The sequence below is a fragment of the Molossus molossus genome, unplaced genomic scaffold, assembly GCF_014108415.1.
Source record: "Molossus molossus isolate mMolMol1 unplaced genomic scaffold, mMolMol1.p scaffold_m16_p_5, whole genome shotgun sequence".
In the NCBI taxonomy this organism is placed as follows: Eukaryota; Metazoa; Chordata; class Mammalia; order Chiroptera; family Molossidae; genus Molossus; species Molossus molossus.
The window spans coordinates 112,640,502-112,711,503 of record NW_023425388.1 but is presented as its reverse complement, the minus strand read 5'-3'; the positions used below and the strand labels follow the sequence as shown (position 1 = coordinate 112,711,503).

The 71,002-nt window shown below is 46.7% G+C and overlaps 2 protein-coding genes across 2 annotated transcripts; one reads left to right on the top strand and one right to left on the bottom strand.

Moving 5' to 3' along the window:
- Positions 1-30,907: 30,907 nt before the first annotated feature.
- On the bottom strand, positions 30,908-34,591 carry ZIC1 (Zic family member 1). The gene is made up of 3 exons (XM_036243220.1): positions 33,543-34,591; positions 31,975-32,138; positions 30,908-31,293 (listed from the first exon to the last, which is right to left on the bottom strand). Exons 1-3 carry the CDS (start codon positions 34,522-34,524, stop codon positions 31,096-31,098), a joined length of 1,344 nt encoding a protein of 447 aa, XP_036099113.1. The 5' UTR covers positions 34,525-34,591; the 3' UTR covers positions 30,908-31,095.
- Positions 34,592-38,098: 3,507 nt separating this feature from the next.
- On the top strand, positions 38,099-56,901 carry ZIC4 (Zic family member 4). The gene is made up of 5 exons (XM_036243138.1): positions 38,099-38,356; positions 42,004-42,088; positions 47,961-48,578; positions 53,070-53,388; positions 55,576-56,901. Coding segments are annotated over exons 2-5 (1,008 nt in total). The 5' UTR covers positions 38,099-38,356; positions 42,004-42,018; the 3' UTR covers positions 55,577-56,901.
- Positions 56,902-71,002: the final 14,101 nt, after the last annotated feature.

Below are 71,002 nucleotides of genomic sequence, written 5' to 3'. Positions count from 1 at the left end.
TTCATAAACTATTTTTAGGCACAAGTATTTGTTACACCCTCAAGCAAAAACAAATATTTGATGACGCGACTTGTGCAGAGTTCTTGAGAAACGCTCGTGAGTGTCTCAGTACTAGTCCTCAGGCACAAAAGGAATGGCTCATGGTGGACGGTGGGGGAAGAAAGAGAAGTCAAGGTACTGAAAAAAAGTCAAGCCAATTTGAAACAAAATGGGTTAAAATGAAATGTTTAGTGACAGACTGGTATTTGGATAATATTGATTTGAAGGTCATTACAAATTATGAATGAGCCCGGCCAGTGTGGCTCAGTGGGTTTAGCATCATTCCATGGACTGAGCGGTCCCAGTTGGACTCCCAGTCAGGGCACATGCCCGGGTTGCAGGGTCCATCCCCAGTAGGGAGAGTGCAGGAGACGGCTGATCACTGTTTCTCTCTCACATCGATGTTTCTCTCTTTCTCTCCCTCTCTAAAAATCTATGAAAACATATATATTTTTTAAATTATGGATGAAATGATTTGGAATGAGATTTTCTTCAAAATAAGGCAGGAGAGGAGTGTGGGAGAGGGTAAGGGAGAAACAAGTGTGGCCATCAGTGGCTAGCTGCTGAATCTGGATGATGGCTACATGGAGGTTTATGATAATATTTGTTCTATTTTTACGTATATTTAACACTCTCCAAGATAGCTTTTATAAAAAGAAAAAATTAAAAGTAAGTGAACAATAAGTGAAAAATAGGGAGTGGAGATAATAAAGACACATAATTAAGGTGTTCATACAATTTGTCCGAACCGGAACATGTGGGGAATGAAAAGGAGTAGTATTAATAATAATAACTACTACAGCCCTAAGCCAGCGCTGCCCTGGGCAGTCCAGGATATATGGTCACTTTACTTTTAACCAGCAGGTTTCAAATAGCCCTCTAATGTGATTTATGATTTGTTACAAAAACAGGAAATGGAGAGAACACCTTGTATTTGAGAACATTTAGGTCGTTAGCAACCAGTTGTTTTCTAAGTCTCCGTGAAGAACCAGTCCCAAATCATTGCCATCCCACTGATCTTTCTGGACCAGAATCACAAGCTGGTGGCCTGGGGTTGGACCAGTCTGCAGAGGTATTTGCTTTGGCCTCCCGTGTGTTGGGTTACAGAGTACGTTTCTGAAAACTCTCAGTCTGTTGCCAATATTTCCAAGCTGAAAAATGTTCATGTTAAAATTCAGATTTCAAGCTTCTTTTGAAAAACTTGCGGAGTCTTAAGACTGGGCAGCCATTCTCGTGTGGCAATGACGGACTGGAGCATAAAATTCTCTCTTCTGCTCGTCTTAGTCCTTCACATCTCCAGTGATTCGAATGCTGGGCTGCTTTGCACGGTTTCTGCTTTGTCTCCTACAGACGCTGGACTTTCAGCCTTTGCATTAGATTGAGCTCTCTTCATCTGAACAGTGAAAGTAAGCTGCCTGCAGACGCTGTCATTTTGTAAACAACTGAAAATAGAAACCAACAAGCCAGACAATTAATCTGGCAATTCCTGAAGATTTCAAGACCTTTATTTTATTTTTTTCCCCTTTATTAATTTTAAAGAGAGAGGAAGTGAAAGGCAGAGAGAGATAGAAACATCAATGAGAGAGAACATCGACTGGCTGCCTCCTGCATGCCCCCCACTGGGGATTGGGCCCACAACCTGGGCATGTGCCCTGACCGGGAATCAAACCAGTGACCTCTTGGTGCATGGGTCGACGCTCAACCCCTGAGCCCCACTGGCCGGACTGAAGACCTTTAAATAGGTCCGACAGAAGAAGTTAATTCTCTTTAGAAAATTGTTCTTTAATTTTTCTACATTTCAGATCATTTCATATTTTCCCAAAGTAATTTAGCCTGAACTCTATCAGTAAAGCTCCCAGAGATTCTCGTAATGACAAAGACAATAACCAGTCTCCAGCCCACTGGCCAAATGCACATTTCAAGGCCCCCGCCCAATGACTGCTACCCATCCTGTTCCTTTCAACAAGCTGGGAACATCACTGGGCACGTGATTGTGAGCAAAATCTTCATTAATTATCAGCTTCATAAACAGCTGTGCAATGTGGGAGGTTGGGGAGAGAGTGCTCCCATCTTCATAAGAGAGAGCTTGAAACCGAAAGAGGCTTCTAGCCACAACGCATTACAGAATAAGATGAGTTATTTTGAAAGTAGAGAAAATAGCATCAGAAGGCAAGGATGCTTATCCTGGACATTGGTACACCAACAACAACGAAAATAAACTGTCACCCTTCAACCCAAAGGAAAGGGGAAGACATAGCTGACTTCATAACCAACTTACAGGGACTTACATTTTGAAAAAATATTACTGGCAGAAGTATCTGTGATCTGAACTAGTATCTCTACTCCAAGGAAGAAGAGAGTTATCAGAAACCACTTTGGGAGACTTTATTTTGTATTGGTTTCCATTATGAAATCTGAACTGCAGCCTGAATGATGTCCACTCTTGTCCCCACATAGAATATTCAAAATGCTTTGGTCTCTCCCACCATTTCTGGATTTTCACTGAACATTTCATCTACTTTAGTGTTTTAGGGTAGGGATGATTGATAGTCTCTGTACTAAAACAGAAGAGTGAATAACTATTTAGAGAACCTCTTAAACACTTTATGGTCATTTATATAATTTAAAACTAGGCCATGATTAAGAGAAATGAGCCAGAGCTATAAAGAATAGTGTGACTCCCTAGCATAACTGCTCCATGAAAACATTTCAGAATACATAATGTTACTATTGTATTTATTCTATGTCATTAACTCTAATTCCTCTCCCACTATTTTCTGCAAACTCAGTCCAAAGAGATCTTGATCTCCACCATCACAATTCCCTGACTGTTCATATCAAATCACTAATAACCTCTACATTACTGAATTAAATAGTAACTTTTCTGTCCTCATCTGACTTGCCCTGATCACTTCTTCCTTCTTGAAACATTTTCTTCCCTTGGCTTCCTGGATACCACCCTCCCCTGGATTTCCTCCTTTCACACACTCTCAGTCTCCTTTGCAGGTTCTTCCTTGTCTCCAGGACTAAACATAGGCGTGTCCAAGGCTTAGATCTTACACCTCTTCTCTACTATCTTTACATTGATTTTTAGGAGGTCTCATTCAGTCTCAAGGTTTTAAATATTATCACTATGACAATAACTCAACTCCAACAGTCTGCTCAACCACTTCACCCAAATGTCTAAAGCCATTTTTAATTTTACATTCCTAAAACTGATTTTCTGATTCACACACACGCACGCACGCGCACACACACACACACACACACACACACAAACTTTCCCTTCCTCAAACTTCTTTTCCTCAGTTAATGAAATCTCCATTATTCAAGGTAAAAAACGTGTTGTCAATCTTGATTTCTCTCTTTTGCTCATACCGACATTTGCTTCAGAAAAAGTCTCTGTTGGGCCCAGGCAGTGCGGTGTACTGGTTGAGCGTCGACCCTGCACCAAGAGGCTGCAGGTTTGATTCCTGGTCAGGGCACATGCCCAGGTTGTAGGCCCAATCCCCAGTGGAGGGCATGTAGACAGTGGCCAATCGACGTTCTCTCTCTCATCAGTGTTTCAATCCCTCTTTCCCTCTCTCTTTAAAATCAATAAAGAAAAAATATGTATTTTAAAAAAAGAAAAGAAAACAATCTCTGTTGGATCAAATTTTAGAATCAATCAAGAATCGACTACTCACGACTTTTTCTCCTAGTTCTTTGTCCAAGTCACTGTGATCTCTTACATGAATCATAGCAACAGCCTCCTAACATCTGACTGCTACATGCCTCCTTCAGACTTGTCTGAACATAGAAACTATAATGATCCACTTAAAATATATCAGATCAAGTTACTTTGTTCAAAACCTTCTAGTGTCTTCTACCTCACAGAGGATAAAAGCCAGAGGCCTTAAACTTGTTAACAAGAACCTGAACAATTAGTCATCCAGCTCCCAGCATCTCTTAATCTCTGATCTCACCTTCTCTTCTCCCCCTTGTTCATTCTCTTTCAGACTCACAGAGCTCCTTCGTGTTCTTTGTTTGATTGTTTGTCTAAGTTTATGAATTTATTTTTATTACAGATGCTTCTCCTCTTTCCCCCATTGACACCTCCCCCTTGTCTCACACCCCTGCCCCAGCATTGTTGTCTATGTCCATTGGTTATGCATATATGCATGTAAGTTCTTTGGTTTATCTCTTCCCTCCCCTCTACCCCTCTCTTCTGAGGTTTGTCAGTCTGTACCCTAATTCTATGCTTCTGGGTCTATTTTGTTCATTATATTACACAGATAAGTGAGATCATGTGGTATTTATCTTTCACTGATTGGCTTATTTCGCTTAGCATAATACTCTCCAGATCCCTCCATGTCTTCTCAAAGGATAAGAGATTGATCTTTCTTACAGCTGCATAGTGTTCCATTGTGTATATGTACCACAGCTTTTTTTATCCATTCATTTATTGATGGATACTTGGGCTGTTTCCAGCTTTTAGCAATTGCAAATAGTGCTGTTATGAACATAAGGGTACATATATTCATTCTGATTGATGTTTCAAGATTCTTAGGATATATTCCTAAGAGTGGTATCATTGGATCAAATGGCAGTTCAATTTTTAAATTTTTGAGGTAACACCATAGTGTTTTCCATAGCGGCTGCACCAGTCTGCATTCCCACCAACAGCGTACTAGAGTCCCCTTTTCTCCACACCCTCCCCTGCCCAGCACTTGTGTGATGATTTGTTGATGGCAGCCATTCTGATAGGTGGGAGGTGATACCTCATAGTCACTTTAATTTGCCTCTCTCTGATGGTTACTGATGTTGAGCATTTTTCATATATTTCCTGGCCATTTGTATGTCCTGTTTGGAGAGGTGTCTCTTTGGGTCCTCTGCCCATTTTTAAAATTAGATTCTTTGTCTTTCTTTTGTTGAGTTATATGAGTACTCTATGTATTTTGGAGATTAACCCCTTATCTGATGTATCGTTGGCAATTATGCTCTCCCTTATAGTGGGTTCCATTTTCATTTTGATGTTTTTTTCTTTTGATGTGCAGAAGCTTTTTAGTTTGATGTAGTCTCATGTGTTAATTTTTTCTATTGTTCCTCTTGCCTTAAGCATTGTATCAGTAAAAATGCTACTGTATGTGACGTCTGAAATTTTGTGGCCTACATTTTCTTCCAGAATTTGTATAATTCACAAGTCACATTTAAATCTTTTATTCATTTTGAGTTTATTCTTGTGTATAGTGTAAGTTGATGGTCCAGTTTTATTTTTTGCAGGTAGCTGTCCAATTTTCCAACACCATTTACTCCAATGTATGCTCTTGCCACCTTTGCTAAATATTAATTGAGCGTAATGTCTTAGGTCAATTTCTGGGTTCTCTGTTCTGTTCCACTGATCTATATGCCTGTCCTTGTGGCAATACCAGGCTGTTTTGATTACAGTGGCTTTGTAGTATAACCTGATATCTGGTATTGTGATGCCTTCTACTCTGTTTTTCTTTTTCAAGATTGCTGTGGCTATATGGGGTCTTTTTTGCTTCCATATGAACTTTTGGAGTATTTGTTCTAGTTCTGTGAAATATGTCATTGGTATTTTGATGGGGATTGCCTTGAATCTATAGATTGCTTTGGGTAGTGTGAACATTTTAATGATGTTAATTCTTCCAATCTATGAACAAGGCATATTCTTCCACTTTTTAATATTTTCCTCTATTTCTTTTTTTCTGTAGTTTTCTGAGACTGGGTCCTTTACTTCTTTGGTTAAGATTATTCCTAGGTATGTTAGTTCTTTTGCTGCAATGGTAATTGGGATTGTATTTTTAGTTTTTCTTTCTGTGAGTTCATTATTGGTGTATAAGAATACCATCAATTTCTTGCTGTTAATTTTGTATCCTGCTAATTTGCCAAATTTATTTATTAGCTCTAGTAGATTTGTGATGGAGTCATTAGGATTTTTATGTACAATATCATGTCATCTGCAAATAATGACAGTTTCACTTCCTCCTTTCCAATTTGGATCCCTTTTTGTTTTTCTTCATGTATAATTGCTCTGGCGAAGACTTTCAGAACTACATTAAATAATAATGGTAAAATTGGGCATCCCTGTCTTGATCCTGTTCTTAAGAGAAATGCTTTTATTTTTTGCCCATTGAGTATGATGCTGGCTGTACATATTTCATATATAGCCTTTATTATGTTGAGATATAATCCCTCTATTCCCACATTTCTGAGTGTCTTTATCAGAAATAGGTGCTGTATTTTGTCAAATGCATTTTGAGCATCCATCGATAAGATCTTTCATTTCTGATTTTGTTTATTTGGGTCTTGTCTTTTTGTTTCTTGGTGAGCCTGGCTAAGGGTCCATAAATCTTGTTTATCTTTTCAAGAAACCAGTTGTTTGTTTTATTGATATTTGTTATTTTTTTTAGTTTCTATGTCATTTATTTCTGCTCGACCTTTACTATTTATTTCTTTCAACTTTCTCTGTTTTTTTCTTTTTGTTTGCTTTCTAGATTTTTAAGTTGTAGGGTTAGAAAATCAATTAGAAATTATTCTTGTTTCTTGAGGTAGGCCTGTAGAGCTATGAACTTCCCTCTCAGGACTGATTTTGTGTTGTTGTGTGTTCATTTTCACTCATTTTAGAAAGTTTTTAATTTTTTCCTTGATCTCCTTGGTAACCCATGTGTTATTTAATAACATGCTATTTAGCCTTCATGTGTTTGAATATTTTTGCATGTTTTTGTTGTAATTCATTTCTAGTTTCATGCCATTGTGGTCTGAGAAGAAGCTTGATATGATTTCAATCTTCTTGAACTTGTAGAGACTTAATTTGTGTCCTAATGTGGTCTATCTTTGAGAGTGTCCCATGTGCCCTTGAGAAGAATGTGAATTCTGCAGTTTTGGGGTATAATTCTCTGTAGATATCTATTAAACCTATTTAATCCAGTGTATCATTTAGAGGCTCTGTTTCCTTGTTAATATTTCGTGTAGAGGATCTATCCAGTGATGTCAGCAGGGCGTTGAAGTCCCTTGCTATGATTGTGTTGCTGTCAGTTTCTCCTTTAAAGTCCTCCTGAAGTCTTTTAATGTGTTTTGGTGCTCTTATGTTGGGTGCATATAGTTTACCAAGGTTGTAACCTCCAGTTGGATAGGTCCATTCAATATTATGTAGTGGCCTTCTTTGTCTCTAGTTATGGCCTTCATTTTGAAGTTGATTTTATCAAATATGAGTATTACTACCCCAGCTTTTTTTTTGTTCTTTCTGTTTGCTTGGAAAATCTTTTTCCATCCCTTCACTTTCAAACTATGTGAGTCTTGTTGTGAGGTGGGTCTCTTGTAAACAACATATATCTGAGTCCTGCTTTCTTATCTATTCAGCTACTCTGTGTCTTTTGATTGGAGCATTTAATCTATCATATTTAACATTATTACTGATATGTTCTTATTATTCCCATTTTTTTTTATTATAGTTATGTTTATCTTCCTACTTCTTCTGTTCATTGTAGCAGTCCTTTTAACATTTCTTGGAGTGCTAGTTTGGTGCTAATATATTCCCTTAATCTTTTTTTCTGGGAAGCTCTTTATTTCACCTTCTATTTTGTTTTTCATTACCTTGATTACTGTATGCCATTCCCTTCAGGCCTGTAGTGTTTCTGTTGAGAAGTCAGCTGATAGCCTTATGGGGGTTCCTTTTTAGGTATCCTGTTGCTTATCTCTTGCTGTCTTTACGATTCTCTGTTTGTCTTGAATGTTTGACATTTTAATTATAATGTGTCTTGGTGTGGGCCTCTTTGAGTTCCCCTTACTTGGAGCTTTCTGTCCTTCTTGAACTTGTATGCCTTTTTCCTTCACCAAGGTAAGGACGTTTTCTGTCACTATTTCTTCAAATATATTTTCTAACCTTATTCATTTCCTTCTTCTTCTGGCACTCCTATGATGCACATATTATTATGTTTTATATTGTCCCACAGTTCTCTTAGGCTGTCTTCCTGTTTTTTAAATTTTTTGTTCTTGTTGTTCTCTGATGAGATGATTTTTTTTTACCCTGTCTTCTAATTTACTGATTCAATTCTTGGCTTCCTCTACTCTGCTGGTTATTCCTTCCAATGTGTTCTTTATTTCTGCTACATCATTCTTCATTTCCATTTGTTTGCTTTTCAATATTTCTATATCTTTACTCATGCTGTTGAGCTTCCTCATGATTATTACTCTGAATTCTATCTCTGATATCTTGCTTAATTCCATTTAATTTATCTCTTCTCCTGCAGAATTCTCCTGTTCTTTCATTTGGGATTTGTTTCTTTGTTTCACCATTTTGACTGTCACAGTATATTTTGGAGTCTGCCAAATTTTCCCTGTGGTGCTCCACTAGTTGTGGCTCCTTCTACTGGGTTTGGATGAGTGTGGAAGGCTCATGTTTAACACCACTGTCAAGTCTTACTTTCCTGAATAGATTTTCAGGCCAAGGAAAACTTTAGTTATCCTCTAGCTTTTGCCTGGAGGCTATTGGTCTCAGTTACTTGATGAGCTTTGGGTTGTAGCCCTCAACTGAATGAAAAATCCCTCAGATGTAAGAGGATTTCCAATGGTGGGGCACTTGCTCGCTGTCAGACTCTATATGTTAATTAGCCTCAATTTGCATTTCTCTGTCCTGACCTGGTAGAGGCTTTTGCTTCTCCCTAGGGCTCTGGGAAGGGGCTCTTTGAGTAATGGCTACTGTTCTATGAAGGAGTGATTCAGCACAATCTCCTGGTGTCTTCCCCTCCAGCTCTGTCCTAAGCCAGGATCCCCAGACTCTCTGCACACAATTTCAGTCCAGTCTGCCCTCCCTCTGCCTGAGCCCAAGGTGAGTGGTTGTAGTTGATTTCATGCTTTTTATTAATTTATTTTATTTTTTCTTTATGGATTTTAGAGAGAAAGAATGGAAGAGGGAGAGAGAGATAGAAACATCAATGAGAGTGAACATTAACTGGCCCTCTCCTGCATGCCCCCCCACTGAGGATTTGGTCCACAATCTGGACAAATACCTGACTGGAAATCGACCGGGTGACTTCCTGGTGCATGGGTCGATGTTCAACCACTGAGCCACAAGGGATGGGTGATTTGGTGCTTTTTAAAAATCCCATTTTCTCAGTGGGTACTGTTCACAGCTAAAACAACTTTTGGCTGCTAACCATGGGCTGCCAGCTGCCCTCTTATGCCTCTGCAGTACCTACCAGGCTTGATTGGGTGTCTTTCTGTCCCTGGTTATATGAGTTCTCTCCAGCTGCTTTTCAGTTGTTTTTCCTGCTGGTTTGTCTTTATTTTAGTTGAAATTCTAGTTTGGTACTGGGAGACAGTCTATGTAGCTTCCATTCAGTCCACTGCCATTTTTCCTCTACCCCTTCATGTTCTTTGAATGTGCAGCTCACTTGCTGTTCCCTCTGCTTATGATGTCATTTGTCTAAATGACCTCTTATAGGTCTTGGCTCATATGTCATCTTCAAATTAAATTGTGTTCTGACCACTCTATTTATTTCTTATCTACCTTCAGGATTTACTTTTCTGCATAACACTTATGATCTTTCCAAGGGCCTTATAACATTTATTTAGTTTTATGTCTGTCTACCTTCTCTAAGAGTTGAGCTTGAAGGCAAAGATTTTTGTTGATTTTACTCAATGCTAAATCTCTAATGCATTAAACTAATATTTGTTAAATGGAGAAATTAATTTATGTAATATTATACTTTTTCCATGGGAAGTATGCGATGTGCGTATATCACCAAACAAAGTTTAGCACTAAAGAGAGTAGTGAGCATGAAAAGGGTAAATAAGGTAATGATTGATGTGGTTGAAGAGATGATCAAAATGGTACTTTATGCACAGTCAGTGTGGCACAGTGGATTGAGTGTCATCCTATGGACTGTGAGATCCCGTTGGATTCCCGATCAGGGTACATGCCAGGATTTGGGCTTGATCCCCAGTAGGGAGTGTGCAGGAGGCAGCCTATTGATGTTTCTCTCTCACATCAATATTTCTATTTCTCTTTCCTTTCCTTTCTCTCTAAAAAATCAATTTAGCCCTGGCCGGTTTGGCTCAGCGGTTGGAGTTTCGGCCTGCGGTCCCGAGAGACCCGGGTTCGGTTCCCGCTAAGGGCACGTACCTCGGTTGCAGTTTGTCCCTGGCCCTGGTTGGTCGTGCGGGTGGCAGCCACTCGATGTGTCCCTTCACGTCGATGTTTCTCTCTCTCTCTCTCTCTCTTCCTCTCTCTCCCTCCCACTTTATCTGAACAAAAAATGGAAAAATGTCCTCAGGAGAGGATTAAAAAATAAATAAATAAATAAATAAATAAATAAATAAATAAATAAATAAAATAAAAAATCAATTTAAAAAAATTAATTGGTACTTTACCCTTATAAAATTTTTCAAGTTTTTATTTATTTTTAAAATGTTTGTATTTATTTCAGAGAGAGGCAGAGTGGCAGAAAGATAGAAACATTGATAGGCTGCCTATTGCATGCCCCCTACTGGGGATCAAGCTCAATATCCCGGCATGTGCCCCGACCAGTAATCAAACCGAGACCTCCTAGTACATGGGACAACACTCAACCAATTGAGATACACTGGCTGGGCAAAAATTGTTTCAAGTTTTTAAAGGCGATATAGTCATTAATGTTTTTTATATAATGGGGGATCCATTCTTTGTCAATAATAACATAATGTATCACAAGTACATATTCTGTAGCCCCTATCTCCTTCTCCTCTCCTCCAGTTATAGCTGATTGGACTTGAGTATATATACCTAATTCAAGCTGGGAAATCAGATTATCTTTCCCAGGAGTTTGGAATTGGGTCACTGACAGACTAAGCCAGTCAGAGAACTGTGAGGACTAGAACTATAGGCCATGTGAAATTTGAGACCAGTATCAAGCAATACCATATGTAAAGTGAATTTTTTGAGAGACAAAGAAACCATGAGTAAGGAAAGAAAACCTGTATGAGAAGATAAACTGGAGAATAGATGGAGCAGATGTGTAGAGAGAAATACATGTGGCCTCCTACTTTTCAGGGCCATCCACACCCAGAAACTACGCTGTTTCCTGTCCATGCTCTTTCCTATGGGTAAACACCCTTTAACATCAACTGCTTTAGCCCAGCCGGTGTGGCTCAGTGGTTGAGCGTCGACCCTGCACCAAGAGGTTGCCGGTTCGATTCCCAGTCAGGGCACAGGCCCAGGTTGTGGGCCCGATCCCCAGTGGGGGGCATGCAGGAGGCAGCCAGTCAATGTTCTCTCTCATCAATGTTTCTATCTTTCCCTCTCCCTTCCTCTCTATCTAAAATCAATGAAGAAAAAAAAAAAAACATAAACTGCTTTAAATAGATTTATATTCCTTGTAATGTTTACATCTTTTTTTTTTTTAATCCTCGCTTGAGGATATTTTTCCACTGATTTTCAGATAAAGTTGGAGGGAGAGAGACAGAGACAAAGACAGAAACATTGATGTGAGAGAGACACATTGACTGGCCACTTCCCACATGATCCCAACCAGGGCCAGGACTGGGGATCAAGCCACAACAGAGATGCATGCCTGCCCTTGACTGGAATCAAACCCACAAGTCTTTGGTTCACAAGCCAATGATGCTCTAACTGCTGAGCCACACTGGCCAGAGCTAATGTTAGAATCTTGACTTACATACCTAATATCTCTTCTATAGTAGAAACACAATATCCCAACATTTGAAATATATATATAGTCCTTTGAGCCAGAAAACCACAGTTACAATCACCCAAGTCTTTGTTTACTGAACTGGCTCGCAGCAGGCAAACTGTAAATATGGAGACATTCACAGCTGAGACAAGTCTGTCTTGTGGTCCCGCAGTGTCCGCCCCCCCTGCACAGCCATCCCCAGTCAATCTATGGATACCTGAGAGCTCATCACCTCTGGAAATCTTTTCTTGGCAACTTCATTCAGCCAACCATTATCCATTGAACATCTGTTATGTAGCTGTCACAGTAAGCTAAACAGATACAATTTCTCACCCTCGTGGAGCTTGCATTCTAAGTGAATCACATTTACTTTAAAGACAGGTTGATATAGAGATGATGAATAGTGGATGTTTGATAGAGATTAAATACATAGAGTTGTGGATGACAATGGTGTCATGGTTGGTATAAACACAGTTATCTTGTATCTCCAGGACACTCAGAATTACATCACTACGAAGCATTGCTGGGATATGAATCAGGTATGTTGCTTTCCAACTGTTTTCCTGTAACATTTTGTGCATGTCATACTCATTATGGGCTTCACCTGAGCACATTTCAGAACATCTGAAGATGTTCTTCATTTTCTTTCTGGTATGTTCAGGGGGCAAGCTGTATAATGCCCCCAAATATACTAAGAGTTTGATAACTGAGTGTCGGTTAAACAATACATTGTATTTATAAGGTTCTTTTAAGCATTTTAAAAGACACTTTCATGCAGCTTAATATGATTAATATCATGGACATATTCTTACTCTAATGCTAGATCAAGGAGGAGACAGCGTACTGCAGTAAGGAAAATGGTAGTAACACAAGTATGTTTGAGACAACCAGTCTTGCTTGTTAAGAACCTATCCAGTGTTGTTGTTTGTTGTTTTTTTTTCTGAATCTCTATAAAAGTCTAGACTCTAGCAAATGTAGACATAATGCAGTTTAAAATCACAGTAATAGCCTGACCGATGTGGCTCAGCGGATTGAGCATCATCATCCCATGAACTGAGGAGTCCCGGTTCGATTCCCAGTCAGAGCACATGCCTGGGTTGTGGGCTCAGTCTCAGTAGGGGGAGTTCAGGAGGTAGCCTATCATGTTTCCCTCTCAAATCAATGTTTCTATCTCTCTCCTTTCCTCTCTCTCTAAAAATCAATAAAAACATATTTAAAATAAAATTGCAGCAATAGGTCTCTCCACTGTGCTGTACATCTGAAACTAATACGAAAGAGTGTTGCATGCAAACAGTGTTAGAAAAACACAGTACTTCTTTACAATCACAGTCATAGAAGCAAGAGAATGAAAAGAAACTTTGGCCTAGAGAAAAACTCAAGTCCAAGTGCACAGTCTAGGGCTTTAGTCAATGATTTTTAAACTTCATTTTGATAAAATACAGATTGCTGTCTCAGACATTCTGATTTATTAGATCCAAAGTGAAGCCTGGGAATATAAATTTTTACAAATATTCCCCGGATGATTCTGATAAAAATCCTCTTAAAAAAAAAAAAAAAAACACTAGCCCAGAGAGAGCTTACTTCACTGCACAGATTGGGCAGGGTGGGCAGGGATGGTCAGTGAGTTCAATGGATGGCTTCTACAGTGTGGCATGTTCAGGTGTGGTTTGGCCCCAGAGGTCTGTTACCGCAGGCACACAAGCATAACACAGTGGTAAGAAAAGCCATCATTGCTGAGTACTGTCAGAAGAACCACTGCTGCCGGATGTGTACAGACCAAGCTCTAGTCTCAGGGAGGAAAAAAAACTATTAAAATGCTTCTAATGTCCTAGTCTCATGGTGCAGTCTGGTTTGTACCCTAGGGAAGATTTGGGTGCCTTGCAGAAACATCTGGCATTACCAGCACATGAAAATAAAATTTAAAAATAATTTTTCAAAAAAAGAAAAAAACAAAGACAGAATTCCAATCTGTGTGAAGGACAGGCTGGAAAAAAGATAAGTTTGCCACTTTGAAGGGTTTACATGTTTTCACTCTTAATATGCCAGATCTGGTTAGAAGATGGGGAAGCGTAATATAAGCTAAAAATAGAGTCCCGCTTTAAAAACCCAAGTCTGAAAATCAGGCTTCAATCTCAAGTTTCATAATGAATTACAGTTGAGGATGCTGATTTGTTTTTCTCCTTCCAGCAGGAATGGTCCAGAAATGATGTCTAAAGGGGCAGATGTGTTATGGAAGGAGAAACAATGAGTCAGCAGTTAACCCTGAATTTCAAGGGCCTACATCTCTCACCAGGAACGTGTATGACACAGCACTATCCTAGCTCATTTTAAAATCTAAACCCATCATTACTTTCCCCATTACTATGGGAGAGGTTCTATCACAGTCATCTCACCAAACAACCACAAGTAGAACATAACTAGATCTTCTCATAGGTAGCAAACTTCCAAACAGCTGCAAGTTTAAATTATTAACCAACATTTTTGCGTGCAAGGTGATAGGAATTGACATCTAATATATAAGAGTATCTGGGTCTGGCTGGTGTGGCTCAGTGGTTGAGCGTGGACCCATGCACCAAGAGGCCACTGGTTCGATTCCCAGTCGGGACACATGCCCAGGTTGTGAACCAAATTCCCAGTGGGGGGGCATGCGGGAGGCGGCCAATTGATGTTCTCTCTCATCATGTTTCTATCTCTCTCCTTCTCACTTTCTCTGTCTCTAAAATCAATAAAGAAAAAAAAATTTAAAGAAAAAGAGTATCTGGGCCCTGGCCGGTTGGGCTCAGCGGTTAGAGCGTCAGCCTGCGGTCCAGAGAGACCCGGGTTCGGTTCCCGCTAAGAGCACGTACCTCGGTTGCAGTTTATCCCCGGCCCTGGTTGGTTGTGTGGGTGGCAGCCACTCGATGCGTCCCTTTCACGTCGATGTTTCTCTCTGTCTTCCTCTCTCTCCCTCCCACTCTATCTGAACAAAAAAAATGTCCTCGGGTGAGGATAAAAAAAAAAAAAATGAAAAAGAAAAAGAGTATCTGGGAAAAGAAGTATCTGGTTTATTTCAACCAGAGGGAGTCTTTTTGTATATGTAAAAACAAAAGTTGAGAGAAGTTCATCGGCTCTTCCAAGTGCACTCATACATTGTCAAAAATTAAGGGAATAAACTTCTTTCTTTTTCATTTTAAAGTTTATTTTCATTTTGCCTTCTGACTTCTCTGCTAATAGATAAATGGATAGGTAGACACTTTAGTGGGATTTTTCCTGGCTTTTTAAAAAATTGTATTAAGAAAAATGTAATATATATATATATATATAGAGAGAGAGAGAGAGAGAGAGAGAGAGAGAAAGAGAAGTAGAATATTATCATGAACCCCAAGTACCCATTGCTCAGCAATGAAACTATTCATTCTTCTTTCATTCACTCACTGACTCCTCCCAAGGTTATTCGGAGCAAATTACAGGCACCATGTCATGTCATCCATAAATAATAGTTTGGCTCAGATCTCTAAAAGATCAGTACTCTTCTTAAAAAAAAAAATTAACCACAACATATGGCTTCATAAACTTAATTAGATAAGAAAACATCCATTGAAATCACAGTGCGTGAATTCTTGTGTATCATTTTATCAATAATTGGGGAATTGCCTTGGGTGGTATGAAGCTGAAATCCAGGGTGTTTTAGTGATAGTTTTTCAAGTACAATTTTTTTATATCAGTATAAGATTATGTGATTTTTTTTTTTTTCATAAAAGAAATTCCTCGTCATCACATTGTCCCAAACTCAGAAACTTTTGAGTGAATTATTCTGATTCCATTATGACTACTGGGCTCCGGGAATCGTGAGATTTCCCACTTGAAGCTTCTATCTTCGTTGATTGTGATGATAATCAACTGAATTATTCTTTTCCTCTTGAGAACTACAGGGCTTCTTGATTCCAGGGCTAATAAAAGCTCCGGTATTGGAAGCAACACTGTTAAAGGATCAAGAACAGCAAAAGCCAAAGCTTCAACCCAGGCAGTGTTTCAGAAAAATCGCCTTGAAAAAAAGCCACTCTGCTTTGCAGCAAACATAGGCTAGGTATTGGTTAAATAATAAATATTCACATATTAAATAATAGGATGTCCAGGATTTGCTTTCACATAATGTGGGGGAGCAGAGTGAGTGAAAGTTCACATAAAACTGAATTGGTTCGAAGCTGATAAAGGTTGAAGTTGGGTGAGGGAGATTTATTATTTGATTCTCTCTACTCTTGTATGTTTGAATTGTTCGGAATGAAAACTCTAAATAAAGAGGGCAAGAATCACATGAAAATGACAAAACAAAGTCTTCAAACACACTTTGCCACCTCTGCTGTCTGAACCAACTCACCCCATCAGCCAGCAAGTCCTAATCAGACTAGTCTGGGTTGCACCACTTTCTAATTGACCCAAAGAACCACAACGCGGAACAAACAGGAATCTGAATAGTATATAAACTGGTCCGTTATTTCTACTTCTTTGATTGGTTACAGGTTAGCCCTATTTAGAGCTTCTAAAGAACTCGAATGCAACCCATTTCAGGGAACATGAATTATTTATTCCTTGGTTTCATGGGGTGACTATCAAATGTTATAAGGACATAAAATTTCCTTGGAAAATACTACCAGAAAATCAAGTCAGCTTCAAGGAAAAGAAATCCATGGCTTACTATTTCAGAACAGATAAGAAATTCACACACAAAATACTGATACGCTGATACTTGTATAGTAAATATTTTTAAAACTGAGTAAAAATGAACAGATGAGCCATAATAAAAACACAGAAAAGGCTTGTGAGGGATGAGGGAATCTGTATTTAGATGAAACAAATAGTAAAAGAGAGTAAAATCCTGCACAATTCTCCAAAGTGTTATCTTCCCAAATATTAGCCTGGAGTTGTCAAAACTTGGTCTCTGGATGGTCTGACCCACTTCAGTCATAAAAATGGACACTTGGTTGCTGAAAAGGTCTGAGCAGCCCCAAAGCTCAGAGTTCACAGAGCTTGAGCCGGCCCCTGAGAGCCCAGGCTAACTGACTGCAAGTGGGCACTCAAACAAAACTGCCCCCACAGGACAAAGGCCTAGCAAGCATTCGGGCAGCCAGCTCACAACACCACTGCCATCACCCAGAGAAAGTCTTTTAAAAATTCCATATTGCCTTAGATTCCAAAGCAAGGGAGAGGAGAAGAGAGAAGGAAGGCACTGAGGGGAAGGGGAAGGAGGAAAAGAAAGCATAAAAAAAGAGAGAGAGAGAGAGAGAAGGAAAAGTTTGTGATATTTGTGACATGACATTTTGTTCCGATTTTCTAAATCAGCAATTGACATCCGATATCTTCTTAAGAGAATCAAAAAGTTAAACATTCCCCAATCAAATTTTGTTTATGCCTCTCTTATGGCCAATGCCATATTTCACCTTGCATTTTGGTGAACTCAATGTGTCTCTCCTTTTAAATTTCTGGAGGGAAGAAAGCATTTGGAATTCTTTTTTGCAATACAGTCTCTATAAAAATTACCATATTTGTCTTTAATGTTTGTGGGGTTAACTAATTAATCTGTCCACTCAAGTGCAATCAGATGATAGGTAAGTAACAAGCATCAGCTGCAGAACCTGTAGATTGAATAATGCACTCAATATATTTAGCTCTTCACACTGACCCAGCAATGAGAGAGCACAGAAGAATTGTGTTTTCTTCTCATTTTTGTTATTTTGCGTAGTGGGATTTGTACAGCTGTCAGTAAATAAATACACATAGCAAGTATATTTTATATCTATTTACATATAACCAGAACGTAAAAGTTTAAACTTCAAGTTCACGAATCCCAAATGCAGGCCCTTAAACAAGTGAATTTAATGGTGTTTCCAATCTCTTATGCACTCTCCGCCCTCAGTTTATGAAATTATTCTTCATAGTCCACATAAACAAAACAGCAGAAATGAATCTTATTTCCTTTTCCAACTAAGAAAGATAGGTTTCCTGCATCCTCCTTTGTGTCATGTGTTTGAAACAAGACTCTCAGAAAAGAAAAACCTTAAAATGGGATTTTACAATAGAAATTGTTAGTCAATTGCATTTATAGCCAAATCAGTTAAGTAGATTTTCATGATTTAACTTTTCACAAATAGAATTCTACCTTTAAAGGTTTTGGTTTTTATCGATAGGCAAGAGTAAAGGAAATCACTGCTTTGAGAACTACATACAATTTTAGTGAGCATCTTGTCTAGTGTACTGATGCCCACAACTGAAAAAGCTAAGAGCCAAGGATATCAACTGACTATCAGGTCAGCAAGTGAAATTATGATGAGGCAGCAACAAAAGTCGCAGAATATCCATAGAATGTTGTCTAAATTGTATAAATCACTTATTTGAAGATACACACACACACACACACATAATAATCATGAAATTTGGCACTTCTGTTTAATTTTGTCTTAATTCTGTAAATATTTATTGATTGAGAAACTATAATAGTATTAATGAACTTTTCAATCTAATAAATATCCTGGGATTTTTCTCAGCCAGAGCATTAATATATAGTTTGAAATATATCTTAGATCCATAATTTTTACCCTGCTGTACAAAAAATAGCAGAGCCCTCTGTAAAGATTCATAGTATACAACAGAAGTAGTACATAAAATAGAAACACAGCACTAAAATTGTTAAATACTAATTAACTGTTGTCCTCAACTCCAAATATTTTTATTGCAGTTAGCATACATTTTTGGAATTTTAAGTAAGTGTAGATATTACAAGCCATAAAACCAGGTAATAATCATAAAAGAAAAATAAACAATTTTGGATCCTTGTACCTTTGTTTGTTTTTATTTACCATAAATGGGATTCTTTTTCAATTTTCTTTGTGTGTGTAGGTATCTCTATTCCTAATACTTTTAACAGACAATTCCTAGAAATTTTTATTGGTGTATATTTGTAGAATGTTGTATATTTGTTAGTGTGACCTTTTAAGCTTCCAAATTCTCCTTCATAAAGATTTCAATACTAGAGATACATTTATATTTTATATAAAAATTAGCTCCATTTTTACTCATATTTTACAAAATAATTATTACACATTTCTGAGAGATCAGTATACATTTGTTCATTGTTTACCATATAATTATTGGTTAAAAATAAATGACTAATTTCAGAATAAAATGATCACCATCACAGTTCTAAATTGAAAGCAGCCCATAAGATTCTAAAAGTCCCAAAAGTAAAATTAAAGTTCACTTAGTTGTTTTTTTGTTGTTGTTTTTGTTTGTATGGTTTTGTTTTGTTTTGTTTTTTTGTCTGTGACATACTAATCAAATTATTCCTTTTAATGCACGTTTCAGGATGTTTGCATCTCCTATAGATATAACCAGAGAAGTTTTTAATTCTGACCCTGTTGGCATTGACAAACACATTTTACATTCATATGTATGCAGAAAATTTTATATTTTTGAGAGCTGCTCTTTAGGGACTATATGCTGTGATACAGGTGAATTTTATTTTTATATACAGAATCTTCTAAATAATTGATTCAATTAAGAAAATTATTCATGACAAATAAGATAATATTCAAGGTATTTGAATTTGAGGATTATTGTTTCCACTTACATACAAATTGCGTTAATTTGGATGGGTTTTTAGTTTAATTCTAATTTCATTTTGTTCTTTGTCTAGAAAACCATTTCATCATTACCTGTGGAATTCTGTATTATATGGCATGATTTTTTTTCTTTTGCTGCGAAGAGCCCAAGAGATAATTCTCCCCAAAATGACCCTGCTGTGCCCTGTGTTTACTTCACAGTGACACTCAGAGAAAGAGTTTGAAAATGTATTAGAGCCAGAACCCAAAACTGGTGTGATTTTTGAAGAAGTTATTGATGCTTAAAATTCTATTTTAAGCCATATATAAAAATAATTTCTTTTCAAACCAAAGGGGGGGAAAAGGAAAGCTACTTTTGATGTTACAAAGGAAAGGCAATTTCCCTGTCCATTTATTTTGGCCCTATGGGTGTACGAAGGGTTTGTTCCCCTTCCTTTTAACTCAACAACAACAATAATAGTATCCGGTCTTTTGGATCTGACCAAACGGAAGGGTGACATGAACACACTAGATCCAGCTTTGTCAAGCAATGCCCATCCCCCTTGGTTGATGGAGATGATTAAGCTCCTCAAGCTTGAATTTACAGGGAAGTTGTAGCGCTTTTCGGTTCCCAAATGAACAAATATTGACACTTCATCCAGCATCTCCTAAACCAGGTACACAGTGAGGAGCCCAGATCTACCAGTGAGTGGACCCAGGGGGCAGACCTGGCGGCAGGAGGGTGCGAAGTTAGTAACCACACTTTAAGAAACCGAATCGCTGTTTCTCATTCCATTTATGCTTTTCTTTTCCCCTCTCCCCACTCAGATATAATATATATCAGCTCCCACCTGAATCTGCCTAGCTCGAGCTTTCTTTTCGGCATTTACTGCCTGATAATTAATGATGCCCACGCCTGGAGCCTGTGGCTGCGGCTGGGGTTCCGGCCACCCGAAGCACCTGACGTCAGCAGCCCCCCGCTGCCTCCGTCAGCCCCCCTCCCTACCCCCAGCAGCCCCCGGGGGGCCTGGATCTGGACAGTTGGGGCTGCAGGGAGGGAGCCCGGAGCAGGGCTGACTGCAGCACCAGAAGAGGAGAAAGGAGCTTCCCAAACGCCCATCAGAAAGTCTAGTCTCAGAACCGCAGCGTTCGCGGTCACCCCAGACTTGCGACCGTGTCTGAAGGCCCAAACCCAAGTGCAGTTCCCAGGGACAGACACGGGTGGGATTCTCGAGAAGAGAGCCAAAGAAATGCAGGGTCATTCTGCCAGCGGTCCGTGCCTCCTTCCTTCCACTCTTAGAAGAGTCAATGTTGTATTTTTTTTCCACCTGCTCCAAAGAGTGGACCCTAACTGGGAAGAGACCCTCCGCTCTACCTCCAGCTCACTCAGCTGGGAAGTCGGGGGTCCTGGGGAGTTTCCAGCCCCTGCACCAGTCGCGGGTGCTGGTAACGTGGGGAAAGGGTCCTGGGACCCGCCCCTGAGGAAAATGATCTCGATATCGCCACAATCTTTCCTCGCTCCTTCCTCTCCCAGCCTGTCTCTTTCCCCCTCTCCTCTGTGCCTTTAGACTGGCTTGTGCAAACCTTCGAGCCCGGGAGTTCTCAAGATTGTGGAAAGGTGTGATTATTTTTCAAAGGGATTCGGGGCCACTGTCTTCCAGAAAAGTGTTCGGCCGCGCCCTCGCCGGGGTCCTGAGGGGCTGGGACCCGAGTCTGGCGAGCTGCGGGCCTCTGTGTGGGACGGAGTTTGCAGAACTGGGCCTGAAACGTATCCTGTCATTCTGGGCCCTGTCTGGATTCCTTCAGCGCGGCCTCTTGGATACTGTTTCTCTCCCCTGGAATTCTTATTCTTAAACTATCTTTTTTTTTTTTCCCCTGGTGGTAGATGCCGTTCTCGTGCAATTTTCCATCTTTTCTTCTACACTCAGAGGACAGGGGGGAGTGGAGGGTGAGTCTCCCTGAGCAAAGAGTAGAGGCCCAAAATTGTTTCCTGGGCCTGGAATAAATTCGGGTCCTGGAAGCAGTCCCTGCGCAGCCGGGGCAAAACCCGGCGGCGGAAGTCAACACTCGGGTGCCCAAAACTAGCCCCGCGGCGGCGACCCTCTCTCCAGGACGGAAGCGGAAGCCTGGCTTGGGGCACAGGCCAAGACCAGGACTTCGCTCCTTCCTCCCCCTTGCGCCCTGGGAGTGGCTGGGAACTCAGGCAGGAGCGAATTTCTACCCCTCTGCAACTGAAAGCAGCTAGGTGATTCAGTTACTGGGAGAAAGAGAAGAAAAGCAGATTCTGGGTGATTTAAAAACAACAACAACAACAACAGAGCTTCAATGAAAACTTAAATGCAATGGCACCTTTCTGGAGTCAGTCAACAAATACTGCGTGATCTGCTGCATCCCCCCAGTAGCCTCCCATTCCGTGTGCGCAGCGAAGCCCCCAACTCCAGCCTCGTCCGTGAGGCCAGGAACTGCAGGTTCAGCTGCCGCGCACCAGACCCGGGCCCTGGGGGCCAGCCTGCCTTCCCTTTCTGGGCTCCAAAGTCTGGAGACAAGTCGAACCAAATTAAATCGAAACCCTTCCCATTTAAACCGGCTTTTAATATCAGTGACGCTCCCCCCTGTATGTGCCCCTCTGCCTGGTGGTTATAAAAGGTCACACTCTAGTATCTCCAATTAGTAAAAGAGAATATACACACATATATGTAATTATTGCCATCCTGTGACCCTGCCTTGACAACCTTGCTTGGCGTTAGGAATTAACGCAACAGAATTCATTAGAACAAGATTATTAGACTTATCTATAAGCGTTGCCTTTGAAGTGGCAACTAGGAGGATTTCAGGAATTATTCAAAGAAGATTTTTGTTTGTTTTATTTTGTTTGTTTTTTAAGGAGCTAGGAATGTGCCCTTCACCCGGTGTCCTTCTCTGACCTTTTCAGGTAGTGATCCGCCCTCCTGACACTTGGTTAAGCCTCAGGACTTAAAAAGATCATTTCCTCGTACACTAATTTGAGCGAAATCTGGATTCAGAGTGTGGGTTTACACGCCCAGCTCGCATGTCTAATGTATCAAATCCTCGTTAACGAACGGCTCGCTCCGTGGCCGTGTCAGCCAAAGGTCAGCCCTGTGCAACAGGGCAGCGTGGTTCAAAAGCACTCTTCCCGGGCCCTGCCTCCCTCCCCCCACCCTCAGTCACCTTCCACATTTCAATAATGGAGCACACGGAGTTTCAACAAGAAATGCCAAGGTTGTTTTTCTTCCCTTCTTTCTTCACATTAGTGACATGTAAACGACGTGTCCTTAGGCCACTGCGGAAAAATTAAGTTTATTTTTTTCCAGTGGGAAGGGAGTGGAGTTAGTGGACAAAGTAATTGTCAAAACGTCCTCAAGAGGCACTAATACTGGAGAAGCTGTGGCTCTTAGAAATCTTCACTTGAAATAGTAATAATAACAATAATTAATAATAACTTCACAGAATTGAAATGAAAACCAGGAGTAAACTTTGTTTAAGACCATAGGGATTAGAAACTACTCAGGGAAAGGGGTAATTCCCCTCCTCTGTCACACACACACACACACACACACACACACACACACACACACACACACACACTTTAGAGCCCAATAGAAAGCTTGTTCTGAAAAGGCAGCTTTGGGTCCACAAGGACAAAGAGGATCCAGGAGAGCGAGACTGGACCCTTTGCGCTCCCGCCTCACCGGGGAGTCCCGCGACATTTCTGGCTCCCTTGGGGTCCTTGGTGTTCCTACACACCAGCCTCACAGACCGGATGGGCGCGGCTGCCACGCATCAGCCCAACTCCTCGGCGCGTGCCTCCGGCCACGCGCGCGCACTCCGTCACGGGACGAGTCGACTGGGAAGGTGGCTGGGCGGGTGAGGAGAAAGCGAGACTTACCACGTCTGGGTCTAGGTTTCGGACAAGGTTGGCAGCAGAAAGAGGCCGGGAAGACAAGCAGTCCTACCGAAGACGAGCATTTGGGGCAGGGACTAAGGCGCTAGTGGGGAGAAGGAAAGCGCCTGTCTGGTTTGGGGTCCTTCTCTCCTTGGCCCCGGGCCCGCGCCCCCCTCTGTCGCCTCCGAAGACTAAACTTGGCCTGGTTTGGGGAGGCCCCAGAGCCCGCTCGCCGCCAGCAAGCCAGAACCTCCGGGCTCTGGCGCCGACCCTGGGGGCGCCAGGGCGGGGGCGGCGGGGACCCGAGAAGGGGCGTCCCCCACTCTCTGGCCCAGGAGAGGGCAACTGCACCGCCTGCGCGGACACAGGCGGCCAAGTCCTCCGCTCCAGGCCGCTGGCTTGCAGACCCCAGCCCGCTCCCGCCCCCGCCCCTCCCTTTCTTCAAACCCCTCGCCAAATGAAAAGGGTTCTTGGGGCCTTGGCCTTTGGGGAAGAACGCAAGAACCCACGCTGGGTTTGTTCTTTCAGCCCAGAGAGAGCTCTACTCTGGTCTTCGTCATTAGCATGGAGTCCGTAGAGTCTAGATCGCACCCCCTTCGACACATGCAAACACAAAAGGACCCAAATTGGGAAGGGATTTCCTGTGGGGTGGCCCTTCTGGAGAGGGTTGGTGGACGCAGCGCCCTGACCAGACTCCCGGGGGTCGGACGCCAGGACAAGAGAGGCTTCTTGCTCCCTCTCCTTTTCCGCCAGTCCTTCTGCCAAGCTTCCCCGAGCCCAGGTCCCAGGGGGTCTTGTAGCAGCGTTCTCCAGTTACTGAGCTCTGAGACTCTGAGGCTAAGAGGAAAACTTCTGTCCTGGCATTAACGTTCCCAAAAGCCTAAGACGTGGCAGTGGTGGCTGGCAGGTGAACTGATACTCTGGCCCCCCAAACCGCAGCGTTGGAGCTGGCCCTACGTTACACTGAAGTGAGAACTGGGCAGTGAATCTAGACCTGTCCTGCTGGCAATGGGAGAAACAAGAGGGTGTGCAGCATGGAATCGGTCTACCCATTCGGCTGAAAGTAACATCCAGAAGAGGGCTGGAATCTGCCATTTTCAGATGTCCTGGTACCTAAGATTTTGATAGAATATCCAAAGGGAAAACTAGAGTTACCCAGGGACCCTCCACAACTCCTCCTCTATGTTCACAAGTGTTGACCACTCCATCAGACAGGTTATATACTGCTCTGGAAATGTCAGTACATTGGCCACAAAATATCCTGCAACATGCAGATACCCCAGGAATGTCACCAGAAGGGGAAGGCAAGAGCCCCACACCTGAACTCCTCCAAACCCTACAGGTCTCTGCACCAGGACCATTCCTCCACCAATCATCATGGTTGCGCCACACAAGCGCTCGTGAGCTTAACAGAAGTATACCAACTCCTAAGAGGGTTGACAAGTATTACTTGGGAAGTGTCGAGTGAAAACCCTAGGGAAGCCAAGCAAACGTCTGCTAGTCCCAAAACTAGGAAGGGAGGGCTTGGGACACAGCCAGGGACAGGAAGAGGAAGAGAGAGAGAGAGAGAGAGAGAGAGAGAGAGAGAGAGACGGATGCATAAATGGATGGATGGATGGATAGATAGATTAGATAGATGATAGATAGATAGATAGATAGATAGATAGATAGATAGATAGATAGATAGACAGAAGACAGACAAAGACATGTGGATGCTCAGGCCTGGATCTGTGCAAGGAAAGAGGGTAGACAATAGGAAAACCCCTCATGTGGCACCCCCGCCCCCCTTACCCCTCAGGTTTGGGCTCTGTCTAGGTCCCAGGTGAGTGGGAGGGGATGTCCTCTCCAAGGAGCTAGGGGATATGAGAACAACCAGAGGGCCCGTTTCCAACTTGGAAGGGGACAAGAGGAAGAGAAATGTGCAGTGGCGTGGTTTGTGGTCCACTTGGGGATCTCGCACCTCGCAGCCCGGGGCCCTTGGGACGCAGGGGTCGGCCGCACCCTCTAGGCTCGCGGTTCCGACGGCAGGAGCCGCACACTGTTCAAGCCTACGCTGTGTGCCTGACGTTGTGAATTCCCTTAAAGCAGCGCAGTTTGAAAACAAACACGTGCAGCTTCTTCGCCACACTATTTTGGCAGCAGGACCAGCGGATTTCACAGGCCAGAGCCTTGAGCTGTTCCCGCGGCCGCCCGCGTGGGCGGGGCGCCTTATGCATAGTCATTAGCGCACGGAGCCGCGGGTCGGGCACCGCGCGTGCGCACTGCCCTCCAGCCGCAGCTCCGGCCGGCCGCGGGCTCTGGGCGGCTCAGCGCCGGGCTGCAGGGGGGCGTCAAGGGGCCCTGAAAAGCTGACCATCCGGCCTTCCGTGGGGGTGCAGTGGGGAGGTCTTGCTGTCCCCCCCACCTCACTCACGCTCCAGATCTGAGTTTACGTATTTTAAAGAAACTCTTCAGGACAAAAACCTCCCTCGACGCACGGGCTCACCCAGCCGGACTCTCCCAGTGGCTTTACCTTACTAAACGACTTTTACTTTCCTTTGCCCGAGGCTGGGGTTTTCCCGGATTCACAGAAACATTTTTCAAAGGAATCTGGATCTGAACTTCTCCCACCCTATTTCGGTCCCTACGTTTTCTGTAATTTAATGTGAATTGTTCCACAAAAGACCTAAGTACATGTATGTCTGACTAGGTCTCTCGCCTTCAAAATTGTGAGTAGTTTGTTAAAGATGTGAGTCCCATGTGCTTATATTCATACTTAATCATTGATGCTTGTGTATGCTGTAGGGGACATGTCACTGCTGATTTCTCGGGCAGATACTTACAAAGATGCCCAGCAAAATACCAGAGGCAGCCAAAATATGTTTGACAGTCGTAAGTCTCTAGCATCCTCACTACCTATGTAAATTCCATAATAGATGGCCAAATCTGATTTCTTATGCTTGAAAAAATCCACCTTCGGTATAGCATCAGTTGGAAATCCATACTATTTTAGCTCCTCGCTCTGAAGTGGAAATAAATATTAGTAACTAACGCCAGAATTCAGCACGCATGGTAAAAATAGCCTCTCGTTTAGCCTCATCGTGTTTCCTCTAGCTTAGGCAGAGAGCGGACTGAGCCAGACTTGCATAGATTAGTGGAGAACATTGCCCATAGTTTGTGTATATTGTCATGATATTTGCAATAAACTTTGAGGAAAAAGCTCAACTGTAATGTGCTATAAGAAGTTAACATTTTTTTTTCTTATTTCTTGTCCCAAATTAGAGCATCTCATCTGAAAACATTGATTACTATAGTTACCCCCATAAAGTCTTACTTTCTATATCTAACTAGTTTAAATGGACACATGATATTGAGGATGAGAGATGTGTGGTAAAAAGCTGAAAAAGAGAACACCATGAATAATGTGAACTTTAGTGGCTGGATGAGCATAGAAGTGATACATCTTTTCATCACCACTCTCTTTGCAAGAATTCTAAAAACCAAAGAATATCAGCTGTGACCATCTTTATAAAAACGACACTTCTGCCTCCCTAATTTGAACACATAGTTCTAAGATCTACACTTGATGTTAAGAGGAGGTGAGAACTCTGTATATAGAGAGAAGATATATTTCTAATCAACATTTTAAATTGGAAAAATATATATGTAGGAAATTTCTATAATCTGATGGTTTTATATCTACTTCACAAATAATCAAAGGCACACACTCAGTGTATTCATTTTGAATTTATCAGACCACATACAGTTACTTCTCAACACATCGTAAACTGATGTTGCTTTTTAAGGACCAGGGCCTTCTCTAAGCTGTTTCCTGGAATACAGTGTGCTCAGGTACTAACTGTACCAGCACTGATTCACAAGGGGTCCAGGACACTTGTCCTCAAAAAATGGAACATCTGGAAGGTTTCCGGGCTGGGCAAAGTGTCTGGGAGTATAATTCTGTTGCCAGCCCTTTAAAAGTCCTGAAAAACTTCAAAATCAACAAATAAATAAAAACATCTAAATGCCAGGCCCATCAGCAAAGAAGGTTAGTGCTATTTTCATTGTCAGCTAAAGAAAAAAAAAAAATAGATAAGCATATGTGGCTATTGAAAGGTTACATCTTTCTTTTGGAGGTGGTTTGCTTCTTAAAGGTTAACTTGAATGCTTGACTTTAAAAAATCAAAATCATCAGCTGCAAATGCTTAAAGCAGTTGGGGGTACCTTTTGAAGAAGAAAACAAAGGGTCTGAAATGTTTGAAAATTAGCCCTCATATAAATGGTGCTTGTATATTTATATGCTTACTCTATAAATGTACACACACCCCACAACTCGTTTCTCTTCATTTCTCAAATATGATTGCTTGTACTCAGGCATTTTTTTGTTGACACAATATGACTTTTTAATAACTTGTTAGCTACTCTAGTCATTTGACAGTATCCAGAAAACAATGCAGACAAAATATGAACCAGGATGGCTTTCTGCCTAAATCAAAATCCACAGCTACACAGAGAAACCAGTCATTTGCAGTATCTTCAGCTTCGGCTAAAAGGGTCTAACAATATATTTCACTGTTCACATTTATGTATTTCAGAACTTAATAGCCCATGAAGAAAAGTATGAAGAATACATCTCAAGAAGCAGACATTAAAGGTACCAGCAAAAATAATAGACTACATTTAAGTTTGAAGCATTATTTTAGGCAACCTACATCATTAATGAGTTTTTCTTTGTGGTGGGTGTTACAGAAAAAAAAAAAATGCATAAGGCGGGTTGGCATAAATATTGGCTTCTGCTATAAAAGTTCCTTTTCTGTGAGATTATTCACAAACACACACACAGTACTTCCCAAATGCCTTTTAAAAAAATTATTTGGCCTCCAAAGTCTAAAAAATATGCTTAAAATATGATGTATTTTGAAGTACATATTTACCCCTAAATTTATCTTTAAAATACCCTACTTAAATCATATATCATAGTATGATATTTAATAATTATACTATGATATTAAAATTTAAAAAGGCACCAGGTACATAACAAATAATGAGACATTCATATTTCCAATTTTGAAGTAAAATGCATTTAGAAAAAAATGCACTCATTTACTATTTTCCTAAATGCACTGACAAAATTACAAAAGTACTGTTGTTGTTATTATGAGCATTATTATCATTGTATTCATATCACGTTCTCAGACATTCTGATCTCTAATGAAAAAGGGAAGGATTATTGAGATGTTTATCTTTCTTTGCTAGAGAGATGAGCTATCTTATTTTCTCCAAATGCTACAATGTTAGTAAATTTCAAACCTCCAAAGCCAATTGAAACAACTTTTGGTCTCACAAATTTTTGGAGCAAGCAGCAATTCCTGCTCAGGTGTTCAACTACTTTAAATCTGGCCCACCTTGCAAGGTGGCGCTCTTTTCATGATATTTATTCTTATAATCACAATAACATTTTTTAAAAAGTTAAACACCACCATTTACCATTTTTGATGTACTACAGAAAGTTTACCAAATCCCCTCAGCCAGTAAAACTTTGTTGACTAAATATGACAAATACAAGTAGCAAGAGATGAAAGAACAAGTCAACAAATACTTTTTAAAGGTAATTTAACATTTTGATTTTGTATACTCTGAAAATTTGTCACTTTTAAACAGATACGAGGATCTTAAGGGGTTTTAATACTTTCAAAGGGTTTTCTCCCTTGTTTTTCTCCTCAGTTCTTCCTGAACTCACACAGTATATTAAAAAAGCAGGTTCAGACTCCTCCTTGCCCACAGTGAGGTCAGTTTCTGCCTCCTACTCGGACACATTCACACACTCGCATCTACAACCACGGCCCTGATTTGTAATCTCCAGCTACGTAGTCTGCTTAATGGGGCGATCATGCAAGCTACAATCAGAGACAAAGGTTCCTACCAGGGCAGCTAACTTTGAGGGAGCAGCATAGCTTGCAAATCTATCAAACTAAACTGCAAGAAAGACAATCTGATTTAGAGAAAAGGCGTTCCGCTACAGTCATTAAGCACAAGTAATTTAGATTTTTTATATTGTCTCCTCATTTACAAATTTACTGTATCAACGCCAGCCAATGGAACGAATTTCTTAAGTAAATGAGAAATAAATAAAAGAGCTAGAAAGATAATAAAATTACATAAAATAATTCTCTTCCCTAGATGTATTTTTGAGAGAACTAATAACAGTAGCAAAATTATAGCAATAATAACATATCGTAGGAAGTAATTAATTTAAATTAGCATCACGTTTAAAGAAATATAAGTAAAACGCTTTATGGACATTTACTTTTGTACAAAGAAGGAAGGCCTGGAAAAGCATGCATAGACCTCCTGAAAATTAGTTATAGCCATAAATGGCTTAATTGAAGACGGCAGTTTAAAATATGATATTGTAAATCTGCAACTTGGTTTCAGCCTGGGGAATTTAATTTGGGGGCAAAGGAAGCCCCTACTGCAAGTTCATTTGCAATGCTGCAGAGTGAGCCTGAGCTTCTGACAATTCGTCTACATTAATATTGATGTCGCCTGTGCAATCTATTTCTGTTATTTTTATGGTTGTTATTCTACATCTGCAAAGGTCATTTAAATTATACTGTGGCCTAAAATTTGTTTAATAAATTTTGATATAAATACTAATTACACCCTCTCAGAGAGCCAGCAGGGTAGCGTTCATTTATCACGGTTATACAACCTATGGTGACAGAAAGGGAAGGCAAAGAGACTGGGGAGCTTTTCCCAAGAACCACTGAGGGTGGCGGGAGGCAGCAGGTTGCTGGGTTGGGAGGGAGGGGAGAGTGAAGAAGAAATTCCTACCACAATCACTGAGATTTAAGAATCTTTAATAAGGTACGAAAGATTACCAAACAGTTCTGGAAACTAAAGTGTACATAACGAGTTCTTCTAGCCCATAAATATTGAATAGCTGTAACATGAATAACCCGGCCCTTTACATGCGGATAAATATGGTAAATATGGAAACTAGGAATTATATACATTATGTGGTTTTTATCTTTTGCCAAAAGCAACTGACAGTTATAGTTTATATATTTTTAATATCACTTTACATAAACAAATGGAACAGTTTTGACACGCAGATCCAGGATCCTACTATACGAATTCTTGACAGGACGTGAAACAACATTTTACTGCACTAAAGTACTTAGACTTTGGGACGAAATGTTTGCACTTTATACAAAAAAAAAAAAAAAAAAATAAAAAACAAAAAAAAAAAAAAAAACGAAAAAAAACATTAATACCAATAATATTTTGTTAGGTCGACGTGGAGACTGTAATCGTACAAAGTAATTCACATTTTGGTACACATTTACTAGAACATTCTTGCCATTCAATACAAACAGTTGGCTTTCGGCCGCCCGCCCCCTCCCCCACCCCCGCCCGCCCGGCCCCTCCCCGCCCCATTGCAAAGACCACAACGCCACGATCCCACCCGCCCGCTCCAACCGAGATATAACTATTTACAGAATCCAACAGTACAGTTTTAAGCTAATAATTCTGTATTTACAAGAATGCGAAGCAAAAAAAGAAAAAAGAAAAAAAGAAATAGCCCAAGCCCAGCGGGGCTGTTTCAATTTTGGTGAGAAACTGGACCCCCGGGTGGGCAGCATTTGGTCAGGCGACCGCCTTCTCCTCGACCCCCATCCCGCCCCTCGGCTACTCAGCCTTTGCCAAAAAAAGAAAAAAAGGGGGGAGGGCTGGGTGGGGAGACGAAAGGTTTGGTGCTTTCTCTCTCCCTTCCTCGGTCCTGGGTCTACAAGCAGGTTCCAGGAAACAGGGCTGCGGGGCGAGGGAGCCGTGTTGATTCGCAGGGATCGCTCGGTTATATTTTGCATACGTGTGTGTGTTCAGTCTCTTAAATAGGGTTTCGATCGGTGTTTTGTTTCTGATTTTAAACGTACCATTCATTAAAATTGGAAGAGAGCGCGCTGTGGCCGGCCGTGTGGTGGACCGCGGAGGAGGAGGGCGACAGGGAGCTGGTGGTCGGGTTGTCGGTGGAGGGAGACACGATGGTGGGCGGCGTGGAGGACTCGTAGCCGGAGCTGGCGGCCGGCGAAGGCTGCGAGCCCTGCGAGGAGGATTCGTGGACCTGCGGGAATAAAGTCGAGCTTTTAAGGGGCTAGAGAGGCGGAGCGGCGTTCGCCCAGGACCGGGGCGGGCCGAGCGCCGCCTCTCCCGGGAGCCCTGCGTTCCCCGGACCTCCGGGGAGGCCTCACCAGCGGCGCTCGGGCTCGGTGGCCCAGCCTCGGCCGGGCGGCGTCAGTTCTCCAGTGAGGAAGAGCGACCCCAGGGCTCACAAAAGAAAAGCAGATCTGGGAAGGGGGAGACTGGATTGGAGGCCAGGGCCCAGAGGGCTCCCCCCACCCGCCCCGCAGCCGCTGAACTTCGCTTGCTCGGGCCTGGGCGCACGACCCCAACTCCTCTGCCCACGCTGCCAGCCCCGGCGGCGGCGGCTTCGGCCGCGTCCCCGGCTGGCGCGGCCCTCGCTCCCTGTCTGGGCCAAATCCAAATTCAGTCGCGGCCTCTGCTCAAGCGCTCACTTGTTTTTTACTTTTCTTATTCAAGAATGCATTTAGAACGCTCTGGGCTCCCCCCCACCCCTTTCTCCGGCCTCCGCCCTCTCTGCCCAGCCCCACTCAGCAGAGTGGAACCGTTGCCTGTCGGCCTCCTCCGGCTCCTGCCACCGCCCGGCCGCCACTCGCCGCGGACCCGGCCGAGGCGCACAGAGGGCTCCGGGCTCCGAGGCGGGCAGCGGGAGGCCGGCGATTACCTTCATGTGTTTGCGCAGCGAGCTGGGGTGCGTGTAGGACTTGTCGCACATCTTGCAAAGATAAGGCTTGTCGCTCGTGTGCACATGCATGTGCTTTTTGCGGTCGCTGCTGTTGGCGAAGCGTCGGTCGCAGCCCTCGAACTCGCACTTGAAGGGCTTCTCCCCTGGCGTGGAAAGCGATAAAGAGACAGGTCTGATGAGAACAAATCCTGCGGTCGCATTTTTCAAACGTAAACCAATGGAAATATAAAAACAAAATTAAAAAGATCGCAAGCTCAAAAACCCGGGTCTTCAATAAAGTCACATATATTCAGGGGGATGTATCGATATTATAATTATCTTAACCACTAATCTAATTAAATCCAGATTTTATTGTTGCTGCTATTATTATTATTATTAATTATATTTTCTTTAGATTCCGGAATAGTAGCAGGTTTTTCTGCCCGAGGCTATCCAAAAGACTCCAGGCGGCCATACCTAGCCCTTGGTTTCTAATTTTCACTTTCCGGGCTGATTCTCCCGCTGTTTTGCTCCTCTCTCTTCCCCCCACCCTCTCCCTGACGCTCCGCACCCCCTCGTCGCCTCCCCCACCACACCCCCTAGACACACTCACATTTTATACGGTAATCTGAGCCGAGAGCTCAGCACCGCGAATTTTTCCCCGACTGCGGCCATCAACCCAAAGTTCCAAGTCGGTTCTCAGAAAGCACTCGGGAAAACCAGAGTAGGGAAGCAGACGGGATTCCTGGCCAGTGGGAGCCAGGGGCCGGAATGGCCTGCCCGACCCAGACTGCGACCAAGAGCTCGCCGCCAACTTTTCTCGCCTGTTCGCGACCTGTCTCTATTGTAAAGGCCAACGTAGGGGATTCGGTGCTTTGAAAACCACTTTATAGATTCTAACGGACGAAAACAGACTTATCTGCCTTCGGCTGACTCTCCCCACTCAGGCCTACTCACAAACCAGTCACTACCAAATTCAGGATCTTTAAATACGCACACGCCTCCGAAAGCCGCCTCTGGCCCAACTTGCTTGCTTTTACCACTCCCTCCCTCCTTTCTGTTCTTCTCTTTTTCTTTCTTTCTGCGCCCCTTTATCCGACCTCCTCCAATTTCTTCAGTTCCTTCCTTTGGAAAAGTCCTCACTAAGGTACGTAGAGAGGGATGTTGGCCGGAAGCAAACGTTTAGATTTAGATTTGTCTGCAGCTGGACCCCTGGCGCCTCCGCTGCCGCGGGAAGCCAGCCACCTCTCCCCGGCTTCGCGCGCACCGCGACTCTGCAAAGCCGGGTTTGTGTCTCTGCTCTCCCAGCCTTTTTTACTTCTCATTGGAAAACAAAAATCTATATCCCAGGGTCCTTCCCATCCGATCCTTTCGTACTTTTTTCATATTTTAAAGCCTGAAACCAAAAACCAGTGTACACTTTCGCTGCCCGCCTGCTGGAACCTGACGCCCAGACCCAACCAAGGCCCAATTTGTGCGCCCCGGCCGCTGACATTTGGATTTTGGGTTCTGGGCCCGGGATGAATCTAGGGTGAGGGACCAGGGGTCAAATACAGAGGTTTCCGTACCTGTATGCGTCCTTTTGTGGATCTTTAAGTTCTCGGAACGCGCGAACACCTTGCCGCAGCCAGGGAAGGGGCAGGGGAAGGGCTTCTCTCCCGTGTGCACGCGGATGTGGTTGACCAGTTTGTATTTGGCTTTGAAGGGCTTGCCCTCGCGCGGACACTCCTCCCAGAAGCAGATGTGGTTACTCTGCTCAGGTCCGCCGACGTGCTCCACGGTGACGTGCGTGACCAGCTCATGCATGGTGCTGAAAGTTTTGTTGCACGACTTCTTGGGGTTGGCCAGCTGCTCGGGCTCGATCCACTTGCAGATAAGCTCCTGCTTGATGGGTTGGCGCATGTAGCGGAAGAAGGCTCCGGCGCCGTGATGCGCGGCCATGTTCACGTTCATGGGCCCGTAGCCGTGAAGTTGCGGCGCGGCATAGTGCTCCGAACGCGGGCTTGTCACCTGGCCGTACTGTTCGGGCCGCGGGTACATGTCCCCGGAGAAGCCAAGCCTCATCTGCCCGTTGACCACGTTGGGCGACGCGTGGCCCGCCGCCTGCTCGTGAAGGCCAGGGAAGAGGAGGTGGCCCGCAGCGTCCGTGTGACCGTGTGGGCCCCCGAAACCCCCGGCCGAAGCAGCGAACAGGCTGTGCTGAGCGCTGGCCGCTGCCGCCGCGTCGCCAAAGCCCCGGTTGCGGAACAGAAAGTCCCGCGTGGAGTTGAAGGCTGCGCTCGAATAGGAGCCGACGTGGCCCGGGTGGTGGTGATGGCCAAGGGCCGCGGCAGCCGCGTAGCCGGGCGCCTGCGACGTGAAGGCCGTCTGGCCTGCGGAGGCCAGCTCGTGCGAGCTGGGGTTGAGCTTGAAGGCTCCCATGCCGTCGGCGAACGGGTTGATGCCCAGGCCAACGTCGCGCTCGGACACGTCGCCCGCGGAGTGGTGGCGGGACGCGCCAAAGGTGGTCACGCCGATCGCGGGGTACTGGGGGCCGGCGTCCAGGAGCATCGTGGCTGCTCCGGGCGAGCCCCGGCCTCCCCCGCCCCCCCCACCCTCGCCTGCCGAGGAGGGAAAATCAGGAGGAGGAGGAGGAATGGGAGGTGGAGGAAAAGGAGGAAGAAGAAGAGGAGGGAGGAGGAGTCGACCCACCTCGCGAAGTCCTAGCCCGCAGGCAGCCGCTCCGCGCGCCGGGGAGCCCGCCTGGCCAAGCGCGGGGACGCCTGACGGCTGCGGGCCGCGAGCAAGGCGGGCTCCGGCGCCCGCCGAGCAGACCCCACCGGCCGGGCTCGCGCTTTCTCGCCGCTCAGTCTCTGCCGAGAGGACCTCGCGTCAAGGCTGCCCAGGGAAAGCCGTGGAGCATCTCAGCCCCCCCAGAAAAACTTCCTCCCGGATTTGTAGCATAGAGGAATGTGAGTGCAGGAACCGCAACTGCTCGCTCTCCGCCTCGCGCCGCACGCCCCTCCTCGATTCTCCACTAGCCCCTCGCCCTTGCTCTCTTTTCTCTCTGGATCGCCTCCTCGCTCCTTCACTCTCCCGTTTCCCCCTCTGCTTTTTGCAAAAATAATAATAACGATGATAATAATAACAATGAAAAGGGGGGAGCAAAAAAGAAAGAAAGAAAGAAAAAGCCAAAGAAAAGGCGCAAATCATGCACAATATTGTCTTTTGCGGTTTATCTTCCTGGGGAGAAACTTTCACCTCCTCAGCCGGGCGGTGAGCGCGAGACTGATAGCAGCAATCATTCCTGCAGATAAATGAATTGAAAGGACGACACCGTCCCCCCCCTTGATGAATGGGAGCAGGGGGAGGTGTCACGTGCTGCTGACGCGGGCGCCCATTGGTGCGTCCCCACTCCCCCCGCCGGCAGCCGCCGCACCAACTGAGGGCGCGCCGAGGCGCCGCGCTCCGTTCATTGGCCCGCCCGCCTCATCAATCCCAGGTATTGTAAAGCGCTTGACATCCCCTTTTGACAAACCCGGCTGCCAGGAGTAGCAACTTTTTTTTTTTTTTTTCCCCCAAAATTTTTCCTCCTCTTTTCTTTTTTTCTGCTACGATTCCTTTTCTTCTCGCAGTGATATACATTTTCTCTCCTTATCCCTCTTCCTCTCCCATTCTTTCTCTCTCTCCCCCTCCCTACCTCTGTCTCCCTCTCCGTCCATCTCTCTGTATCTTGTCCTTCAAACCTGCTCTTAGCTGAGCGATTAGCGACTTCGGATGTGTGGGAGAGCAGGAGGCGGGGATGGGACTGGTAAACACAGCTAAGGCACTTCCAGAATGTCCAGCTTCAGCAACTTTCTTTTCTTTCTTTCTCCATCTTCCCCTCTCCCTTCAAGAACAGCAAAGGAGTCTTTTGTTATTTTCTCCTTTTGAAGTTTGCTTTCCTCTTGCCCTGTCCCCCTCCTGTTTATAATTTAAGATCTCGAGAGCACACAGATACTCCACTCTGTCTTGACGACGACGAAGAAGAAGAAGAGGAAGAAGAAGAAGAAGAAGAAGAAGAAGAAGAAGAAGAAGAAGAAGAAGAAGAAGAAGAAGAAGAAGGAAGGAAATGTGATTTATCAGGATAACAGAGTGGCTCGATTTTCTTACTTTTATCAAATCCATCAGGTTTCCTGCGTCCCTCCTCCCCTCACCCCACCCTCAAATGAGCACAGGTGGATGAGAGGTTTTTACTTGCCAGGTTATTGAGATTTTTTTTATATATATAATGGCAAATTGGAAACACTGTTGCTGAGTTTTACTCCCCCCCCCCGTGTTATTCTCTTTTCTCCCTTTTTCCTAGTCTCCCTCGTCTGCCCCCGCTGACCCCCTCCTTTTGCACTCTTATTCCCAACCGGGGCCCCTTTCATTCAGGTAAAACTGTAAATTTCCCAAAGCGCCATTGTTCTTCAGAACTGTCCAAAGCTCCCTAGAAATCCCCGAATACTTTTTTTGGTATTTAAATCCCCGATCGATAGAACCAATGTAAATTTTGTGACATTCAAACCTTTCTGAGTTCACAAATCAGTCACCCTTGTCACAGTTATTGAAATTCCGCAACTCGCCACACCAGGACGGTGGAAAAAACGGGCGCGGTCTTTGTTGCCGACCAGGCTTTTGATCGCCAGAGAAAATTTACTTACCTTCAGATGAGTGAGCAGAAAAAGAAATAACACTCCCTTTGATTTAGTTAGGAAAATGCAGACATTTGGATTCAGTGCAAACATACAACACTCGCTTGTTTTCGCGATCCGGCCCTCGATTAACCTGTCTTTGCCCAGCGCAAAGTCTATTCAACAACTGCGCGTAGTTGCTTTTTGTCCTGTCCACAAAGAACCATTGACCATATATTAAAATGATTGTTGAAAGGTAGAAGAGTATGGCACTTAAAAGCAGGGGAAAAAAATCCCTGTGACTCAATCAATTAAGGCGAGTAACATTTATGCATTTCAAAAAATGCACACGGATGCGGGGGGTTGGGGGGGGATAAAGGTTGCATTTCTCCTCAGCTCTGTTTAAAACCGCGCGGTCCAGGCTGAGGGTTTAGCTCAAGCGTCTGCATATTCATTAGGTCTAATTATTTTCTAGTAAGGAAAACACAAAAAGCCAAGAGTCGGAATCTTTCAATTTGCCCTTTGTTTCTAACTTCATTTGGCTTATTTGCAGCTGAATCAGAGCCCTAAACTCTTTCTGCAGACAAAGAAACCTCAACGCATCCTTTCACCGGAGCCCAGTTAGGAAACTCACCAGCGCTTGGGAGACGGGGAAATGGAAATGAATTGGTTTTGCCCAGTCACCCGCCTTAGCAGCACAGGCCGGAGGAAGGCAGAGCCGCTCTGGCCGCTGCTCGCCTTTCTGCTTTTCTGGTCTTTTCATCAACCAGATTTTTTCCTGGGGTTGGCGAGCTGAGCTGCCCTCTCCCTGCGCCCTCCCAAAACTCGTCTTGTGTAACGAGGGTGGTTTCTCAGTGTCTGAAAAGACCTGGCTGAGCATTGGTGCTTGGGCTGGGAAATAGAAATTTGAGAGAGAAAGAAAAAATCAAACAGTATGTCTCCAGCAACAAGTCTGAGTGCAGCGGCCCAGTTTTCCACACCGACTTTGACTGGACCGGGATGGGGAATGGAAGGAAAGGTTGCGGCCAGAGGGGTGGTTAAAAAAAAAAAAAAAAAAAAAAAAAGGATACATTTGAGAGACTCCGATGTATCTTTTTTGAATAAAGTGTTTTCTACAGTCTGCAAGGGGAGATTGGATCCTGACTCCAGTGCAGTTGTAAAAACCTTTTCTACAAGTTTTCTCTAGAGTCTGTCTTGCAATCACCAGGGAGGACAAATAGTGAACCCACCTCTCCTGCCTTTCAAAAAACACAAGGGAGGGGACAGAGGAGGAAGGGTAGCCTTTGGGGGAGGGGGGAGCAAAAATAATTCTTCAAAAAAGAAAAGTCAGTCTTCTCCCTTCCAGTCCGTGGAAAATCCGTTGGGGACATTGACAAGAGAGTATTTTTAGGAAACGTGTCCAAATATACAGGGTGAGAGTGAATGTGCGGGGAGGGGATAAAAAAGTTGTGGGTTGTAGAAGTTATCAAGTGGGATTTGCGGCGCTCTCTGCAGGGAACGAAAGCGGCTCCAGTTCAAAAGCCACATGCACCAACGTGACATATAAGCCATTAAAATATCATCCTGACGGCTCATTTCTGCTTCATCATACATTCCCTAACTGCTTCCCGAAAGCTGGAAAAAGAGAAATGAAGGATGATCGCCTCGCTGGAACCACGAAGAGAGGCTTAGAGGGGTTTGTGGTCCCCCCTCAGCCACCCCAAAGTGATGTGCAGAAATGAGGCGATCCCAGCAACAGGTGGAGCGGGGTAAGTGCGTGAGTCCAGGGGCAGACGGGGGAGACCTGTTCCTCCAGCTGCTGGGTTCGCCAGCTCCCTTACCGGGACCACTGGCACCCAAACCCCACTGTGGGTAGAGGCCCATCTAGACTTTCTCCCTCAGTCCCCTCCTTCTCTAGCCCCCCAACTGTGGGTAATTGGCCCCACCCCACTGACACTGCAGGGAGGAGGGGGTCCTTCTGCCGAGGGGCAGTGATGGGGATGAGTCCACTCCTTCTCCCCAGGATAAGGAGGGGGATGTCAAGGGGACCGGCTGGAGCTCCAACTAGCAAAGGATCCAAGAGCTAGCATCTTGTTGCCCGCCCGCCCTCCCTACCTCGTCTCCTTGTAAATTGCATGGGTGCCCCACGTGGGCACAGGGAGGAGAATCGTGGCCCTGAACTTCCCTCGCGCGCGGAGCGAGCGGGATCCGCACCGGAAGGGGCCCCTGCAGCAGCGTCTCTGCTTTGCCCCCAGGAGGAAGGCAGGAGAGACCCGGCTGCCCCTCCCCAGGGTCCAAGGAGCCAAGTTAGCCTGGCTGGCAGCGAGATGACGGGACTCCTCCGCCCCAAGCGGACGGCGGAGGCTGGCTGGGTCAGCCGCGGGGCTGGCTCGCTGCCCTCGCGCGTCCCGGTTCTGCCTCAGGACGCTGACCGCTGAGATCCGCGCTCTGCGCGCCGCCTGCCGTGGGTTTGGGACTTGGCTTTCTCTCTCTCAGGTGCAAAGCAGGGCTAGGACTGGCTCTCCGGGGAGCAGGCCGCAGCCATCTAGGATTCTGGGCACTACCCTAGACACCTAGGGACACGAAATTAGGGGCAGGAGAGGTGGACCGGTGTCGGTCTGTGAAAGAAAGTAAGACTGCCTCAAAGGCTCGACCGACCGGAAAGCTGGAGGTTGATGGATGGTCCGTGGGGACAGCTGGGACCTGCGAGGTCTTAGGAATGGAGAAAGGGCGTTGGAAGGTTGTCACTTGGCTGGCACCATCTGCAGGAAACACCCTTTGGATTCCAAGGTCATATTTCTCCCCCCTTGGGGAGGAAATTTCCGACGGCTTTGGCGGCACAGCTACCCACGTGGAGGCATCAGCCTCCTTCCCTCCGTCCAGCCGCAGGCAGATTTGGGGGGTGGTTCAAAGGGATGGTTAAATATCCAGGCTGGTCCTTCACGAGACTCACTCATGCAAACTCTACTGTGGACACACGAAGTCGCCTAGACTTCATCCCCGGGCCGGGGAAACCCGAGCTCTTCCCTCTAGGGAACAGAAGAATGAGAACAGGCCGCCACACCACCCAGCCTCGCGGCCCACCTTCCTGGTATTCAAGAGCCCGGTGGAGGGGAGCCAGGGAGGTGCCTGGTGCAGCTGGCAGCAGCAGGCCTCCGGCGAAGGTGCGGAGGAGTTTGGGCTTTGGAGCTGGGAGGCAGTCACAGGTCCCCTGCTCTGCACCCGCGCGGGCTGGGCTGTGGCGGACAGCTAGCAAGCATGCCTTGTTTTCAGGAGAGCCTGCAGGTTACTCAGTGTGGAGCAGGGTTGAAAGCTTGGGGACTAGAGCCCCTAGCTGGGGAAGCAGGCTGCAGATGACCTCTGACCTCGCATAGGCCCTCGCAGGCTCGGGTGAACCTACAAAATGGTGCTCTCTGCCTCTACCCACCAGCCTACCTTCTTCGCTCTCCCTCAGCACGAATACTTTGCCAGGGCTTGCTGGCACCTCTTCTCAGGGTGTGGAAATGCAGAAAGATTTCAGTAAGTCTCCAGACTGTGCTCCCGAGTGGTGATTCAGTGGCGGGGGCCAGTGTGAGAAAGCGAGTGAGTGAGGAACAATCATTGGGGGTGTCTTGGGGGGGAATCAAATCTAGCATTTTCAGGGCTTTTAAATTCTTGGATTGGTGGGGTTCTCAGGTCCAGGGGCCTAGGGGCTGCCCCTAATTCTCTGACCGCTCCTTCGATGAGAGGACTAGCTTGCTACGTGGGGTCAGAGTTTGAACCGAAGAAGATATTTACCCTTGTTCCCTGAACTGGCTGGTGATGGAGTTACTACTGAGAGCAGCTTAAGGTCCCAGTGGCCTCTGGAGCCCAGCCTCTGCAGCAATTGTTTGCATGCCTGTGGGTTTGTAATGCATAAAGGACTACCAGGGCCTGGGAATAGACGGGACACAGGCCTCTCAAATGGAGGACTTGGGCAGCATTGCGGGTGGACAGTCCCCTAGGGAAATTCAGGACCATTTTCTTCAGAATCAAAAAAGTAAATTCTATTAGTTCCAACCAACCAGGACTTTTCTTATGCCAGATATCCCGCCATGAGGAAATTTTAGAGGAAAGATGCCCAGCATGCCATCCTCCTGTAGAAATGCAAAGTTGGGCCTGCTTTCTCTTCTGAATTGTGCGGGAAGGAGCCTATTACCTTGGGGATGGATTCCTTTTGGTTAGAAAGAATTGAAAATAAATAAAACCCTCTGGGAAACAGTGAGTTTACCCCCTCCCCACCTCTCAGGCTTGGACCTAGAAAAGAAGGGAGAGGGAAGGGAGAAAACACCCAAGCAAGTTCAGGTTCTGTCTGGGGATCACGGTTAGAGAGAAAGAGATCTTTGAACACAGAGAACTGGAAAGCCTTTGAGATAGCAGAGCCCCACTTGGATTTGGCCTGTGGTTCAACAAGTTAAACAACTGCTTGTTCTGTGGGCTGGAGTGTCAAGACGAGCAGACATCCTCATTGACAGAGGGCTTGTTGTGTTTGTCCAGCCTGAGACCTTTTCAATGACTGTTTGTCTTTCTAGGCCCAGTTGAGGGCTAGGGCTGGGTGGATCGCCTGTTTGGCTGCTCCACGGCCTGTCCTGGCCTGACAGATGCAGAGGTCCCCGGGGTGCGGTTCAGGCTTGAAGATGGCCAAAGATTTGCTGGCTCTATCTGCAAAGTGAATCTGATAAAGAATGCAAATCTCTTGTGGGGGGAAGGGAGCAGGTTGTTTCTGACTTTCTTAAATAAGAAAGGGGGCAGTCAGGATCAGATGATAGAAATGACACCTTCCTTCCCATAATCTGTGGAATTATATGTTAGATTTGAAAAATCAACCAGCTATGGCTTCCAAAGGGGCCCGGGGAAGAAGCCATGTGAGGGATTCCACCGAGCAGGACAGGATCTAGCAATCTGCAATAAAATGTCTCTCCTCCCAGCTTCCACAGTTACAGCTCCCGTTTTAATCTGCTAACTGCCCGGTCCTCCCCATCACATCTCACTAAACTCCATTAATACACTGAAAGAAAATAATGGTGGCTTCTCATACAATCAATTCCAATGCTCAAAGTTAGAGATGTTTGCACACTGACTGAAAGGGTGCTCCATTTCCCTTGCCTGGGAGAGCAAAAAGTGAGTTTGAGATAACATTCTTGTTGGGGACCGATGCTTTTAATATATATACTTTTTAACCATCGAGACTATATTATTTTTTAATAAACACGGGAATTTCCCAGCAGACTCCCCCCCCCACACACACACACACTGCCAAATTTGAAAATGGTCAAAGAAAGATTGAAAGACTTTTCAGATTAATACTTTTTCACTCACACATGCAGGCCACAAAATCTTGCCATACATGTATGAAAGTATTTAACTAGTGACTTTGTCTTTTTTCCCCCCGGAACAGGCTCAAAGTCAGAAAATGAGATTCAAGACCTCCTCGGCCATGAGGAGACGGTTGCGACTTTACCAAACTGCTCTGAAAGAGTCGAGTAAGTGAAAAATCCTCTTTTGAATATTGGTTTGCTAAATTTTTTTTTTTTTTTTTGGAAGTAGGAAGTTTTGTTTGGTCGTTTGCTTATGTTGGTTGTGAGTTTGGGGGGTGTTTCCTGAGTAAAATTTGGAGTAACACCTTGGTGTTTGATGTATTTGTACACAAGTCAGCGACTTAAAGTCCCACCAGCCGCTGACTAATCTCCCTCAATGCCTACTCATCTGGACGTTCTAGAATTAATATTTGACGACTCTCTCATTGAAACAACCACCCCTGACCTTCTGCAGTTCCACTGTCACATTATTCTATGACATATTCATCTTGAATTCATTTCCAGACGATTTGATTGGAATGAGGTTTGACATATATTGGCTTCCATGAAAGAAGCATACTTTGATCTTGGTGATGGGGTTTACATGATATGCATCATCTTTACCAGGGACACCAGCCTTCTGCAATGTGGTGGTGATGATGTTCCCACAATGTGGTGTCTGAACAGAGAGTGACTGACAGCCGCTCAGTCAGGAATACCTTCATTGTGAAGAATTTAATTTAATATTCCATTTAGAATAAGCATATGATTTAGGGTTGGGGGTTTCCCTTCCAGGCATCTAGCTTTCCTCATTTCAACTACACCAGCAGCTGACGGTTGCCTCCTAGGTGCTTCTTTGTTGGTAGGAAAAGCAACCTTCTTAACAAAAGTTAAATGACAACTCAGGAAATGGCTCTTTTCTATTCCTCTGGGGTGATTTGATGGCAGAAGTCTCCAGAGAGGTGTGGTTTTTATGTAAATTCCGTTGTTTCCGTTCTTCAGGGCGGTTCTGAAAGATCCTTTAGCCCTGTTGCTTAATCTTTTGTTGAAAGATGTTTTGCAGAACCATTGTTTGAAAAGTAAATTCTATCCAAGTATATTTTCTTTCATACTCAGTTCCATTAATGATGATTAAAGCACAAACTTGCATAGCAAAGGGGAGGAATGTCTGCAAAATCCTGATAGATCTCATCTCCTCTGTACAATTTGGGCCTGGATGGACGGTGGCCTCCTGGGGTTTAAGTTATTTAATTATTTTCCCATAAGAATAGAGACCACCTTTCACTGCAGGAAACCTCAAGTCTGTCTGTGAATAGCCTATGAAGAGATTTGTCCCTCGTTTGGGGTGGTAACCTGGTCAGAAACAAGGAAGAAAAGAGAAAACAAGTGACGGCAGATTTAGACACAGAACATCCAGGCAACAAGGGCTGTGCTTAACCAGGCTCTGTGCAGTGGCCCTCAGCTCATAGGATACTGCTTTGGGCATAACCTGCAACCGATAATCATCATTTAGCACTGCTAAAGAGAGCAAAATTGCAAGATAGCTCAGTCATAGATCTGAAATTTCTCTCATTTCTTTCCTTTCCAAGGGAGAGAGTTTCTGGCATGTCCCCATTCGAGACAATGACGTGAGCAGCCCTGGCAGATGGTAGAATCATCAAATGTCACATTTCTGTACAGCAGGACTAGAAAATCAGTTTAGTTTATGCTGTTGCATTGGTCTGGCTTGGACAAACAAGGGTACATAGGCCATGATTCTGGGCACTGGAGGAATGTTTAGTGTCTGTTGGTGAACCGTGCTCCCAACAGGCCCTCGTGAAAGCCCCCAGAGCCCCTCTGCGGAAAGATCTTGGGACTGCAGAACAGGTCTTCCTTTTCTCTTTCTTTCTGCAAATGAAGTAGAAACGTGGACTCAATAATGCTATACACCCCAGAATGGTTAGTAAAAGAATGTTCCAGCCAAGCATTTTGGTATTGGAAGTAAGAGTGGTGAATACATTCTAAAAAAAAAAAAAATTCTGATCACCACAGAGGAGGATACTACTCCTCAGCCTGCTCAACCAATAGTCAATGAAACCTGAACTCTTGGCTAGCTGGGCACTGGAAGACTCACAGGAATATCTCTAAAAAGCAAAATGTGTTTCCTTGACATTGGTACCCCAGCTGTCTTTTGCGGTAAGCTGGATACTGTTTTGGTGCTAATATCAGGGATAAGCCTTGAAGACCCTTATATAATTGCCCAAAGTTTCCTGTTTATAAACATTAGTGAGTGCAATGGATTTTTTTCTCTCTATCTCTGTCCCTGGGAAAATGTCCAAGCAGGAGAATGCTTGGTCCCATCGCTGTATTTAGCCACCAAGGTGTGAACCATGTGGCTGTGAGGAACTTTCAAAATCAGGCAGCCTTAGTGGCCTGCTGGTTGAGTGACCGCTGACCACTCAAGAAGCATGGACCCAGGAAGGGTCCAGATGTTTCCAGTGCTTCCAGAGAAGGCTGTGTATGGAGGGAGCTCCGCAGGGCTGGATAACTTTCGGTGAATTGGACTGAATTGGGTGTATCTGCTCTTTTGCTGTTGGCATAAAAAGCCATACACAGGTCCAAAGCCTTTCAAGATAGAGTTAGTAAGAGAGAGTGTGTAATGTACTAACACTTTCTGTTTATAAAACCTCCTCTTTTTCCCCCCGGAGTCCACAGAGTCAATGCTTAGAATTCAAGGAGTCTGCATATTTGGATGGGAAAAAAATCTTTATTTTCACCAACTTCTAATGGAAAGGTATAATTTTATTCTATTATGAGTGTGGGCAACAAACACAGTACTATTAAAATTAATTAGCTTCACCAGGGTTCCAAAAGGGTGCACAGCCTAAAACAATGTACATGCAATACTCTTGTTCTGTACAGTTATTCAAAGATTTTGATGCAGGTAAGGTCACAGTGTGCATATTAAGAGATCCATTTTTGTGCAAATCAGACTTTTAATGGAAGTCAAAGTGGATGGTGAGATTGACAAACATCCTGAACAGCAGGTTGTAGATGGCCTAGGTTCAGGTGGGGAAAAAACTCTTTTAATTGCTGAACTACTGCAAACATGCTCTGCACTGAGGTCTGAATGCTCCAGGGGGAGATGACTAAGCTCTGTGTTGAGGGATGCTTAGGAGAAATGGCAAGGGATCCCAGGTTGGAACAGACACATTTGGGCTTTTGGTTTTGGTCTTTGTTATTTTCTGAGCCCTGGGTTCCACCCAGACTCGCCTGGAAAGCTGAATCATCCAACCGACACCTGCACCATGGGGAGCCTTGAAACCATTCGAAGAGACTAGAAACACCTCAGATAGACACAGAGATCATTCTTGACCAGGCTTGGAGGAAAGGACACAGGATGGGAGACCAAAAAAGAGTTGTCTGTAGGCAGATGGGTAAATCCCAGAAAGGGAGCATTGGAGAGCATGAAAACCAAGAAAAGAGACACATCCTCAGATTCTAGTCTCAACACTACTGTGAAAGCCCTTGGTTTCCAGAGCAGACAATGTTGGGCTGGCAAATGTTCTCCTTCAACTTTTCATTTTTTGATGCTAATGCAGCATCTATTGGTAGTTGCTTAAGCTCTTCCGGCTGGAAGAGCAGAAAGACCTGCACTTGTCAAAGCCTGGAGAAATTGTTGTGGAAGTTAATCCCTCACTAAAATGCACCCTGAGCGGGAACAATGTAGTAGATGAAAAAGGTCTCATCAAAGAACCTGCCAACCATTATAAATAAGTCAATTATTTTTTAAATTGAAAAGAAATCCTTATTTTCTGACCAGGAAATGTATAAGAATAATCCTTGATGCTGCAAATGGGTGGGGCAGCTCAAAAACCCTGAGTCCAAGTTCACCGTAATCTGTCCAAACTTCTTACCTCTGCTAGTGGTAGGGGAATCTTTACTTAATTCTTAAAACTTCTTTGAAAGAACCATTTCTCAGCTTTGGGGTGCTTTCTACGACCACCAGGGAGGCCCAAGTACTTAGGTTGGCATTTTCAGCTAGAGACCAAGGCAGGGGTGGAGGCCAAGAGCCCTTTATTGCCAGGCGATGTAGCCGGCCCCTAGCGGGTCGGCACAAACAAAGGATACCCCAACCCCCCTTCTCTCGCTTTTGCCACACTCGACTGGGCCAGAACTGAAGGGTTTTTCCACCTCACGCCCCCCACCTCCACCTCAAGACGGTGGCACCCGAATCCCGGGAGGGCGTCTGCGAGAGGAGGCGGGGAACCCACAGTCCCTCTCACAGCCTGGGCCGGGTGAAGGGGCGTCTACTCTTTTCAGAATCCTGAAGGCAAGCGAGGAAGGAAGCAGGCTCTGGCCACGGGCAACAAGTGGTGGGAGCTGAGCGTGGAAGTGATTCCTACGTCCCTTTTCTCAGGCTCGGCCAGCAGGCAGGGTCTACGGGCTCAGGGCCTGCTTGCTGGCTCCCCCTTGTTTCTTTGTCCGGTGCGCCTTCGGGGAACTGTGCTTTATGGCTGGGAGGACTCTTAGTCCATCTCAGGAGGGCTGTGTGCGCTCGAAGCCAGCCTCTCTAGGTCACCTCCTCCTGTTAACTCCTGGCTCTGGTCAGGGCCGGATCCTTCGGTTCACGAGTCTGTGCGAGCGCCCGGCACCAGGAGGAGGCGCCTCCAAGGCTAAGTGGGAAGAAGGGAGAGGGGGAGGGGAGAAGAAAGGATGCAAGTTGGAAGGCGTGGTGTGGTCTGAGCTTCGGGAGAAACGTGTGTGTATGAGAGAGAGCGAGAGAGAGAATAATTTCGGAAACAATGGGAAAATGAAATGAGGCCCACGGGCGGCGGGCCTAGGCGTTCTCTTGCTCCGGGCCACCTAGTCTGCAGCCGCCTTTCGTCCCTGGATCGCCGCCCTCGCTCCCACCCAGCTCCTGGGACAAACCGCGGGAACCGTCCCCAAGCTCTGGGTACTGCCCCTCGGTCCCGGCGAGGCTAGGTGCACTAGGTCAGCCCCGAGGACTGGTGCAGGGCGACACCCGTCCCAAAGTCGCAGGGAACGGAGGCATCGCCGAGCCCCGCTCACTTCCTAGAGCAGATCCACCTGGCTTTCGGGAGATAACGGGAGGAGGCTCGGGGCAGAGAAAAGAATCCGTGCCCGGGTCAGAGCGCATGAGCAGTAGAAGTGGGAGATGATGGGGGGCGAGGCGGGAGGAGGAGCAGGAGCAGTTGTGTGTGTGTGTGTGTGTGTGTGTGTGTGTGTGTGTCCGCGTGCGGCAGACCTGTCATCGCTGACGTCGGACCCAGCGGCGGGCCAATGGGCGACCTAGGCGATTGTTCCTCTCCGCGGGCCCCTGCCGGGGCCCCGAATCTCTATTCACTTCCTCAAGCGCCCCGCTGCTGCCTCTGTAGTGTGCAGGTTTCAAGTAGGCTTTAAAGACCGACAGAAAGGAGGGGGAAAAAAGTCACAATCCAAAACTTAAAGGCGGGGGGGGGGGGGGGGGGACTTTGCAGAAGTTGTTTTGTGGCTCTTCCTTCCCCTCCACGCTGTCAGGTGACGGCGGCCTGAGCGGCCAGACCGAGGGAACTCTGGGGAGTCTGACCCGTGTGCGGCAGGCCGCCGACTCCCAGAGGACCCAGGCGCTAAAATTACTATATATGGCCAGGGAGCTTCAGCAACACCACCACCACCTACCACACCCCCACTCCCCCGCAGGCCACCGGGAGTTGGCCCCGGAAGCGAGTTTGCGGGGCAGGTCTGATCTCTCCGGAGCAGAGCCTAGGGGCTCCCAACCGCCCACAGACTCCGCACTGCGCGCCCCGCGGCCCCTTCCACTCGCCGCGCCGCCGCCGTCCCTCCCAGGCTCATGGGGCGGCAGGGGGCTCTACCCTACCGCCGCCCAGCCCAACCGCGGCGCAGGCACTCGGCCTCGTGCGGTCCGCTCGGTCTGCTGCAGCCGCCGTCCTGCTCCGGGTCTCGGCGCTGAAGGCGGAGGCCGTAGCGCGGCCGGGCTGGGTCTGTCCCCCAGGGCCAGGTGGAACGCGCAGCTCACTCCACACGTTCTTACCCTCGTTATTTGTCTTGACAACAGGTAGTAGTTCCGGACACCATGACCCCCAGCTCGCTGCCGCCTCCAGCCCCTCAGTGTTCCCTGGCCTCCACGAACAGTCTCCCGAGGCCTCGGCCAGTGGCACATTGAACGGACTCCTGCGTCTGGGGCTTCCCGGAGAAATGTACGCGCGGCCCGAACCTTTCGCCCCGGGACCCGTGGCCCGCAGCGACGCCCTCGCAGCTGCCGCGGCCCTTCATGGCTACGGGGGCATGAACCTGACCGTGAACCTCGCCGCACCGCACGGCCCTGGCGCCTTCTTCCGCTACATGCGCCAACCCATCAAACAGGAGCTCATCTGCAAGTGGCTGGCCGCCGACGGCCCCGCACCCCCGCGCCTCTGCTCCAAAACTTTCAGCACCATGCACGAGCTGGTTACGCATGTCACTGTGGAGCACGTCGGCGGCCCGGAGCAGGCCAACCACATCTGCTTCTGGGAGGAGTGTCCGCGCCAGGGCAAGCCCTTTAAAGCCAAATACAAACTTGTAAATCACATCCGCGTGCATACGGGCGAGAAGCCCTTCCCCTGTCCTTTCCCGGGGTGTGGGAAGGTCTTTGCTAGATCAGAAAATCTCAAAATACACAAAAGAACTCACACAGGTCAGTATTCGGCACTATCTCATGCAGACCCTGGGGAAGCAGGAGGCCTCTTCTGGCCCTCGGGCTGAATTTCAAGTTCCATCTGGGGAGAAGGGGGATATTTGGTGTTTCCATGAGACAAGTCCATAAAATATAATTATTCCCTTCTCTTAGAATCACAGAAGTGCCTGAGGCTGAGTATGGGGAGGAAAATAGGGGGTTTCTTCTTTGGGTGGCTAAAGTGAACGTGTTTGGGTCTCTGAGGGTGCATATGGGTGTTCCCTGCTCACTGAGTTTGACTTTAAGGTATTTAAAATATCAGTTTCTCAAAGTCTTAAAAACATAGGAACAATTCAATTTTTCCTGGTTGCTTTGGAGAGCACCCCTCCAGCCTATCAACCTGACACCACCTGAATTGAGGGGTCATCAGGCCCTTGGTGCCTTCTTTAGGATTTGGGGTCTCTGGGCTAACTGTAGCCCTGTTTTGGAGCCTTGATGACTGGACACTTGGGGCGTTTGACAAATCCTCCCTTCTGCTTTAGCAGAGATCCAAGGAGACTCATCCACCTTAAATGTCATTTACCGAGCTGTTAAGTGAAATGGGGACATGTGTCAACCACATCTGTTAGATCTAGTAAACAGTAAGAAAGGGATCCAGGGCAAGAGCCTGCAAAGTTGAACTTCCCTGGCCAGAAGCATCTCTAATTAATGCAATTGCAAGGAGAAAGTTTTCACACTTACCAGAAGAGCGTGTGAAGTTACATTAATTAGTTTAGCAGTCATGTTTGTACTCTACTTAGCTAGGGTTTTCTCGCCCCCTCCCCAAGTTTAAGAAGTCAACATCTCCTCTCCTTTGTGTGTTTTTTGTTGTTGTGGTGGTGGTGGTTTTTTGTTGTTGTTTTTGGCAGTGGTGGGGAGAACCAGACCAGTGGCTAGACCAGGGTATAAAACAAGTTCCACCTTGGTGCCCCATTTCTCCTCCTCACCGGTGCTCTGCTTTACTCATCTCTATTATTGGCGGAAACATGGGCAATAATTAGAGTCAAAGAACTCTCCCAGGCTAGCAGCGCCCTGGAAAGAAGTTTGCTCGATCCCGCCTTCTCCCACAAACCCTGCAATCTTGGGGTCTTTGGTCAGGACACTGGCACACGCGGAGGCCAGACCGAAGTCCACTTTTAGTCTCTCACTTTATTTCCGGAGCATGTCTGGAAACGTATGGTTTCTTGGAGCTGCTTCAAGGTTGCCTCCCCCCCCCCCCCCGCCCCAGTTTCATTCCGGGGTGAAGCGTAAAGAGGTGAGGACTCAGCACTGCCCACAGGCTGGTTGCTGCAGCAGCCAGCGGCCTCGCACCGCGAAGGGAGACTCGCAGTCCTGAGCCAGCGCAGGGACTCATTTTTAATGACAGGGGAGTTCTAAACAAACAAACTTTTACTGCTCTTTGCTGGCCTACTGTTTGAGGGCCGTGAAGCAGAAAATGGTTAAATTCTTAGTGCAATCGACCTACAGCAGAGAAGCAAGTTCAGTGCGCCCGGGCTGGCTCAGGTTTACTTCTATTCAGGGCCGTTCTTAGTGCGTCTTTTCCGCTGGCATCCTGACTCATTATCGCTGGAGTTTAAAACAAGAACAAATCAGCAGAGCCTCGTCTGGCCTGCTCCGGCGTTTCTCTCAAACCCCCCTCCGAAGTAATGAAAAGAGGGGGGAAAAAAAAACAACAAAATGTTTCTCAAATGGCAATAGACCTCACTACAAATTATTCATGAAGACGGTTCAACAGGAAAATAATTGCCTTTTCAAATATTAATGGCGTTTCATTTCCTCGCATCACGGAAGCAGAGGATAGGAGCTGATGATTTCTCGGGAGTTAACATTCGAGCGGATCTGAATTCCGGGCCTGGTTTCGGAGGCTGCTGCCCCAAGCGCACGCCGAGAGGTTTCGCTTTGTGGCGGTCACAGCAGGCCCGGAACAAAGGTGCGGCCGCGAGGGATACGCCGGCCCCCGCGCGCTCCGGCCTGTCCCCGCCGCCAGGCGCCCTTCCCCGGACTCTGTGCCGCCGACGCGCCCCACTTCCCAGGCAGTGTGTAGTGACAGGCAGGGCTGGGGGTCTGAGGGAGAGGAGAGACTCCGGGCCGAGGCGCTGGGACAACTCGGATCAGCCACAAGTGCCAGAAAATGGCGTAGCGAACTGCCCCACCGCTGCCAAACTTTGTCGCGCGGGCCTGGCGCGGGCTGGGGTACGGGTCTCTCTCGGTAGTCGAGCTTCTGGGAGGAGACTCGGGTCTTTCACGACAGCCCCGGGACCCGCTGCTCGGGGAGGGCTGCGGGCCTGGGACCAGCCCTGCTCTCCACCTCCACCCATCCAGGGCTCAGAGCCCAGACCGGTGGGAGGGAGCGGGCGGAGGCATTGTGTTGGGGGTGGGGTGGGGGGTGTTAGACTGGAGACCCGGGCGCTTCCTGCAACTGGGGAGAGGCTTTGGGGGCTCGGGGGCGCGGCCTCGCTTGGCCTCCCAGGAGCCTCGGAACTTCCAGGCGGCTCGTTTCACTTAAGTGCCCTGCTTTTTCCGCCTCTGCTCCACGTCTGGGACGAAATCATTGTTTCTGTTTTACGTGAACGTCGAACGAGGCGCTCACAAAATGGGATAAGTGTGTGGGGAAGATGGGGGGTGGGGAGGGCGGCGATGGGGCAATCAATCTTAAATTCCGTTCGTCCTCTGTTTTCTCAGCAAATCTTGTTTCCTTTTGCAGGTCCTGAATTGCATGGTTCTTGTAAGAGATTTTGGAGAGGAGAAAAAGAAGGAAGGGAGGGAGGAAGAAAAGTTTTAGTTTGGCAGATACTAACAGGGATTAAGGGGAGAAAAACGAGAGGCAAATAGGGACACTGATTTATTTTGCTTACTCCTTTATATATTTATTTTTATAAAACGGTACCGGTGTCCCGAGAAATGGCAGATTCCAGCCCCGTTCAGTGATCCACTGCACCAGCACAAGTCCTGCAGGGGGAGGGCGCACCGGCCGGGCGGGGACGGAGCCCTGGGTTCACAAACCTCTGCGGCGCGGAGGCGAGGGTTGTGCGCAAACCTCTGGCTCAGCCTGAGCCTGGGTAGGGCTCGGGAACAGGGGCTTTGTTTAAACCTGCCCCCAACGCGCCCGTCTCTCGAGGAAGCGACCACAAAGGCAACGGTCCTCCAGCGGTGCAGCTCTTTCTTCTCAGCCAGAGCTTGGTAGCGGTTCCCTCAACCCAGGGTTCCCGGCGGCATCCAATTGTTTGAAGCGCTTAGACACTTCCTCCCCTCCTTCCCGCGGCATCTGCAGCTCTGCAGGAACCTGGGCTTCCGGGCTCTCGAGTTCTTTCCTCCCCACACGCCAGCGAGCCGAGCCGGCGGTGAGCTCCGGGATTGAGCTCGCTCCTCCGCCGGCATTTCCACCCTAATTCGCGCTCGCGCCTTCCCGTGGCTCTACAGTGCGTCGCACCAGGGAGCCAGCCGAGTCCCTTGCGGGTCTATCCCTGCTGACCCGTGACCCTCGGTCCGCCGGGACGGACCTGGCGTGACCGCAGCAGCTGTGCTCATACCCGAGCCTCCACGCTCAGGGGTGCGATTGCGTGATAGGCCGCGGATCCCTCGTGGCCCGGGCGGCACCGGCCTCTCGGCTCAGGCCTGCGAGGCCCGACTCCGGGGCGCGGAGGTCTGGGGAGGCCAGCCGACCTCTCGGGCGGTGGGGGCTGGAAGAGCCGACGCCAGCGGCAGCGTCTCCCGGAGACCGCTGGAGCAGCGTCATAAAATAGTGCTGGCGGTGCGCGTAGGTAGCGGGATCCCGGACGGTTAAGGCAAGATTTGAAGAATGCTGTTAAATGTTTGCCCTCAGGGGGTCGAAGGGAAGGGGGAGGGGACCCCATTTCCTGTAAAAATCGCCTCTGAAGTGAATCATTGCTCAGAATACCTTTCCCTACGGCACAAATCCACTTTATGCACATGTCGTGTGCATCGGCGGCACATTCTTCAATGATCCCATTGGCGTTTACACAAAACCTACTTTAGGAAGCAGTTTGGGCCAGGATGGGGTGTGCGCGGGGTGGGTCTCTGGGCGGGGAACAGAGACGTTTGGCTGGAACGGTGACCGTAAATTGAGCACAGGAGACCTCCTCGGTCAACTCTGTTCTCCGGGCAGAGGAGTTCTGGCTCCCAGTGCAGAAAAATTGGAGGAAAACAATCGGGGTAGATGAGGATTTTCCAGGATGGAAACTCAACTAAGATGGAGTCTTTGTCGCTCCTCCTCCGTACCCTCCCCCAGGCCCGGGCAGGAGAGGGGGAGGGGTGGAGGTCTGCGGGAGCCAGATCAGAGGGCGCGCTCCCAGCCGAGAAGGGGTCGCTGGGCCTGAGGGGCCCGAACACAAAGGTTTCAGAAAATCTTTACTGATTCTTTTCTAAATAATGGAAGAGAAATTGGGGTCGGTTGGGGAGGCCGAGCCGGGCCCCGGCTCACACGCACTAATGTCTCTGCATTGCCTCCACCAGGGGAGAAGCCCTTCAGGTGCGAGTTCGAGGGCTGCGAGCGGCGCTTCGCCAACAGCAGCGACCGCAAGAAACACTCGCACGTGCACACCAGCGACAAGCCATACACGTGCAAAGTGCGCGGCTGCGACAAGTGCTACACGCACCCCAGCTCGCTGCGCAAGCACATGAAGGTGCACGGACGCTCCCCGCCGCCTCTTAGCTCTGGCTACGACTCGGCCACTCCGTCCGCCCTGGTGTCGCCTTCATCGGACTTCGGCCGCGAGCCCCCGGCGGCCTCCTCGGCGGCGGTGGCGGCGCATGGCGCCGAACTGCGAGAATGGTACGTGTGTCAAGGCGCTGGCCGGGTGGCGCCTGCCCCCGCCACGCCAAGGCCCGCGCCAGCACCTGGCCCTGCCGCCGCCGCCGCCGCCGCGGGCCTTAGGGCTGCTGCCGCCTCGGGCCTTAGGGCTGCTGCCGCGGCTGCTGCTCTGCGCGCAGACTGCTAGTCTAGGCCCGGTCCTTGAGGCTTGACGAGAAGGTGAGGAAGGAGGGAGGAAGGAAACGAGGAAGGAAGAGAGGTCACTGGTAACAGTTGTTAGAGCTCATTGAATGCTGACAAAACGTCCATTATTTAAAGATGTAAATATGGTACTCATTTATTCTCCAGCCCCCGCCCCCTCCCCCCCACACACATCCACGCAGACACCGTCTTGATTGGGGAGCATGAAACCAGTTTTAGGGTAAAGAAGACAGATAAACAGATGGGCAGAAGGTTGCAATCCCGGCCACTTCAGGTGGCAAGACTGAGACCTCGCGAGGTTAAGGGAATGGGAACTGTTTCCTCCAGGACTGGGCCGCTGGGATCGCCCCGCCCCGCTCCTTTCTCGGCTCCCAGCTGGAGCCTGGCGGGAAGTTCGGATCACTTAGATTTTACCTCCTAGTTCCTTCCTCTTTTGCTTCCTTACGATTCCCCATCACTCAGCTGTCCTTTGAAACAAAAATACACAAGTTCCAGATTCCAAAATTTTCAAGCACTTCTATCATGGAGATAAGAGGGTTTCAGAACCACCCCTGGGGATCACATGCCCCTCCCCCATGGACTGACCAAGCACACAGATACATCTGTCTGCTTCATATATACATTATATACTTGGGGTAAAGGGTGAGTCCAAACAACAAGAAATTCAAACAAAAGAGTGCTAGAGAGGCTTTGGGATTCAATGATCTGAGGACTCCCCAGATCAATCAGCCTCTCCCCACCTCCACCCTCGTGGAGTCTGCGCTTGTGAAATCTTGTGGCTGCTGGGAGCTAGGAGTGCAGCGAGCCAATGACGTCACTGAGCCAAGGTCTGCACTGCAAAGGGATCCGTGTCTGGATAAATCGAGTCAATTCTGCAACGGTCTGTTAAAATCGCACAATGGTGTTCTTCTTCTTCTTATTTTTTTTAAGGTGAAGAAGGGCACAAGAAATGAACTATAACAACAAATGTTTTAAATCCAAATGGATTTAGGCTGAATGTGTATTTTTATTTATTTTGAGAGAGAGAGAGAGTGAGAGAGAGAAATATCGATTTGTTGTTCCACTTCTTTATGCATTTATTGGTTGGCTCTTGTATGTGCCCTGACTGGGGATGGAACCCGAAATCTTGATGTATCAGGATGATGCTCCAACCAACTGAGCTATCCGACCAGGACTAAAGGTGAATTTCATGTGCTGGGTACTAAGTCCCCAGAAAGAGAGCCAATGTTGGTGAGAGGGGAGACGAAAGCTTTTGCAACTGCTGATAAGGGGAAAAAATTGGGGCCTATTTTCCAGTCTGCCACCCTTGGGATGAATGGGCCTTCCCAGAAATCCTTGTTGAGATTTGGAGGGAAAAAGGAAAGAAAAAGAAGGGGGGACATATTTTGCAGACCCATTCCCACCCCCTAATACTTTGGAGATAAGTTTGGTTATGGTATTTCCACCTAGGGGGAGCCTCTAAGGAGCTCAGTTTTAAAAATTGAGCCCGGCAAACAAGTCCTGGCCCTGCCACTCGGCCCCATCTTCCTCCGGTCTCTCCCCTTCAGACACTTTGGACGGTTATCACTCCTGCCCAGCCGCCCCACAGTTTCATCAGATAAATAATGTCCTGACTGGAGTGGGACTCTTTTTATTACCCCTAATAAAAAAACAAAATCTTCCCAACACAGCCTAGTGAGTCCCTCCTTGTGGAAGGGGGACTACATTCCCCTCTTTCCCCAGCTACAATAGGGCCCAGAGGCTGCCTGGCCAAGGGTCGGCATGGCAGCAAACCTTGTTCCCCTCCGGAAACACCCACCCCGTGGCGGCCAAAGTGCAAAGGGCATCTGGGGAATTTGCATCTTCTGACGACGTTTAAATTTTTTCCCATCCCCAAATTGGACTCGTTTCTTTCTTCTCTATTGCTAGACCCATTTTTGCCTTCCACCCCCATTCAAAATAATAAAATAAAATAACAATGTTTGGACGGCCTCTAATCGCCTTTAATTTTTCATTTGCTTGTTACAGATGTCCACCGCGTTGCTCCTAAGGTAATCTCGCCCCGCGCAGCTGAGAGCCCGCATCTCGAGCCTGCGACATCAAAGGGCCCGCGCACAAAGCAATGTTTCTTGGCCACGGTGCATCTTCATGGTAAGTTAGGATTTCTATGGCAATGGGCAAGTCGCACTAAAATCCTGAAAGGCCTAGCCTGGAGCCCGTCCAGGCTTTTCATTAAGGACATAATATTTACGTCTAACAGGCCTTTTTTCTTGTGTATACAAGTATATATTTTTGTTTGACGCGGACTAAATCATTTTCATTTAATTTCCGGTAAACAAAACCCACGCGAATGGGCACTTGTTCCCGATCATAATAAAAATGGATAATAATGTGAGGGAAGAAAAAGGCCGCTTGAATCGCCGCTCAGCCCCCTTTGTTTCTGCTTTCTGCGGTGATCAGAGGGCGCATTTGGGTTTGATGGCGAGTTTCTAAAGGCGAGGAAATGGTTTGTAAGAGGGGAAAGAAAAGGAGAAAGGTCTAATCAAGCTCGGGTTGTTCAAAGAGTTGGGTTTTGGGGTTGAAAGTGTGAGTTTGACGGTGCATCAGCATGCCGCGTTGGGCTCGCCATGGAAATGCACGCGGGGAGCGGCCCCTTCAAAGGCGGCACACTTCACTACAGACACTGTATGAAGACACATTTGCGCTGACCTTTGCTTTCACGCCATTTAATACTGTCACTGCGTTCTCCAGTCTGTACTTCCCCCTTAGGACCTGCCTCGCTGACGTTTAGGGGTTCACCCTGCATTCTTTGGCGCCAGGGACACTTTCAGGAAAGGGAGGAGCCGGTCTCCGAACATCTTGGCTGTGCCTCAAAGAGGCTCCAAGGTCAGGAGTAAATAACTTTAAGGCAACCTCAGAAGCTAAACAAATGAGCATCCCAAGCTCAGTTTTGTGCAGAGCATCTCTCTGCCTCTTGAGCAAGGTGGATGCCTGCATCCGAATGGAACGTGCAGGGCAGGGAAGACACCCTGGATGAGTCTGGGAAGTTCATACAGTGACTTTCAGTCATTTCCACTTTGGCCCCCAGCACAGCCCATTTTGCTCCTCTGCCCCAGAAGTCTCTTGCAGCCCCCCACCCCCAAACTCGTTTCTCCCTAGAGTGCTGTGTATAGTACTCCTCTGGCCTGGGCTGGCCCTGGGCAGGAGCTCCAGAGTGCAAGGCCAAGGGGACAGGGAAGATGGCAGGAAAGTTAGAAGTCCATGTTCCCTTAATTGTCATGTTGTTTATTTTATCCAAGTACCCCGGAGAATAGGGGAAAAATAAACATGGTGGAAAAAAATCAAACAGTGGAGTCTTCTTTAGTGCCAATCCTTGTGGTTGAATAAAAAGGATGGTCCGCTTTCTATTGAGCTGAGAAATCTTTGAAGTGGGAGTTATTATCTGAGACATTCCTGCTTGTCGTCCTAACAACGCTGATGAAACGTAAAAGGTTCTTTGTCAGCGATTTGTTCTCCTCTCTGTCAAACTCCCTCTGCCCTGTTAGTTTCAAACCGTTTCTAAAGAGATAAAAATCAGACTTCTTTAAAAAAGAAAAGACATGCACACTAACTGGTAACTTTAGGGCCAAGTCCTGCTTAGGGGGAAACAAAAGCAATGCAGAGACATCAGGTCCAAGGCCTGTGGAGGTGTGCAGATGTTGAGGGCCCTTTGCATAGGCTCTGACACATGCACGTAAGCTTCTCTGTGCTCTGGCTTGCACGCAATCAGTCCAAGTCAGGTCACCTGAGCCTCCTCCGAGGCCCCCTCAAGCTTCCAATATTCTTGCCCAGGATCCTTGGAACCTAAGACTGCAGTCAAGTTATTGTTAATGTTTCCTGCTTCTTCAAAGACAATCTCTGCTAAAAAATGACCCATTGTGGGTTTCTTCCCACTAGCAGCAATCAGCAATCCTTTCCCACCATGAATAGAAAGGAGAGTGGTTTGAGGGAGAGAGACGTTTTTATAATTTCTTGTTTCCTTCAGAATCTTGGCAATGGGAGTTCAGAAGATTCAGTTTACAAAATAGTGAACGCAGAGTGCAGAGTGCATGCCAGTGCCCCTGCTCCCATCACACATGCAGTTCTTCATGTTACATTGTGCCCAGGAAAACACTTTCACCCTATCGAGAGTTTCCTAAACCTCCTTCATGTGGTTTTCAAGGTGGTTTAAATAAACACGAATGTTCTGGTCTCTCCACTCCGTGTGTGTGCTGACTAAATGATTTGTGAAGAAGTTTCCCCAAGCTGTAACCCATGCTGTCATGATAGTTGCAACAAAATGTTGTCTCTTATATTGACTTTTAGTTGCTTACTTGAGGTCCCCATATGTTTATTTATATTGCTAATTTATGGGAAAATGTAATGATTACAATAAATGTGAATTATACAGACAGGCAAATGTTTTGTAATGATAACTCACACACACACACACACACACACACACACACACACACCTGACTGAAACCTTAGACTATTTAGTACCCTCTCTACCCGCACTGTTTGTGATTTATCATCTGTCCCCTTAGCATCCTAAATTATGAACTAACTTGAAATTAAAAAGTTGTTATATAGTATTTGACTGAAAGTGATTGTTAAATGAAAACACAGTTGAAAGAGGTCGCTTAATCTTGCTGTAAATATGTAAAACTGAATTCAAATGTGTGGTTGTTTTTCCCTCCAAAGACCTTTGAGGACCTGGAGCTCCATTTTGTATTTTCTTTGGAAATAAAGGATGTGATGTTTTCCTTCCTCGTTTGAATCTGAGTGTCTCGTCATTGCTTCCTCTCCCTGGGGTATGGGGGGCTCTCCCACCGCCTCCAGTCCCCTTCCCTGCCTTTCTCATGGCTTTCCTGGGAATATCTCTGAAGCCTAGTCGTTCAGGGTAGAGAAACGGAGGGACCCATCAAAGTTGCCACCTGGAGGAGACCTCCCTCACCCCCAATTTCACCCCAGTGGCATTGACACTCATCAGCTGATTTTCATTGCGGAAGAAGAAAAGGTGAAATGTTCTCAATGTCTTCTGGGAAAGACTATCCCTGGGCCTCACAGGCCGCACCCTCTCACCAACCCCTTCTGCCTTTTCTAGGGAAGTCTAGCAGTTGGCGGGAATCAAACCAGGGAAAGAAAATCACAGGGCAGGCCGGCTCCAGTCCCTGCCTAGGCTTGACGGGATACATGAGGCAGGAGAGGCTGCAGGATCCCAGCTGGTCCCACTCCCTCCCGGAGGACTGGAAGGACCAAGCCTCAGACCGCGTGGCTACAACCCTCACAACTTTCCTGGGCCCCGAGTGGAATTTTTAGTGGGGTTCGGTATCCGATGCAGGGGCCTTTTCTCTGGCCCTGCCACTGGCAATAATTTCAGATTTTTTAGGACCACAGGGTCACTAGAGCTTTCTCCCACCTCCCCGGCAGCCAGGGAGCCTCTAGGTCCCCGGGTCCCCTAGTCCCCGCTTTCACTGCCGGGCCCGTGTTCACTAGTGGGAAGTAGATCCCCGCGGGCCTGGCTGGCGTCGGGGCAGCACTGAACGGAAGGACGACCGCTTTGGGGGTCGGAATGTAGGTCCCTTTATGGAAAACCTTGGAGACCCGGTTCCCAGCGCAAGGGTTGCAGTGCTGAAGACAAGGTTGGGGCAGGGACCTCAGCGCGCCAAGGCGGAAAGGCGACACACGCGCGGGTGGGAACTGAAGGGCCACACGGGGAGGCCCCTGGAACCGCCGCCCGGGCCACCTGAGTCTGCGGGAGCCACGGGGAGGAGGTCACTGGACGGCGGTGCTGGGTGAACGCCCCCTCTGGGCTCTCTCGCAGAAGGAACCCCCTCCTCGTGCTCCAGTACAAGTTGGGGGGAGTGTCCCCCGTGGTGCGTGTGTCCCCCCCACCCCCGGCCTCTGCGAGAGCGCGTTCCTTAAGGCCCTTTCACCGACGAACTCGGCGTGGTGAGGAACAAGTGGGCTGAGGAAGAAACCAGGGCATCCCCTGCCCGAGCTCTTCTGACCCCGGCCCCCTGCTGCCCGGCCCGGCTACCTCGAGTCCACGGGGTCGGGCACGAGAGATCCCAGTCCCTCCACCTGCCCCTCCAGGCCGCCGGGACCGCGCCGCGCCGCCCGGCAAGGGCGAGGGGTGGAAAGCCAGTCTGCGAGGGGCGGCTGGCCCTGGCATCCCGGCCCGTCTCGGAGAGAGAAAGGCCCGCCTTTGACCCTTAGTCAGAGTTGGGGCGGAGGAGTCAAAGGATCAGAGGGAGAGAGAACGAGAAGTGCCCGGAACACCTCAGCGCCCTGCCACTTGGGGACCTCAGCGCCTTGCCACTTGGGGACCTCAGCGCCCTGCCTCTTGGGGACCTCAGCGCCCTGCCACTTGGGGACCTCAGCGCCCCTGCCACTTGGGGACCTCAGCGCCCTGCCTCTTGGGGACCTCAGGGCCCTGCCACTTGGGGACCTCAGCGCCCTGCCTCTTGGGGACCTCAGCGCCCTGCCTCTTGGGGACCTCAGGGCCCTGCCACTTGGGGACCTCAGCGCCCTGCCTCTTGGGGACCTCAGCGCCCTGCCTCTTGGGGACCTCAGCGCCCCTGCCACTTGGAGAGCTCGTACTTTTTGGCAGAGGTTTGAATTCACTGGTTCTCAAGTGCCCATGGCTAGTCTCACCTTAAAGAAAAACGCCCTGTCCTCTGGGGAAGTTACACGCCTCCCATCCCGCAGGGCAGGGCCGAGGGCAGCTGGGGGAAATCTTAGACAGCTGACGAGTTCTCCTGGGCCTCCCCCCTTCCCTCCTTGAACAAAAGCACGAGGGTACCCCGCGGGAGCGGTGGGAAGACTTTGCCTAGAGGCCGGTCTCAGGCTTAGCTACCTATGGCTCTGTGCTCCCATAAGTGATGAAACATGCCCGTGGTTATGTCCTCATCTACTAATATAAAATCTCAGAGTTGGTTTTCAGCGTTCAATAAGATCATCTTTGAAATATTTAGGATCTACATGTTAAGCGCTTGTTGTTATTATTATTTGCCTGACTCCGTCTTTGAGACACACCCCCTAGCATCTTCCTGAATTAGATCTCCAGAACCTCCTAGAAAATGTGGCATTGCCAGCATCCCCAGGCTCTGGAGCAGGATGTGCTTCCCGGGAGCCCAAAGGCTAGCTGAGGGTCCTGAAGCCACGTGAGTTTGTGCTCAGAGTTTCAGAGCCCTCTGCTGCAGGTCACTGAGGCAGAGACCAGCATTTTTCTTGTCTGAATGCTCTGATACTGCATGCTCATTCTGGGAAAATTAATGACATCTTTGTGGGGCCCAGGATCCCACAAAAGCATGTTCCACTTGTCACCTACTTGCTGTCTGGGTATCAGGGTGGCTTTTCTATCCCCCCACCCCCGCCCCAAATACATTCAATGAGGAAAATCCCTGAGAGTTTTCTAAGAACTTTATCAAGTTCAAACCCCAAAACCATTCAAGAGAAAGAAACTCAAAGGACAATTTGGGGAGGTTTGGGGCCTTGCCTCTGAGTCTTCCAGTGGCTTTGCACACATCCAAAACAGCTGGATAGAAAAAACTCCAGAAGAAAAAAAGTTACAAGAGGATGCCAGTTAAGCAATGTAAATATGACCAGGGAGGAGGACTTGTGATGCATTTTTGGCTTCCTTAGAGCCAGTGTAGCCTCTGTATGAGCCAACAAGCAGGACAAACATATTGATTCATACAAAACTAGTACAACAGGGATGCACATGGTTTTGTACCTCAGTGAATCGGCAGCCTTGGGAAATGTCTGCAGAGAAAAGAAACCAAAATCGGGTCAATTTCTGTGGTTTTGGTTGGACCTTGAATTTGTAGAATAGTGGCATAAAGAGGGTGAAAAAAAAAAAAAACAACAAGAATATTATCAGATGATTTATACAGTATATCAGAAGGATGATTCAGTTTTTTCTTGTCTGTGACTGACAAGGTCAAATTATCCAGATGAGGATAGTATTCTTTGCCAGAACTGGGAAGAAACTGCAGACAGCTCAAGGTTCTTGGCTTGGGCCGCTGCAGAGTCTCAAGGTGTAATGAGGCCTCTAGGTTTTGTACGCATCAATGTATTCATTAAGTGTTTTAAAAAACACACCCAGCTTCTTACTGAAAAATGTTTTGCCTGAAATGTGCATATTTCTAAGTTATGCAAAATAAGCATCTGTCCCCCAAAGCTTTTCTTATTTTTCTCTGAGAGAAATGAGGGGAGTTGCCCGATGTATGATGCACATAAACAATTCTGAATCATACTACCCACTTTCACCTGAGAAATTTTGTGTTTCAAACATACCATAAACATTTCCCCTACATTTTTTCAATTTCTGCCTCTTCATTTGTAAGCAAGGATTCCATTATCAAATTCTTTCCATTATTCAAAAAACCTGCCAAATGTCTAAAAAAAAAAAAAAAAGTGTAGAAAAACAGAGCTTTCTTTAAGTGCGAAATATCATTGCATTGTAAAAAGTAAAAAAAGGGGGGAGGGGTGCATAATCCAACTTCCGGATACTGTTCTGAATTATTTCACCAGACCCTTTTAAAAAGGGATTAGCAGGGCTTTGGAAGCAAAATCCTGTTTTATTCAATCTCTGATTTTATGTTATAATTACTGGTTGTAAAGGCTCTGGAATTAGTATGCAGGCACTGTCAGGACATGATGCAGGTGCTATTCTAATGGTTCAGCTTTTTAATTAAGAAAAGAGGTAAGAAAATTGAATCATAGAAACACTTTTGTGAGAGCTGGGAACATAGCAGAGACTGCATGAATAAAGCCTTTATACCTTCCCCTGACAGGTCAGCTACCAAGGCATTGACTTACGACCTTTTCAGGGCCAGACAATAGTTAACAGCTTTCTCACCTTGTCCCCACGGAACCTTTTCTTCTGGAACAGATCTTATGGAAATTACCTTAAGTAGCTTGACTTCCACAAAAGATACTGCGGTTAGAAAAGATACATGTCCATATTGAAATGCCTGTTCTTAGGTCCCGACCACAGATCACTTTTTCTCTGGCTCTCTTCTCGTGGGTGGATTGGGGCTGTCTGGAAGGCCCCAATAGTGTAAGAGGAACAGACTCTGCCCTCAAATACCCACATAGAGGAAACAGCCAAGGCCAAGGTGGCTCTCCCTCCATCCTTGGAGACACTACACAGGGAAAGTGCGCAGAAGGAGAGCCAGGAGGTACCAGTTGTTCTGAACTTCTCTGAAATGGGCTCTCCTTGAAGCAAGAGATTGGCCTGAACAGGATAGCTTGCCTCTTTGGAGGCAAGGCAGCTCAAGTCAGTGGGTGGGTCATGGTCCTTTGTATGCTTCTTTAGCTGGCCAGGTACCCTCAAATAATCATCACCTGTGAGTAAAATTGTTCTTGCCCAAGACACTTCAAGACAAATCCTCAGCTCTCCCACAGACTCTCCTTCTTACAAGAGTAACATTGGAGCCCCTCCAACCTTGAGACACTAGACAGCTGGGCCTGTCTGCGCCTCTGGGTCCCCCACGCTTCTCTTGTAGCTGGCTTTGCTAAAGCTGGAATTCCGGGTCCAGCCTGTCAGGGAAGACCCCACTCTATCTTCCTTCGCCCCCGTTAAGCTCGGAGTCGTCACCTTTTCTTCCAGAATTCGGCCCGGGTGTGTGATTAGGGACCTGGTCCGTGGCCAGCAACCCAAGCCTTGCCCTGGCGCAAGAGGCCAGGCCGCTCCTGGACCCAGCTGAGAACAATGCGAGTATTAGGATATCAGCCGCCCTCGCAATGATCACGCGTTCAACGATTTTGTTTTCACGGCTGAGGGGGCTTTTTTTCCAATGTAAATCAAGCGCTTTAGTTATTAAGGCCGAACACTAATCTCCAACAACCTTGACATAATGTGGCCGGGCGCGCCAGCCCACTTCGCACCTGCAGTCTGAATAGGGCGCCTTGTCAACGGGGGACACGCTTGTTGCCCCGGCTTGCAAAGGAGAGGAGTGAATAAGTCAAGCTTTGTGAATGCCCATGAGCGCTCTCCCTCCCGCCTTTGATCACGGAAAATGTCTTCTAATTTGTCCCTTTTTCATTGTAACAACGTTTTCAAGGCTCTTTCTATTTTTCCAAACCACATTTTTATAAAGAACATAAATCGCCCCCCGAAAACAAAAGGGGCGCGCCCCGGCCAACTGGCGCCATCACGCTTCAGTGTTCCGTGGCTCCGGAAAGTTTGTTGCTTCTTGAAGCTGCCCCCACAGCAGACACTGGGCTGGAAGGCCCTAAGCCTAGGTATCGGGACCCCGGCTTCTGTAAGGAAGTGGTAACGGGCTGTGGGAAGGAATTGGACAAGGGACCCCTTTGGAAGTAGAGGAGCAGGACCGGGCCTGGGGTAGGCGATCGGAAGGGCCATGGGACTAAAATTTATGTGACGAGGACCCAGGGGCAGATGTGTCACTCAGGAAAGTAATCCACTTCTTGGCTCTCCAGAACTCAGCAGGCAGTTCTGGGGTACGTGGGAGTAGAAATGGGTGATCCACCTGTTCTTACACAAGGCAGATGCTGGTGCTCACTCCTATCTAACTACAGCATTTCAAAACCGCTGTTCGCCCCTCCGCACTCCACCGCCAGGGCAGTGGTCCTGCATCTGACAGAACCTGGGAAGCTGGGGGAGGGGTATCTGGAGAGGCTTCCTGTCCACACGGGATGCCCCAGATCCTTTATGGAGATCCAGAGCACTTAAAAAGAAAAAAGAAATAGTGCCATTTTTATCTCCAGCTATGAAGCAACCTCTTTGCAGAATGTGGCTTTTATTCGAGGTTGCAACTCATTCAAATGCGCTCTCTGAGAACACACAGACATTAATGACTTTGATGTCTCATTTGGTGGGATATTAATTATCATGTTTTGTGGGACCTCTTGCTAGGAACACTTTTATCCGGGAGTTTAAAATTTCTCCTCTTCTTCTAGAAGATCACATAGTTTTTTTCTATGATAGAAATAGGGTAAGACTTCTTTTTTTCTTCCGTTAGCTATGACTTTAGCTCAGGCTCTGGGTAAGAAAACTAACATAACCCACTAATACAGTTTAAAACACTTTGATGTCTTGCCAAGAAACACACTTCCTTCAAGAGAGAAGTCAACATTTGTTTTTCACATTAAATGGCATTTAGTTGTCAGTGGAAAAAAAAATAATTCTAAGGACCACTTTTTAATTCGATGGATAACAACCGCAGGGGTCTAAAAGAAAATAACGACGATAGCTATAGACACAAATAACTAAATTACCAAAACGTTAGTATATCTCCCAGCTTCATTAATATGTAACAGACTCCCCAGTTAATCTCCAAAAGCTAGGGTTTCCCCTGTAAAATAGCACTCTGGGACGAATTGTACATGAGATCAATCACTGCTAACGCAGGAAGGTTTACTGCAGGAAAGAAAAAAAAAAGCTATTTACACCTTCAAATAGAAGCTTTTCAGATTGAAGAGTAAGAGCCATACATCACCAAGAATAAATGATTATGAATTGGCAAACGCGCCCTCCAGCGATTAGCTATGCGACGCTATTTATCATTTCTTGGGTGGTGATGGAGGTGGTGGTTTTTTTCTTCCTCTTCTTCTCCTTCTTTTTAAATGCATCTGAGTGTTTGGAAAGACAAGCTTGACAAGCAGAGGAGGGGGAAAAAAAAAAAAAAAACACCGCGGGAAAGTTTGTTTTTGCATATACTGTAAGTCATCAAAACATGGCCTTGCAGCTATAAAAGAGGTCGTGTATGGAGAGCTTAACGGGAAACAATGCAGCCCTTTCATTATTTCATTTGTTGTTAGAAGATTGTATTTCCAATGAAGTTGACACGTCAGCAGGTATTTTTTAGTCTCCCCCTCTCTTAATTAATCCTCTCCCTCATTATATTCCCTCTTTCATCTAGTCCACGTATTCAGGTAGTTCACCAACAGTGCAAGTGCATCCCCTCACCCCCCGCCCCCCGGGTCGCCTCCCCCTCTCTTCCTCTTTCGGAACTTTCTTTGTACGCGCGGGAGGCGCCCGGTGCCTGCGCTGGCGCTTGGGCTGTGTGGCAGCGGGCATGCGCAAGACCACCGCCTGGAGGCCCGCTCGGCCACAGTTGTCCAGGGAAACCGCGCTCCCAGCAAGGCACGGGGTCAGGGACTCCTGGGGACCTCGCTTGCTGTTTGCAACACAAAAGCATATGCAGCCCCTAAACATTCCAACAGAGACAAAAGCTGGAGCCGAGGACTGACTTAACCCTGGTTAAAACTAACCCACAGCCCGCCTCCACGGCCCAGTCCAGCGCTGGAGGCGAGGGGGAGGCGCTGAGACCCAGGTAGGGCCTGAGGCCAGTGGAATGGAGCCCCCGCCTTCGCCGGGGTAGGGACCGGCGGTGGAGCCGCTTCTCGGCGTTACAGTGAGAATCTGCTCTCAAGTAGGGTGGAAGAGCCGCCCGTGCCCATGAAGGGGCCGGGTAGGGATGAGTGATCAGTTCTGAAAGTGAAGCCCATTGAGCAGCTGGTCTGTCAGCCGGCAGTGTCAACCTGAGGGACCTTTGGCCAGAGAGCAGCGGAGCCATCTCCGCCTGAAGGTGGTAGGAGTGTCTGCACTTTGCTCGGTGATGACACCAAATGTTTAGCAGAAAGGCGGGTAGAGCAAACGTTCCTGGGCAAAGACTTCAGCAGTCTGGGTCTCCAGGCCCGGGGCTCCCCTGCCCGCTGCTCTGAGGAAGTTGTCCAGGTTGTGATGGCCGCCTTTGGGAGCTGGGTTAGACTCCATGGGCACACTTCAAGGGCTTCCGTCTCTACGTCCACGGGGCGTTGGGTGTTGACAAGAGTGGGAAGTTTTAAGGACCAATTATTGGGAGCTGCTAGGACCCCCAACGAAAAGAGAAGATGCCAGGGCAATTATTGCATGCTCCCAATGGCTCACAAAGACAAATCTGAGTTATGTCCAGGGCCTTTTTCCTTAGGTTGGAGAGATTTACTAGGGCTGGGTGGGGAGTTGTGGCTGTAAGTCTGAAAACTCCCTGAAAGACCTTTCAAGCAAACACACAGAAGGCCTTTCAGATAGTCTCAGGTTGTGGAATAATCCTAGGGCATGTCCCCCATAGGCAGGAAAGGGGCCCATTTCATGAATGCTTTATGACGGGGTCTTCAAGCTAAAGCATTTGCAAAGCATTGCACTTATCAATACAGAATAAAGATTCTTGTCCATCCCCAAAGTTGAATACAATAGTTGGAGGCTGAATCTAAAGTATCTATCTAAACATGCACTCTCAATTTTAAAACATACTATAAAGTTATTACAAAATCAATTAACATCTGGGGATTGGGAGGAGAAATGAAACACCTCTCATTTTTATATTATTTTTTATTATGTAAACTTTTCTCCCTCTTTTCCCCATGGAATTGTTCTCCCATTCTGATAACTCATGACAGGCTGGTGTAGAAAACCTGTGTGGAGGATAATATGTTCAGATAGTATTGACCTTCTGATAATGAATTTCTCTTTTATTTTGCAAGACTGCCATAGTCCTGTGCTTTAGAAAAGAGAGATAGAGAAAAGAAATGAGATCAGAAGTTTGAAACACAAAACATATACTCATTCCTCATCTCCTGCCCAAGAAGACTTTCCTACTTTGCACCTAACATTGCCTTCAGAGGAGAAAAAAAATGTCATCATAAAAATTTAATTTTGAAACTCCAGCAAAGAGTTTCTATTGTTCAAGAGTTTATTTCTAATTTTATATCTTAATTTCATCATTTTATCTGGTACAACCTATTTTTGAAATAAAGGGTTTCCTTTATGATATGTTTTCAATAGTGCAACTCTCTGAGGATCTATAATATTATTATTTATCTGATTTTTGTAGCTATGAGGGCTGTACACACGATGTAATTGCTTTAACATGTTTTCATAAATTACATTCAGAAATGTGTCATAGTAAATTACCTTTGTAATAAAATGTAAAAAATGCAAATGGCTGTTGTCTTTATTACGTTTTAAACCATTGGTTTATCTGCCCTATTTCACTTGTCACTTGCACAATATGTTGGCTAAAGGGGCGGCACAGTTTGATAACAGAGAGCTCGGTCCTGTGTGTAATCTTGCAGGCACGTACAGTTTGGGTCATTTCCTCATCTCCCGCAGAAAAGACATTATCCCGCTCATATTTACATACTTTTCAATATTTGTCAAACAATCATAAATTATAAATTAATGAAATGTTCGACAGTCTTCAGAGATCAGACTAATGAAGACATTTACCTTTTTGGTGATTTTGAGTCTCATCTTTGTAAGTTTAATGACATTTTGACGCTCATGCTTTATTAGGCTTTATTAGATTTGTCTTTCACTCCCGCTGTCTTCAGATGTCTCTGCAGAAACATCACCTGCTTCAGGTACAAGAACAAATGGACTTAGACCAGGAAACCTTCAAAACAGGTTCTCTGCAACGTTAGTTTTAAGAATCAATGTCGAGTTGGGTTTAAAAGATCACTGGAAATTTTTACCCTTCTTAAATTTTTAAATGAGACTGCTGTTACATTTATTTTACTAGCAGGCAATAATATGGATACTCTGACAGAGGTGCAGCTGTGAGACACTGTAATTTCAAAGTGATTTACAGCAGCACTATCAAGAGGGAGGGAGAACAGCTCTGATCAGGATTTTACCTTTTGGAATGTTATGAAATTTCCTCTGGATTAAGTCTAGGCACACAGTTTGTAAACTACCTCCTGAGTCCAAAGGCAGAGGGCTCATGCAGAACTTTGCCTAAACAAGGGGATGAACACCATCTCACCCCGCTCTAGTCTTAGACAAGCAAATACCTCCTTTTATAAAATGCTACCAGTCATTCCCTGGGTGCTGCACTGACCCTAGATCCTCAGAGGGAAACCCAGGTATGTGCTTGCTCAGCCCAGGACAGAAAAAGGATGCTGTAAATGCCTTGTATTGGCGAGGTTGACACATTTTCCTAAAAAATATTGGTTCCTCGTGCTCTTATTATGATTGATAGTCATGGGGATTTGTAATAAAGTTATAGGCGATGAATTTAGTTTAATCCAGAGAGGTCAAATGATCAGCCTTGACTTCAGGTTCAAATAGTAAATCACACGGAACAAATGCACACCTTTGCCACTCATCCCAGACACCATAAAAATGAGCTGGGGCTTTGGTACCATGTTATTCTAAACAAAGAGCAGGAAGCCCGGGAAGTTGGAATGTCAATGTCTCTGTCATCAGGTTGGGTAATTTCATTAGCCCTCTTGCAAATTTTATCAACTCATGTTAGTACGCATTACCTCACTGGTCCACCAGACGTTTCGCTTTTCAGGAGGGATATGCATCCTTTCAGACACAGTGACATTTGTGCAGGTGGGAAGGGGCTGGTGGAAAGAGGGGGTGCTCATAGTTACACTGGATTGTCTTTAAGTAGAAAGAAATGTGTGGAGAGAAAGAGAGAGAGAGAGAGGCCAGAGAAAGAGAGAGAGAGAGGCCAGAGAAAGAGAGAGGGACTATTTGAGAGGCGGCTGGCTGCCCAGCTGCAAGCCTTTATACTGGTCCATTACATCCTCTTCAGCCAACTCGACTGGAGCAGAAGGGCAAGGCATTCTCTAGGAGGGACATGGACTTAGAGTTTAGATTTTGCCCTTTTATAAAATATATATCAGGGATAAACCAGCTGCGCATTAAAGGCCACAATCAGAACTTATAAAAATATTGAGCTTGGCTTCAATATATTTCCAAACACTATTTTTTAAAAAATACACAACGGAGTTATCAAGAGTCTCCTTGGTGAAGTGAGCATCGCTTCCACAACCATCAGAAATTGATACGTACCACTAGTAATTACGTGCCATCGTGAAGATAGGCAAAGAGTAATTGTTAATCCACTTGCACACCCGTTGACTAGCATCGAGCTGCACATAGCTTAATTAAGTCATACACGTGGACTATAACCACATCGCCTCATTGCATTATGCACGCTATATCTCAATTTATCGGGGCAATGAACGGGACAGCTCCACCTCAGGTGGCAACGTCATCCACCCTGCACCCACGTCCCTTTCAAATGATATTTGCCCTGCTCAGAAAACCAAGAACCAGGGAGGATTGAGAGAGAAAAAGAGATGCCCAGCTGGGAGGGGGTGAGATTTGTCGGGAGCAGGGAGCCCACTTGGCCTAACGGAGTTGTCGGAGTGGGGCGCCATAAAAGCTGAGGCAAAACCAGTGCTTTGGGCAGATCACAATTCATGTCACACATTTAAGTGGGCAGAGTCCCCATTAGATTAATTATAATTGTAAAGTGCAAAGCCACGCCCATTCATTAATCATAAGAAGCCTTTAGTCCAGAAGGTCAGGGGTCTGTTTGGACTGCTATTTAAATCAGTTCCGCTTTACCACCCCACCCTCAAACATATCTGCTGGCCACAGGCAGTTTGTTTTTCCAAGGTAACACTGCAGAAAACTTCGGGTGAAGCCCAATTGACTTCTCCCCACTTGCAAACACCTAAGACACAAATGTCTGTTTAGGAATTCCTCGCACTTGCCTCTCCACTCCTGAGGGTTTGAATTATTCCAGGTGATGGTAAGGAGCTTTGGAAACAGGGGGAGCTGAGGTGAGGGGGCTTCTATTCCCTAAGCCAGCAGCCTTTGACTCCAGCTTCCCGTGCAGGTGCCAGAGGTCTCTTGGTGGCCCCTTCTCCTGAGGACGCAGGGATCTGCCCTATTCGGGTGCCAGGGAGTATTCTAATTTGGATCTGAGGCTTGAGATGCCCAAGGTAGTCAGAACATTGACCGGTCTAGTCCTCAGACCAGGTGGAGACCAAGCATCCTTTCGGCATTTCAAATATATCAAATCAGTGGGTAACTCCAAGCTGGCGGCCAAAGGACTTCTCATATATGAGCCCAATAAATGCGGGTTGATATGGGTCAGCCCCAGTCCTGCAGATTTTTAGTTCGTTTGCCCCGCAAGATGAGGGCATTCATTTTGACAGCGGGTTTTGGAGGTCTGTCTCGGATTTTGAGCTGCTGCTGTGTGTTCTTCCTCCAGGGTCCTGGAGCAGCTGGGGGCCAGCGACTCTCACTGGAGAGCCACCTCTGCACCCCTCCCCAATCCCCCTCCCGCAGGTCAGTTGGGGAGAGGGAAAAGATTTCCTCCCAGCATCCTCTGCGAAAAGTACCCGAAGTGTGGACTTGGAGGGCGCTGGATAGCCGGTCTGACTCTCTCAGCCGCCGGGCATCTTTCTCCGGTTCCCCTCGGGTTGTTTTTTCTTTGCTTCCAAAAGGTATAAAAGCGAGAACCTTTCCCCAAAAGATATTTTCCAGCCCAGCTTGGGAGGCTTTTTACCAGGGTCTGGATAGCTGTGAGGAACCAGGTTGGAGATACCCAGGCCTTCCCGGAGATACTTGGGGCTCTGGAGCCCCAGCATGAGGAGCAGGGGAGCCACCAGGACC

Bases quoted from the DNA above. Each gene is read 5' to 3' on its own strand.
- ZIC4 (XM_036243138.1), top strand. From the start codon at position 42,019: ATGAGATTCAAGACCTCCTCGGCCATGAGGAGACGGTTGCGACTTTAC. The intron at 42,089-47,960 runs GTAAGTGAAAAA...TCTTGACAACAG, and splicing joins AACTGCTCTGAAAGAGTCGA to GTAGTAGTTCCGGACACCAT. The intron at 48,579-53,069 runs GTCAGTATTCGG...TGCCTCCACCAG, and splicing joins ACACAAAAGAACTCACACAG to GGGAGAAGCCCTTCAGGTGC.
- ZIC1 (XM_036243220.1), bottom strand. From the start codon at position 34,524: ATGCTCCTGGACGCCGGCCCCCAGTACCCCGCGATCGGCGTGACCACC. The intron at 32,139-33,542 runs GTACGGAAACCT...TTTCCACGCCAG, and splicing joins CCACAAAAGGACGCATACAG to GGGAGAAGCCCTTCAAGTGC. The intron at 31,294-31,974 runs GTAATCGCCGGC...TTATTCCCGCAG, and splicing joins CGCTGCGCAAACACATGAAG to GTCCACGAATCCTCCTCGCA.